The sequence below is a fragment of the Mauremys mutica genome, chromosome 22 (genome assembly GCF_020497125.1).
Source record: "Mauremys mutica isolate MM-2020 ecotype Southern chromosome 22, ASM2049712v1, whole genome shotgun sequence".
NCBI classification, from domain to species: Eukaryota; Metazoa; Chordata; order Testudines; family Geoemydidae; genus Mauremys; species Mauremys mutica.
The window spans coordinates 21,488,910-21,559,685 of NC_059093.1; the positions used below are offsets into that span (position 1 = coordinate 21,488,910).

The window sequence follows — 70,776 nt, forward strand, 5'->3', positions numbered from 1 at the left end:
TTTAAGAGATTTGATGCTAAATGTTATTGTTAATATTAAACATTGAAATAAATTTAATGTTAGTAAGTACCCCTGTAACAATGTATAGTGTGTATGATTTTTGGAAAAATCCTTGAAGGTAATATGGTAATGATGCTTCTCAGCTATTACCTGTGAATAAACTTAAAGCTTAACACAGCAGGAAAAACATTACAAACTTGGTCTGCTATATAAGAAGAAAAACTTTAGTTATTAAATTCATGAGGTGGTATACCTCAACAGTGGAATAATTTCCCCATAACCCTTAAAAAGTGGAAGCCATTAAAACCTGGCCTGCCTATTAAAAAACACACACACACACAGGAAAACATGGGGGTAATTCCTCTGTTTTGCCTGCAATCAGCAAGGGTATTTGTAAAAGAAAGGAATCTTTTAAGCAACAATCAATGCCACCCTGAAAGGGGTAGAAAAATGTTATTTTTGTCTTTCAGAAAATCAGAAAAAGCTAATACCAGCTACAGAACAACCTATTACAAAAAACAAATAAAAGTTTTAAAAAAAAACCATACTGCAATAGCTATGGAATGTACTAAAATGCAGATATTTAGAACATAAGATTTTTGGGTAATATCAGAGAATATTAAGGTTTTAATACATCTGTTAAAGCAAAGAAAAAGATAATTGTTTAATACCTATCAATATAACTGGATGCAGTATGACTCCAGTACGGTAAGACAAAATTTGTTAAGTGAAGAAATTATTGTTAAAATTGCACACCCCAACAGGCTCTGGAAGCAAAGATATGGAAAGTTAACCCACTCCACAGATTGCACCTGGGATCCTTCTGGCTACCTCAAACCTCAAGCCAGTGGGCTGGGGAGGAAGGGAAACTATTGGACACTAGAGGTTGTACCAAGTGAGCTCCTCAAAAGTGGGTATGCTTATCCATGCCTGTTGCTCCAAAGCCCTGTAGTAAAGACATCTCACTAGGATCCTCTATGTGGGATAAAATTAATAATTAGACCAAAGTATTGTATAACGGGCAATGTGTGTGTTAATTCTTGGAAAGAAGTGTTTTAAAAGGATAGAAGTGTTAGCAACCCATCAGTAGACAAATGTACATGTAATGTAAGTACTGTGTTTACCAATAATCACATTTACTATTTGCCACAACCAAAAAGTCTCAGCTTACTGTAAGCACTGATTTAGCTGAGTTCTCTATCAGTCTTGGCATTGAATGGCAAACAGTTACCAATTATCTGTTTAAAAAGGTAAAAAGGTAACATAGTTCCTAAAAACAAACAAACAAAACAATGTGGGAAACAGAACCATTCATATTATCTGGATGGTCTCCCACAACTACTGGCATACTAATGTTCCTACCCCTAATTGTTTTTGGTTTTAAATTGTATGTGTTTAATTGAAATGTTTAAAATATGTTGGTGGATAAAACAAATGTATGCAAAGCTAGAGCCACAGGGCCAAATCACCTCCCAGTATTTTACTACATAAGAAGTGACACTGGCGATTGATAATCTTAGTGTCAAAAGGGGGGTATGTAGGAGCTGGACTTTATAATGTATAATTTGATTTCATCCTACCAGCCACCCTTTTTGAATAGCAGAAAGAAATGACCCTCTGGGACTATAAGATTCTGTTTTCCCATATGCATTACAAATTGGGCCCTCTCTAACTCTTTGTTTTAAGATTTAGGTAGTAAGAGACAGGATTCTCTATTGTGTCTATGTTAAGTAAATTAGAGAAACATTGAAGGCCTGGGTCTCAATGTAAATTGTCTTGGTTAATTGTAAAACTTAGCAAGGTTTAATTTGCAATGCCTTTTTGCTCAATATAAAATACTACTGTTTGTATTCTCAATCTGTTTGTGTGAATGAGGAATGAATGCATCAGGAAAAGATAAGGTGTGAAGGCCATTGTTATAGCCAGAGTCAAGAAAAGAAGCAAAAAGACTTAAAGAGTATCAAAGAATCATCAGGCACTGCTTACTACCCAAACTGCTGTTAAACTGTCTGGCATCCGCAGCATGAATACATGCTTTGCCGTGTAAGAATGCACCACCCCAGCGAACCAATCATCACCTCAGGACCACGCAGAGTCAATTTTGACTCCAGAAGATGACGTAGAGGAACAGCCTGCAATACCTTACAATCTACGTTCTCGTAAGGGTTGCCAGAAGCAGACGACTACCTAAAGCAAGGCCCAAGAAAAAGCAGTAGTGAGCCTAGCGCCTGCTGCCTGGTGGACATAAAACTGACTACAGTTCCCTCAGTTGAGGTTGTCAGAACCAGAAGGGCCCTGCCTCCAACATGTGGTGCCTGTTCCTCGGCTGTTGGTGTCTGAAGGTCGGGGGAGTCCACAATGACAATTCTTTTATCCAGCAGCAAGTGTGGATAGCTCAGACCCTTAATATTTCTAAATGCTGGGTCTGCAGCCACATCCCAGCCCACTGTCAAACTGATGTTCCTGTCCTGGCTATCCCACTCAATTCCCCAGACTTCACTGGAGGACCTCGTCCGTTTAATACAATATGGAACAGTAATGACACCTGGGAAGAGACTATTGGCAGTTCCTTTAACCCACTTGGGGGAGTAATACACCGGGCAAAAAAAGGCTCCTGAGGTTAAAAGAAGTAGTTAAAATAATGGCAAATAAAACTGAAGAAAGTTTAAGAGCCCTGGCCAAAGAAACAGGGGCGATCCGACAGGTGGTCTTCCAAAACCGTCAGGCATTGTACATAGTGCTGGCGGCCAAAGGAGGGACCTGTGCTCTCATTGGAAAACAATGTTGTGTGTTTATACCTGACGATACCAATGAGGTAATAGATCACGCTAGCCACTTAGAACAAATCGCATATCTTCCCCATGAAGAGCCAAGTTCTTTATGGAAGTGGCTAAGTATTCTCTGGCATAGGAAACTGGTTGTTTCAGGGAGCCCTGACTATCCTGTTTGGAATCCTAATAATTTTTGTATGTTTTCAGTTAGTCTCCTGTTGTACCCAAAATTGTGTAAGGCATGCCACTCAGGTGACTGCCCCAGAACAGAGTGCTAATATGATGATTTTGAATATTGCTGATGAACAAAGAGATAAAGAACGGTTAATACGTGGAACCCAGTAAAATTTTGGTCATGGTGTGAGCTTGACCAAAAGGAGGGATTGTGAAAGTAGAATGAATTATATTGTAAAAATAAGAATGGATTAAAGAAATGTTGTATGTACCTTTAAGCAGAAATAAGAAATGTTGAAATACAGGTGCCAGGAAAAGAAACATTAGGCATAAACAATGGTGCTAATGGCGAAACATTAACAGAAGATGGGTAGTAAGGAAATAAGATATGCATGCCTAGCCCAGGTAAACTTATCTGATTCTGCTTCCTTTGTTATCTTGTTAAGTTCTCACCCTTTTATCTGTATAAATAAGATAGTTTGTGTCTTGCATGGGGCTCACATTATCTGGGTGTTATTAGCAGAAGCGCTGTGCTAATAAAACAGAGTGGTCAAACAAACTGTGAGTCCTGAGTCTAACTTTGACACTAGCAGTCCATCACCTTAACCACTCGGCCACCTCATCTGAGCTGTTAGAAAAAGGACAGGAGGAGAAATCTAAGGGCAGCAGAGCTAGGGACAATAAGGAGTTTTTAAATACTAAGCGGAAGCAGGGGCTGAATGAGCTCCCCCCTCACATCTAGTGAGGAGCTGGGGGAAAGACTTCAGGAACAGACCGTTTTTCCATAGACACCTACTCTGCCTAGCTATGCAGCATGATGGGGCCGCTTTCCCAAAATGACCAGTTTTGGCTGGTGGCGGGTTACAAATCACTTTAGGATTGAATGGAATGAAATGTTATTATCCTTCCTGCATGAGTGAAGGGCAGCAGAACATACCTAGACCGTCCTGATGGAGGGGTAGGTGGGTGAGGAATAGCTTTTATTGGACTTCGTAGAAGTGATTGAGAACATCACCCTAAACCAGTGGTCCCCAAACATTTCACTCTGTGTCCTCTTAGCCATGGCTGTGGCCCCTCGGAAGCTGCAGTCAAGAACCGGGGCTGGGAGTGGAGCTGTTGCTTGCTGGGGAGAGGGGTGCAGATAGGGGTAAGGGGGTCGAGGCTGAGCTGGGAGCCAGAGGCCCAGGCTGAGGGTGGGGTTGGGGAAGAGCTGGGGCAGAGTGGTGCTGAGTGCTGCTCCCTCCATGGGGGCTGGCTCAGGCCCTGAGGTGCCCCCATGAATGTTCCTCTGTGTCCCCCTAGGAGTCATGCCCCACATTTTGGGGACCACTGAACCCTACTCGCTAATCAGGGGCTAGTGATGCCAAAGCCCAGGGAAAGGGAGAACAAGTGCGGGGCCCCCAGCACTGGAGCCATGTGAAGGGGCTGCAGGAGAGGGGCAATGGCTGGTGGCCCAGGGAGTTAAGGGCAAAGGGGACACAGGAGGGGGCAGGAGTTAGGGGTGAAGGAGGTGCAAGGGTTGGGAGTGCAGGGGCTAGCGGTAAAGGGGGAGTGGGGATCGTCCAGGGGCAATGGGGAAGTGCCAAAGTACAAGCTTTGCCCAGGGCACCATTTCCCCTAATGCTGGTCTGAGCAAACCATTGGAAATGACCCTTCAGTGAGACCAGAACCATCGTGTAGAAAAGCCCCTTTGTTAAGTGGTGGTGGCTGAGGGCTGAGGGAGATGGGTTAGAAAGCAACAGGCACTTGCCTGTGGAGGTTTGATTCTTGCCTGCTGGGCAAGGCTGGTGTGTGGTGTCTCCATGGCTGTACTTTCAGTGTCTGATTTGCCACAGGGAGCCAAGTCTAGACATACTCAGAGGCTCTATGCCAGGGTTTCTCAAACTTCCTTTCACTGCAACCCCCTTCTGCCAAAAAAAACCAACTTACTACCTGACCCTAGAAAGACGCACCAAGCCCCTCTACATTGAGCACAGGCAGAGGAGACAAAGCCTGAGCCCTGCCCCAGTTAGGGGAGGGCAAAACCAGAGCTTGAGGGATTCAGCCCCAGGCACCAACAAGTCTAATGCCAGCCCTGGCGACCCCATTAAAACAGGGTTATGACCCACTTTGGGGTCCTGACTCTCAGTTTGAGAACCACTGCTCTATGCTGATGGGAGAGAGTTTTCCTGTGGGTGCAGTTAATCCACTTCCCAAGAGGTGGCAGCTATGTCAGTGGGAGAAGCTATATTGGTGGGTGTGCAAGCTGTGGTGTTTGCCACATTTAAAAAGTTTAATCTAACCCCATTTTTAAAACCACCTGTGGTCTGGGAATGGCAAAGGAGCTCGATGAATCAGCGTTTGTCCTTCAAAGTCCTGGAGATTACGATTCCATACTCCTGTTGTCATGGGGGTATAGCTCAGTGGTAAAGTGCTTAACTGCAGATCAAGTAGTCCTCAGCTCAAACCCCTGTGTTCTCTTATAACCTTCTTTCTTTTTTTTAAAAAAAAGGAAAACATTTTCATTTCCATTCTCCATTATGTTCAGGGGCTCCTCTATACAGGAATGCTTGATATCAATGTAAACACTCAACATTTCACTGTCCAAATGCATAAAAACCTAATAAAGCTGTCCATCAGCTAAAATCAGTTCCAATCCTCTAAGTGTCTAGTTTATGTTTTCATCAGTTAAACAAAGGTATCATACGAATGTACATTTGCAGATCCCTCTTCTCCAGGAGCTATGTTGTGCAGAAGAACAAGAGCCACATCCAGCTGCAGTTCAGGAGTCTGATGACCAAAGAGCCACGAAGTGTTCTGAGGGCTGGAGGAAAATGCCTTCTAGTGAGCTATTGAATGAGCTCAACCTCTTTAGCTTATCAAAAGAAGATTGAAAGGTGACTTCATTGAAGTGTTGAAGGGCCTTAATGGAGACAAAAGATTGGGTATTAAAGAGCTTTTTAATCGAGGAGAGAAAGGCATAACAAGACCCAGTGGCTGGAAGGTGAAAAGAGAGAAATTCATATTAGAAATAAGACACAAATATTCAACAGCGAGGATGATTCACCACAGGAACAAGCTACCAAGGAAAGTGGTGGATTTGCCATCTCCTGATGTCATTTAATGGAGACTAGATGCCTTTCTGGAATGTGTTTGCCCCAAAAGTAGCTCTTGTGTCATACAGGAGGCCTGTGATATGCAGGGGGTCAGATTAGATGCTCTAATGGTCTCTTCTGGCCATAAAGTCGACTAATTTCTGAAAAACTGAGTGTAGCATTGGGAGCAGCGTCTGATGTTTTCCTGTCTAGCCGACTTGTTTCCTAGAACGAACGCTCCTTGTGTGGGGTGATCCACAGGAAGTAGCTCAAGCCTCCAAAGTGCCTGGGCAGGGGCAGGACATTAGCACAGCAAGGGAGGGTTGTGGCAGTGACATCACAAAGGATTTTTGCAGGACCTCAGACTGTTGGTCAAAGGTGGTGGGGAGGTGGTGACCTCACAGAGAGATGCTGACATCAGCCAGGCAGGACAGGGGCGAGGGGCCAGGGAAACCTCAGAGACCCCTGTGGCTTTACTTCAGCAAGTCTCCTTCTCCAGGTCTCTCTTTGAGGACTGAGAGAGTATTCGGGTTCACAGACGTGAGCGCCAGGAGGAACCTCTTTCGAGTTTTCTCCTTCCCTTTTCCTGATTTTACTGGAAAACAGCCGTCCCTGTTAGAAGGTAAGAGCCTCCTCGAGGTTTGAAACCTGTTCAATCTGATCTATCTGGTGACCATTGAATTCTAGGCATGGAAAACACGAGCTTAAGGAGGCAGAATTTTATTGCGCACCTGGGATTTTGTCCCTTAGAATCACTGGGGTCACTAGGGTTTGTCCTTTTGGTTTCACCTTTTCCTCCATCCATCCTTCCCTCCTTTCTCTTTGTCCCTTGCTTCTTTTGTCATTTCTCCTGTTCCCCTCCCAACACCAGGAGGGGTGTGCGTATGTGTCTCAGGGGAATGCTCTGCAGCTCCCACTGTGGGAGGTCCACCCGAAAGTGTGGGGCTGAAATAGTGCTCAGGCAGTGATCCCCACCGGTGACCTGGGCCATCCTTTGGGCGAGAACCCTCAGCCTCCCGTCCTCAGTCTCTACCCTGATTGGCTGAGCAGGGGGTTATTGACAGGGAGGAGACTCAGGTCCTTGTTGTTCTCTTTTAAGCCCAAGGAAATAAGTTATAACCTGTCATATGTTTGATGAATTTTGCTGCTCTTCTGCATTAATGGTCTAAGAGCAGTTCATGATTCTCTCTAACATTGCAGTTCTCCTCAAATACTTGCTGAATATTTATTGTGCACTGTTGTTGGTCTGGAGCTCATCTGAGAGCACTTTATTCAGGTCATTCAGTGTCTGAAATTCAAGATCCGATGGTTAGTTTGAAAATCAGGGCTCTTGGGGCCTATTCCCAAATCTGCCAGTGACTGGCTGTGTGACCTAAGACAAGTCAATTCTCCTTTCTCAGCCTTAGCTTCTCCCTCTTTCAAGTAGGGATAATAATGATCCGCTCCTACCTACCTCACGGTGGGTGGGGATCCATTGGCGAGTGTCACTAGGAGTAGTGCATAATATGCGGTGTCCTATCACATTTACTCAGAGCAGATTATGACATAATAGAATAGCTAAAATAGTCTATTTGATTTGTATTTTTTTATTTTGAAATTGTTAAGAGCAGCAATTACTTAGCTCAGACTGAAGCATCTTATCTAATGTTTGAGATCTAAGTGTCTCCTCTTTGTGTGCGACGAGACAATTTAACACACTCTGACAAACAGGAGATGCTTTTGTTTTGCAACAAAATATTTGTGCAAAGAACTTTCATCTCACTTGTTTTGATTTCGAGAAACAAACTGGTTTAGTCTGAAGGGGATTTTCTGACAGAAATGGTTTCAATGAAATTTCCCCACCATCTCGATTCCTGGGCTCTAGCCCTTTCTCTGGATTTTTTTGTCCATTAGAACAGGAGTCAGGACTGGTGGCTTCTCTTTCTGGCTCTGCCACCACCTTGCTGTGTAGGCCCTTGGGAAGGTCACGTCCCTTCTTTGTACTTCAGGCTTCTCCCCATCTGTCCAATGAGAACAGGGACAGTTCTCGAACTCTGGGCAGTCATTTTCAGCCGGGCCCCGGCAGGGATAACTTAAAATTTATATAGATTTATATGTGTATATATAAAAAAGACTTTCATTCCTTAGGAACCAGTTCCCTATAAAAAGTTCTGATTTAAGGGATGTGTCACAGTATGTATTTTTTGTACCAATAGCATTACCATGCGTCTGTATTTTCCCAGGGGGAATTTTTAAATTTTAAAAATTCCTCCCAGACAGTGATTTAAGAACCAAAAAGCCTGACATGTCCAGGAAAATACAGGTGTATGTTAACCCTACCTAAAGTTCTTTTTTAAAAAGATGGGCCTGAACTAGAAACGAATTCTGTTTTACATGTGTGGGTCCCTGCCACTCCCTGGGGCTGTGCTAGGGTGACCAGATGTCCTGATTTTATAGGGACAGTCCCAATTTTTGGGACTTTTTCTTATATAGGATCCTATTACCACCCACCCCCGTCCCGATTTTTCACACTTGCTGTTTGGTCACCCTAGGGTGTGCACATGTGTGGGTCCCAGCTGCTCCCTGCCCCCCTCATTGAAGCAGGTATGCAGGGTTACTGCCCTGGGAACTGCAGGCACCAGTGGACATGGGGCTGGCGGGAGGCAGGGCAGGGGCTGACTGGAGGTAGGGTCTGGCTGCAGGCAGGGCAAGGGGTTCAGGGCTGGCTGGAGACGGGGTGTGTGGGACTGGCTGGCTTCAGGCAGGGGGGTGCAGCAGGGGTTGGCTGGAGACAGGGCAGGAGGTGCGGGGCTGGCTGCAGGCAGGGCAGGAGGTGCAGGGCCGGTGGTGTAGGGCTGGTGCGAGCAGGGGGGTGTGGGGAGCTGGCTGGCTTCAGGCAGGGCTGCAGGGGGTACGACAGGGGTTGGCTGGAGACAGGGTGCAGGGCTGGCTGCAGGGGGTGTGGGGCTGGTGCAGGCAGAGTGTGCAGCAGGGGCTGGCTGTGGGCAGGGGGTGTGGGGCTGGCTGGAGGCAGGGGCTGGTGCAGGCAGGGCAGGGGATGTGGGGCTGGCTGGAGATGGGCTGGCTGTGGGCAGGGGGTGTGGGGCTGGCTGGAGGCAGGGGCTGGTGCAGGCAGGGCAGGGGGTGAGGGGCTGGTGCAGGCAGGGCAGGGGGTGCAGGGCTGGCTGGAGATGGGCTGGCTGTGGGCAGGAGGTGTGGGGCTGGCTGGAGGCAGGGGCTGGTGCAGGCAGGGCAGGGGGTGAGGGGCTGGAGGCAGGGCAGGGGGTGCAGGGCTGGCTGGTGTGGGGCTGGCTGTGGGCAGGAGGTGTGGGGCTGGCTGGAGATGGGCTGGCTGCAGGCAGGGGGTGTGGGGCTGGCTGGAGGCAGGGACTGGTGCAGGCAGGGCAGGGGGTGCGGGTACAGGGGGTACAGCCCACCCTGTACGGTAAGTGCCCCCTCAGCACCGGGGTAGCAGCAGCAGCCCGGGGCTTGGGGGCTATTTAAATGGCCCGGGGCTCCCCTGCTTCCACTGCCCCGGCCCTGTAAATAGCTGAGGGAGCCCTGGGGAAGCTGCGGGGCTCTGGGGGCTATTTAAAGGGCCGGGGTGGTAGAAGCAATGGGAACCCTGGACTTTTTAAATAGCCCACAGCGCCCCGCAGCCCTACCCCAGCCCCTGCTGGGAGCCCCAGGCCCTTTAAATTGCCCCCTGAGGAAGCCGGGCCACCCTGGTACAGCGCACCAGCTCTTGCCAGTACGCAGTACCAGGGCTTGGGCACTTAGGGGTGGGGCCCGATTAAGGGGAATCAGGAGAATCGGCCTAAAGCTGGGGTGGGGGTGGGGCAGGACTTGGTCCCATTCTGGACACCACCAAAAATTATACAAACCTGCCGCCCCCGTCCAGCCCAACCTTCTGCTGATGCACCTCAGCCCACACCCGTGCAGGGTTTGAAGCTTCCATTGCTTAAATTCCAGGACACTGAGGGATTTCAGCTCCCCTTTGCCCAGAGGGAACCTTCACCCCACTCCCAGCCAGGTTCTTGTCCATGGGATCACTGTAGGGGGGCTGGGTCCCGCTGGGTCTTTTCTCTCTCTGTGACAGGCCAGGGTGCAATAACTGGGGCATCTGAGCACCCAGGACCTTCTGTGGGGCTGCCATTCCCCTTCCCCTTCTGTGGTCTCATCTGTCATTGACTCCAGCCTTTTTTCTATCCATCGTCAGTGTTGGTGAAAACCAGTGTCAATGAAGCTTTTCTGTAGTAGGCCTGAAACTTTAATCGACCTAACAGGAACAAGGGACGTACATCTACCTATGACAGGTTTCAGAGTAGCAGCCGTGTTAGTCTGTATCCGCAAAAAAAAAAACAGGAGTACTTGTGGCACCTTAAAGACTAACAAATTTATTGTAGCATGAGCTTTCGTGAGCTAAAGCTCACTTCTTCGGATGCATAGAATGGAACACACAGACAGGAGATATTTATACAAACAGAGAACATGAAAAGGTGGAAGTATGCATACTTCCACCTTTTCATGTTCTCTGTATGTATAAATATCTCCTGTCTGTGTGTTCCATTCTATGCATCCGAAGAAGTGAGCTTTAGCTCACGAAAGCTCATGCTACAATAAATTTGTTAGTCTTTAAGGTGCCACAAGTACTCCTGTTTTTTTTTTTTTTTTTTTTTACATCTACCTATGTCAGCTAATTGCTTATTAGCTTGTTTGGATAGCTTATCAGCCATTTTGGCTCCTCAAGTGTATGCAGCTGTTTTTCCATGTATGCATCCAAAGTATCTAGTACAAAGGGTCAACGGATGTATCTTGTGTCCCCGTCAGAATGACAAATGTATCCTCAACAGATGTATCTTGTTTCCCCCACAAAATGATATATGTATCCTGCGTACCCAATTATCCCCTAACAGATACATGTACAGGTTCTACAGGTCAACCAAATGACGTAGACGAATGTAGGCTAAGTTGTTTGTTACTGATTATAAGAAGGCCCGTTCGGGCTTGTGGGGTGTGTCTCTTTCTCTGGCACTAGCCGAGAGGAGCACCCGCTCAGCTGACCGATCCATAAAGGGTGTGGTACTCGTCTTCCTGTCTCCGTGCCTCCTTGGGGTAATTAGGTAAGCTCCAGGGGGAAACGAGCCCTTTTGGCTAACAGTCAGAACCATCCCAAGCCAGCTGCACTCGCCTCAAAAAGACAGTGTCCCCTGCTGGGTGTACATCACTGACCTCCCTCCTCTCTGAGCACTGACTGCCCCTCTGTTTCCTTGCCTCTCAGTCTGTGCAGATGGGACCTTTCCCTCCAGTGCTGGAGGATTCGCCCTTCTCATCTACCCTTGTCCCAAGCAGCACAGCGGGTGGGAATCTTACATGTACCGAGGTGACTTAGGAGCAGAACACCCCCGACCTTCCATGCAATTAGCACTTGCCCCTCACTGAGCAGGATTGAAACTCCTGCAGGGAGACTGCTGGGCCACATCCCCTCTGGGCGTGAGCAAAGCAGCAGGGTGAAAAAATCAACCTGGAGATGGGGGAGATTGAACCCAGGATCTCATACACGCAAAGCATGTGCTCTACCACTGCACTACATCCCCAGATAGTCTTTGCTTGCTATGGGTTACACCAGGGGTAGGCAACCTATGGCACGTGTGCCGAAGGTGGCACACGAGCTGATTTTCAGTGGCACTCACACTGCCCAGGTCCTGGCCACCAGTCTTGGGGGCTCTGCATTTTAATTTAATTTTAAATGAAGCTTCTTAAACATTTTAAAAAACCTTATTTACTTTACATACAACAATAGTTGATTATATATTATAGACTTATAGAAAGAGACCTTCTAAAAACATTAAAATGTATCACTGGCATGCGGAACCTTGAATTAGAGTGAATAAATGAAGACTCGGCACAGCACTTCTGAAAGGTTGCTGACCCCTGGGTTACACTCAGAGCCCTCTTGTTTCCAGAGCATTCAGTGGCCTAAGAGCAGCATGGGGGACATATTCCCTGCTCTGAGGGCCAAACCTGCTGTCCTGGAGGTTGCTGGTTCTTAGGGGTCACTTTGCAGCAGGGCCAGATTGGATGTGTGGGGCAGAGAGAGTGGGTGCCCTGGACTCAGGGTGCAGAGATACACTCAGCCCTCTCCCCTGCATTGGGTGAGGGGTGCTGCCACCCTCTGCTGGAAGGTAATGGGAGGGGAGGGGCGCTGTGAGTCGCTCAACACCTGACCCTGGTGGCAGCAGTGGTGTGGGAAGCTCCAGGTGTTTCTAGGATCTGCTCTTTCCACCTGCCTGTGAAGTCCAGCTTTCCCCAGCACATTCACTGCGGTGCAATTGGGTCACTGTTTCCATGGCTGAGCAGCAAAGAATCACTCCCAGTTTCCCTTCTATCGGCAGCAGGATTAGCCTGTGTCAGTGATTAATGAGGTGGATCTAGTTGTAGATTGTTATTCATTCCCCACCTTGACAATTCACACAGTCCCTTTCCTACTCAAATCCCCAGCACCTCAGTGATCCTGGTAGCAGGGGTTGGGGCCTGAGATTTTCAGGGTCCTTTTTACCCTCCACCTGCAGTGAACTCAGCTTTTCCCTATCTCAGACAATCCATGAAATAACAACAGGGGCATAAAGAAAGAGGGGAGGGAACATCTCACGGCCAGGGCTGGATGTGCCCAGGGCCCCCTGCTTGTCCATTGTTTCCATGGAATTTGGCCCCCTGCTTTGCACAAGGGACAGAGAAAGATCTTGCTGTTCCTGTGTCTGTGCAAGGAAAATTGTGCGTCTGTATGAAAGAGAGGCAGGAAATGGCCCCATGATGGGACAATATCCTCAGGATTAAGACCTAAGGACTCAGGCTGAGAACTGATAGAACTGCACTCATCTGGGATTTAACAAATTGTCTTCCCTGGAGCAGGGCCAGATCCAGCGTTTTTGCCGCCCCAAGTGGAAAAAAAAATAAAGAAGCTGCAGCTCAACCTCTGCCACTTTTGGCCTCAAGTCCTTCCCTCTGAGAGGGATGAATTGCCGCTGAAGCCTCCCCTTTCCATTGACTGCCCCAGGGACCTGCTTGCTGCACTGGCGCCTGGAGGCAGCCCTGCCATGGAGACAGTGGGAAGATGGGGGGAATCAGGAAAATACCAGGGATTTGTTTATGTTGTAAGTGAAAAACTGAAGCAGTTTTGGTTTAAAGTCACTTTTCCCTGACTGGGAATTGAACCCAGGCCATAACAGTGAAAATGCCAAATCCTAACCACTAGACCACCAGGGAGGTGATAATACTGTTTTTCTTCTCATTTATGTTACACTTTCTTAGGCTACTTTCTATCCACTTTCTGAAGCTGCTCCATTGTCCATTCCCTGAGGGGCTAGGAGCAGAGAATCCCTGTGCTCAGGATCACAACCTGAGCCCAACCCAAGACACTGAAACAAACACAAATGATGCTTCCTCCAGCAGGATCACAGAGCAACACAATGGAAAACCCATCAGGAACAATCCTCCTCTGCTTTCATTTACCCTATCGCAACCCTCTCAGCAGCCGACTCTCGTGGGAAGGACACTGAGCTGATAGGAGCTCTGGCATAGAGACCAAGGGAGGGGTGTTGCTCCCCCTCAGTGTGAGCTGATCACGTTCTGACTCTGGAGGAGGAGAGAAAGGCGATGGCCACATGATGGGGCCAGTATGTACCACAACATGGTTCTTTTATGTGGGATGACTCTGAACACTGACTGATCTCCACTTCCTTGGATTTGAAGAGATGTTTAGTTTTGCACTTGGGAACCTATAAGGCTGAAGCAATGTTATGGATGGTGACACTACGATTAAAGGGTTATTTAATGTAGAAATTGTTAAAAACTCTTAGCTTAAACTGGAACTGCCTGTTGTTAAAGGCTGGTTTCCCCACGTCAGTTCCATAAGCTCTGCTAGAAACACCCTGGATTCTCTCCTGCCTCGGTGGGAACTGCAGGGAATCGTCCCCTGCTGCCCTTGGCTCCAGGCTGGTTTTTCTGGGGAGGGGAAGTGGAATTGATTTGTTTGCTGTTGAGAAGGGAGCCAGGCCAGTTCTCAGGGAACGAGAACTCCCAGCATCTTCCCAGCCCAACCCAGGCTGCTGCCCTGTCCCAGCCTCTGTTCCCCTGGGGGCCCTGCGTGTTTGACTCTACAGCAGGCTGGGAGCAGCAGCTGAGGCAGAGGACAGCCTGGGCCAGGCAGATAAGAAGGAGTTTAGCCAGCAAAAAAGGTAAAATGGCAGTGGAGTATTACCTTGGACTCGACGGCATTTCTCCATTGGTCTGTCTGCTCTGGGGCAGGGACAATAACACGTCCTGCTGCTTTCGTTATTTCAAAGGGCAGTTTAGGATTTTCAGTCTCACACACGGTGCACAAAGCAGGACTCAACCTTTGCTGTAAACTAAACAAGCTGCTCACAGATTCTGGCAGCCACAATGAGCCATTTGGTGTGAGAGCCCAGACCTGCCCCTTTCCCAGAGGGAGACAGGGGTCATCTGTGTGGGGACTGGACCACTGACCTACCCGCTCCTAACTCCCAAACGTTCAGTAACTCTGTTATCAGTGCCTGTGAGTGTTATTTAAACCATAAGAAAAACCACACTGGGCTGGACCAAAGGCCCATCTAGCTCTGAATCTTGTCTTCTGACAGTAGCCAATAGCAGGTGCCCCAACAACCAGTCAACAAGGCACCACTGGGAGTTGAACCTAGGATCTCCTGTTTACAAAACAGATGCTTTAGCCAGCTAAGCCATGGTGCCTGTGGGTAGCTATAACACACTGTCTGCCCACACCTGACTCCTTGCCATCGCCACCGGGGCCTGACAAGCTTTACTCGTGTTTGGATTCTGTAAAGCAGAGGAGCAGGTGACGTTTTACTCCTAAGATGGGTGTGTGATTCTTTGCACAGGTCTGTGCTGCAAAATTAGGTCGGTTTAACTAAATTACTCAGGGTTGTAAAAAAATTTACCCCCCCCCCCCCCAAGCAATGCAATTCTATCAACCTAACCCATGTGCAGATAGCGCTGTGTCAACAGGAGGGCTTCTTCCATCAACAGAGCTCGGGGAGGGGCTTGGTTAGTGAAGACCCAGAGAACAGGTGGCCCATGGCTCTTGCATGTGGGGAGGCTGGGCATGAGCACTGGAAGCTCCCTAAGAGCTAGTCCACCTCTTGCTCCTTCCTCTCCTCCCCTGCGACCTCCTTGCCTGCTGCTCGTGCCTCTACACCCTCTGCCCCAAGGTCTGCCCACCACCCCCACCTCTCTGCCCCTCCCCTGAGACCTGCCCTGCCCACCACCCCCACCTCTCTGCCCCTCCCCGAGACCTGCCCTGCCCACCACCCACATCTCTCTGCCCCTCCCCTGAGACCCACCCTGCTCACCACCCACACCTCTCTGCCCCTCCCGTGACACCCGCCCCGCCCACCCCCCACCTCTCTGCCCCTCCCCGAGACCTGCCCTGCCCACCACCCACACCTCTCTGCCCCTCCCCTGAGACCTGCCCTGCCCACCGCCCACACCTCTCTGCCCCTCCCCTGAGACCTGCTCTGCCCACCACCCACACCTCTCTGCCCCTCCCCTGAGACCTGCCCTGCCCACCGCCCCCACCTCTCTGCCCCTCCCCTGAGACCCGCCCTGCCCACCACCCACACCTCTCTGCCCCCTCCCCTGAGACCTGCCCTGCTCACCACCCACACCTCTCTGCCCCTCCCCTGAGACCCGCCCTGCCCACCCCCCCCACCTCTCTGCCCCCTCCCCTGAGACCTGCCCTGCCCACCACCCACAGCTCTCTGCCCCTCCCCTGAGACCTGCCCTGCCCACCACCCCCACCTCTCTGCCCCTCCCCTGAGACCCACCCCGCCCACCGCCCCCACCTCTCTGCCCCTCCCCTGAGACCCGCCCTGCCCACCGCCCCCACCTCTCTGCCCCTCCCCTGAGACCAGCCCTGCCCACCACCCACACCTCTCTGCCCCTCCCCTGAGACCTGCTCTGCCCACCACCCCCACCTCTCTGCCCCTCCCCTGAGACCTGCCCTGCCCACCACCCCTACCTCTCTGCCCCCTCCCCTGACACCAGTCCTGCCCACCGCACCCACCTCTCTGCCCCCTCCCCTGAGACCTGCCCTGCCCACCACCCACACCTCTCTGCCCCTCCCGTGACACCCGCCCCGCCCACCACCCACACCTCTCTGCCCCTCCCGTGACACCCGCCCCGCCCACCACCCACACCTCTCTGCCCCTCCCCTGAGACCCGCCCTGCCCACCACCCACACCTCTCTGCCCCTCCCCTGAGACCTGCCCTGCCCACCACCCACACCTCTCTGCCCCTCCCCTGAGACCTGCCCTGCCCACCACCCCCACCTCTCTGCCCCTCCCCTGAGACCCGCCCTGCCCACCACCCACACCTCTCTGCCCCTCCCCTGAGACCTGCTCTGCCCACCACCCACACCTCTCTGCCCCTCCCGAGACCCACCCTGACCACCACCCACACCTCTCTGCCCCTCCCCTGAGACCCGCCCTGCCCACCACCCACACCTCTCTCCCCCTCCCCTGAGAACCGCCCTGCTCACCGCCCCCACCTCTCTGCCCCTCCCCTGAGACCTGCCCTGCCCACCACCCACCTCTCTGCCCCTCCCCTGAGACCTGCCCTGCCCACCACCCACCTCTCTGCCCCTCCCCTGAGACCTGCCCTGCCCACCACCCACACCTCTCTGCCCCTCCCCTGAGAACCGCCCTGCTCACCACCCACACCTCTCTGCCCCTCCCCTGAGACCCGCCCTGACCACCACCCACACCTCTCTGCCCCTCCCCTGAGACCCGCCCTGCACACGACCCACACCTCTTTGTCCTCTCCTGTGAAACCCATCCTACCTGCCACCCACGCCTCTCTGTCCCTTCCCCTGCCCAGCCCAGCCCACCGCTTGCACCTCTCTGCTCCCCCCCGAGACCCGCTGTGCCCACCTCTTTCTTCATGCTGCTGTTGTTATTCCATGAAACATCAGGGATGGAATAAAAAGTTGAGTTTACTCCAGGGTGAGGAAAGAAAGGAGCCACCAACCCCCTGGCAAAGCTCAGTGCCCCAGAGAAAACCTGCCCCCTGCTATCGCAATCACTGATGTGCTGGGGATATGGCGGGAAAGGGACTGTCTGAATTAAGGCAGGATTAATCAAGGCAGGAAAGGGACAACAATCCTCAGCAACGTCATTAACCACAAACATATTCTCATCATACTCCAGCCAGAAGGGAAATGGGCAGGAATTCTTGCTGTTCAGCCATGGACACACGCACAGCAGTGAGTGTGGTGTGGAAGCTGGTCTGGTTAAACAATTGGAAATGATCCCTCAGTGAGATCAGAACTAGAGTGTAGTGAGAAAACTGCATAAAGCAAGTAGTTGTGGCTGAGTGATTAAGGTGATAGATAAGAAATCCATTGGTGGCTCCCTGCTCGGGGTTGAGTCCTGCCAACTATGGAGGAACTTGCAGTTGTTTAAATTTAACAATTTAGTTTCAGTGGCTGAGCATCCTTGGTGTCAACAGGAGCTAGGTCTTGTCTCACTCTCAGGCTGTGTCTATACAACAGAGTTATGCGGCTTTACTTAAAGCATTTTAATTAAACTGCTGTTGCATATCCACACTATGCGGCTTGTGTCACCAGAGCACATCCACGCTAGCAACTCTTGGATGGCCACAGAGAGCAGTGCACTATCCCACTGTGCAACTGGCTGCAGGGTGCTTTGGGAAGGGTTTGCAATGTCTCATGGGTTGTTACAGCATCACATCCTACTACATTGACAGCCGCTTTTCACCTGAAGTGTGTGTGATGGGGCAGAGACTGTGTGTGTGGGGGGAGAGGGAGTGTGTGTGTTAGAGAAGAGTGAGCGTGTCGGCGCGCGGTCTCTAAGTTCTGACAGCTGCTGGAAGCAACCAGTCCTGAGGCAGGGGGAGGGGGACAGCACCGATATCAGCCCCCGCTTCCCTCACTGGCTCAACACAGCACAGCAGTCTCTGTCACACACACACAGGCTGCTACCTGCCTGGCTCGGTGTCAGGGGTGCTGGCTCATGGGGGTTTAGAGGGCCATGGCCCCACTACTTTTTACAAGCCGTAAGGATGAACGACAGAAGGGTGGACAGAGTGGAGTCTTGGGGGGAAGAGGGGTTCTGTGGGTGAGGCCTTGGGGGAGGGGTAGGACGAGGCGTCAGGGAGAAGGGGTGGTGTGGGGTTGGGGGCCTCAGGGAGAAGGGTGGAGTGAGTGTGGGGCCTTAGGGAAGGGGTGTCATGGTGGCACCACAGTTCTGATGCCAGTGCCCCCCCCCGCCACTGTAAGGAAGCTCCCGCCACCTGCTCTGTGTTCGCAGGGCGGGAGAGAGCAGCATCCATGGCAGTGATTTGCTCCTGGTTGCCAGAGCAGAGCAGCAGGCTCAGCTGTCAGAACTTCCCAGAGCGATGAAAGGGGAGGGGCCCAGCCTCTGTAGCAGGAATGCAGGGCAGGCGAGTTCACAGAGGGCATTGTGGGATACTGGAGGAGGCCGGTTATGGTGATATAATGAACAGCAGCGTCTACACTGACAATTTGTCACTTTAAGTTTGCTGCAAAAAGCTCTAAGCTTCTCGTCGAGGTGGTTTTATTTTGTCACCAAAACAGGGCAGTTTTGTCGCCAGACGTGGCATTGCAGTGTGTGCACCAGCCACAAGCTGCTGACCGAGGGAGCGTTGTGTGTTTTTCAAACACCTGAGCAATATAATTCTGCTGAAATAACTTTGTAGTGCAGACCTGGACAAAGATTCACACACACACAACTTGCAAGGAAAACGTCACCTGCTCCTCTGCTTTGCAGAATCCAAACATAAGCAAAGCTTGTCAGGCCCCAGTGGGGATGGCAGGGAGTCAGGTTTGGGCAGACATGACACTTTAGTCACAAGCAGGCACCATGGCTTAGCTGGCTAAAACACTTCTTTCATAAACAGGAGTTTGTGGGTTCAACTCCCAGTGGTGCCTTATTGACTGGCTGTTGGGGCACCTGGTATGGGCTACTGTCAGAAGACAAAATAAGGAGCTGTAGGGACCCCTGGTCTAGCCCAGGGTGGCTGTTTTTATGGTTTAAATTACACTCACAGGCACTGATAACAGAGTTACTGAAAGTTTGGGAGTTAGGAGCTGGTACATGAGTGTTCTAAGCCCCTCGCAGATGACCCCCTCCCTCTGGGACAGGGCAGGTCTGAGCTCTCACACCAAATGGCTCATTGGGGCTGCCAGAATCTGTGAGCGGCTAATTTAGTTTCCACCAAGGGTTGAGTCCTGCTTTGTGCACTGTGTGTAAGAATGAAAATCCTAAACCGCCCTTTGAAATAACAAATGCAGCAGGATATGGTTCTGTCACTGCCCCAAAGCAGACAGACCAGTGGAGAAATGCCAGTGAGTCCAGGGTAATACTCCACTGCCATTTTACTTTTTTCACTTGCTAAACTCCCTCCCAACCTTGAGGGCTCCCAGAGCCCAGTATTGAGCTAGAGCCGAGATGACTACAGTGCAAATTTACCACCCCACGGCCCTAGCCTGGGAGCCTGCACTGGCACGGGGCAGCCGTGGGTGTTTCATTGCAGTGTGGACATAGCCTAGCATTATGTCTACACTGCCATTAACACACCCAAGTCACTATTCTCAAACCCTGGGTCAGTTGATTCAGGCTTGTGGGGCTTCTGCTGCAGGGTTATAAAATTACAGTGTAGACACTTGGGCTTCAGCCCAGCCTCTGAGACCCCACGAGGGGTGAGGGTCTCCGAGCCTGGGCTCCAGTCTGAGCCCCAGGAGCCCAAATCAGATCATCCAGGCCAGCCGGGCCACAGGGATTTTGTCACAGTCTAGATGCCCTCTCAGGGTATGTCTACACTGCAATGTAAGCCCAGGGTTAGCAGAAGTCATGTCAGCAGCCCCAACACATAAACATAAACCATGAGGGAAAGTCCCACCCCCCAAATAAGCTGGGCAGTGTCCTTCTCCCTACGGTTCGTAAGTCCGGCAACCAAAAGTCCTTTAACATGAGCCATCCCCTCTCTGCACCCCACTCACAGCTGTTGTCCTTAGTCAGTGCAAGCCCAGAGGTGCCTCTGTAGAGTTCACCTGCCATCCTGGGTGGAAAAGGAGGAAAATAAGGAGGCCCCGTACTCACTATGTTGTCTAGGGACTCACTCATCCCTCCACAGCCACCCTGTCCTAACGTTGGTCTAACACCTAAATTTTAGTATTGGGACCCAAGCCCCGGCCCACTTGGCTTTGGAACCCCTGTCCCCTGCCGAGCAAGTGCTATTGAATTGAGGGTGAGTCCCTCCATCGGCGTCTGCCAAGCACAGTTCTGCTGCCCTCAAGTCACACAGCAAGGATAACAACCCTTTATTTCTCCTGCCCCCAGGGCCGGCTCTAGCTTTTCTGCTGCCCCAGGCAGAAAAGAAGAGCGCCGCCCCCCCCGAGCGGCGCCGACCGCAGCCCGAGCAGCACAGCGCAGCGCCGCCCTAGCCCCCCCCAGGGAGGCGGCCCGCAGCCCGATCCCCCACCCCCGGGGGAGACGGAGAGCCGCCCGAGCCCCACCCCCCAGCCACGCGCCCGGCCCGCGGCCTTAGCCCCGCCCCCCTCCGGAGCGGCGCAGCCCAAGCCCCCCGAACGGCGCGGCGCGAGCCCTCCCCCCCCCGAGCGGCGCGGCGTGAGCCCTCTGCCCCCGAGCGGCGCGGAGCGCCGCCTTAGCCCCCGCCCCCCTCCCGAGCGGCGCAGCCCGAGCCCCCCGAGCGGCCCTAGCCCCCGCCCCTCCCGAGCGGCGCGGAGCACCGCCTTAGCCCCCGCCCCCCTCCCGTGCGGCGCAGCCGGAGCCCCCCGCGCGGCCCTCGCCCCCGCCCCCTCCCGAGCGGCGCAGCCCGAGCCCCCCGAGCAGCCCTAGAACCCGTCCCCCCGAGCGGCGTGAGCCCCCGTCCCCCCAGCGTCGCGGCCCGCCGCCCGAGCCCCCTCCCCCTCCCCCTCCCGAGCGGCGCGACCCGAGCCCCCACCAACGGCGCGGCCCGCCTTAATCTCCACCCCCCCCAGCGGCGCGGCCGGCGCCGCCCCCTCCCAAGGCGCCGCCCCAAGCATGTGCTTGGTAGGCTGGTGCCTAGAGCCGGCCCTGCCTGCCCCTGTAACATGGAGACTGGGAATCCAACACCAGCCAAAAGTGATCATTTCGGAAAGTAACCCAACATCTTTCCAACATACTGTAAAATCCACATGCAGACTCATACCCGAAACCTTGCAAGAAAATCTTCCTGAGGGGGTCTGAAGCACCTGCTGCTGGAGGGAAAGCGGGAGCCGTGGGTTGGGATTGAGGAGCAGCGTGAGGAGGGGCGGCCTGTGGGTTGGGATTGAGGGGCACTGGGAGTAGGAGGAGGCTGTGGGTTGGGACAGAGGAGAAGGGTGAAGAGGAGCAGGCTCTGGTTGGGAGTGAGGAGCAGTGAGCATAGGAGGGACTGAGGGTTGGATCTGAGGGGCACTGGGAAAAGAGGGGACATGGGTTTAGACTGAAGAGCATCCACATTTGGGGATCCAGCAGGACAGGGGAAGGCAGCAGGTGATTCTAATTCCTTAGGGATATTCTGTGTGTTTGTATGTGTGTGTGTGTGTGTGTGTGTGCAGGGGAGGAACATGCTCTATGCCCAGAGGCCTTTATTCCTCCAGGCTGCAAGGACAGAGGGGCTGTCAGGAAGTTGCCCCTTCAAACCCACACACAAAAAGGCCCTTCTGAGGAAAGGGAAAATCCTGCAGAGAAAAAGTAACATCAAAGAGGACTCCAGAAACACAGTTTAAGATTTTAGTGAGTAGTTTATCACCTGACCAGGAACTTGAACCCTGGACCCTCAAATTAAAAGTCTGATGCTCTGCCAACTGAGCTAGGCAGACTCACAAAGGGAAAAATAGCAAGTTGGTGCAGAGGAGAAACTAGTCAAGAAAACAAGAGTGGGAAACAATACGAGAAACCTGCTGCTTTCTCTGGCCTGGTCGGGGGGCTGTGCCGAACGGGTGTCCGCACTAAGCTTGGCATCAATATGGTGATCCCGGGGAAGCTTGGGGTCCCCAGGTTGCCTAAGGAGGAGTGCACCGGCCCAGGTCGGAAACGGAGCAGGTCAAAACTCCCGTGCCGATCAGTAGTGGGGTTGTGCCTGTGAATAGCCCCTGCAGCGTAGCCTGGGCAAGACAGTGAGACACGGTCTCTTTTTATACACCCCCCTCCCCCGCAGAGCCTGGCTGGCGGGATGGGAGCTCCCATTGTGGGGATCCTGAACTGGTGGGAGGGACACACCCAAGCAACATGGATCTTGAAAAGGGGAACAGAGACACCCACAGATCCCGGATGGGGGCAGGCAGGGGAAACCACACACGGGAGCTAGTTCATGTGGGGATCCTGAACTGGTGGGAGGGAGGCACCATGTACCAGGGACCTGAAACACAGAACAGGGACACCCACACACCAGGTATCTTGCAGCAAGAGCTGCAGTCTTGATTTACAAACTGCAAGTGATGGGGAATTTACCACCTCCCTTGCGGAGCTTGTTCCACTAGATAATTAGCCTCACGGTTAAAAAATGGTCATTTCCAGTTGGGATTTTCTGACATCAACTGCAAGCCAATGGGGTCTTGTTCAACCTTTGTCTGGTGAATTAAAGAACCCTTGAAATCACATATTCCTCCTTCTGGGAATTTGTAAAACGTATTTAAACCAGTGATTAAATCGTCTCTTAACCTCCAGTCAATGAAATCAATTGAGCTTCTTCAGTCTCTCGCTGGAGACATTTTCCTTGTTTTTAAAGGCAAAAATCCTGATCTTTCCAATGGGAGCTGCTGCTTCAATGTTCAGTTTGGGGAGGGATTTGGCTGCACTCAGAGATCTGCCCGCGGGTTACAATCTGCGATCCGAAGGGTCGATCGCAAACAGCGTTTAGATGGGACCGTCAGTGCCGCCCCCATGTGGCCAAAGGTTAGAACTGACCAGCAGAGTTTACAGCTGGAGCCTGGGACGCTCCTGAACAAACTGGGCAGGAAGCCTCTCGCGTGGGATCCTCGCTGGGCAGCAGGAGGCGGAGGGAAGCTGGTTGTCAGGGCTCAGGGCAGCTCCCTGCCAGACTGAGCCAGTGTCTGTGCTAAGCTCAGCATCAATCAGGTGATTCTGGGCAGTTCGGGGTCCCCAGGCTCCCACAGGAGGGTGAAGTAGGTCACCCCTGGAGCAGGTTAAAGCTGCAGGGTGACAGTGGGGTTGCTGCCCCTGTGAACAGCTGCTGTAGCACCGCCTGGGCAGGACAGGGAGAGCCAGTTATACCCCCCCCCAGCCTGTATCGGGGGATGGGAGCACTCACACCCTGGGGACCCACCCACCAGAGATCTACTGGGGGGGAGAGTGGCACCCACACACCCAGGATGTTGTATGGGGGGGACAAGGGCATCCACACTCCGAGATCCTCTGCAGATGGACGGACACCCACACAGCCAGGATTCTGTCTGGGGGGCATTGGTACCCCAACACCTGGGCTCCTGGACGGGGGATGGGGGGCACTGAAACATCCGGGATCTTACATGGGAGGACAGCGGCGCCTGCAGCTCGACATGAGACGGGGGCGGGGGAAGCAGGAGCATTTCCCAGTTCCAGGCTGTCCCCGTCTGGCCAAGGCACAGAGCTCACAAGCAGAGTTTAAAGCTCCAGCTGCCAGGCCATAAAACAAGCTGGGCTCCATGGCTGGTGCCTGTGATCCCAGCGCCTGGGGAGGCTGAGACAGGGTGGCGGATTGGTTGAGCTCAAGAGTTCTGGGCTGCAGGGGGCTGTGCCGATTGGGTGTCAGCACTACATTCAGCATCAATATGGTGATCTCGGGGAAGCTTGGGGTCCCCAGGTTGCCTAAAGAGGGGTGAACCGACCCAAGTCAGAAATGGAGCAGGTCAAAACTCCTGTGCTGATCAGTAGTGGGATCGTGCCTGTGAATAGCCCCTGCAGCATAGCCTGGGAAGACAGTGAGACATGGTCTCTTCTTAGACCCCACCCCAACCCCGCAGAGCCTGGAGGGGGATGGGAGCACCCACATGCTGGGGAATCTGACTTGGGGGGAGGGACGCACCCAAGCAACACGGATCTTGAAAAGAGGAACAGCGACACCCACACACCACAGAGCCTGGATGGGGGCAGGGGAACCACACACGGGAGCTAGCTCATGGGGTGGGGGGGACACCCATATGCTCCGTTGCACCATTCTTAATGAGAAGAACGGGGGCATCCGCACAACACGGATCCTTAATGAGCTGGGGGACACCCACACACTCCACTATTAACCAGGAGGGACAGGGGCACCAGACACCCCCAGTAGCATGGAGAACACCCACATCCACCGGATCCCTCATGGGGGGTAAGACAGAGGGGATTGTAATGGGGCCCAGCACACCCACGCACCAGGGATTGTTAAGGGTTGAAGGGACAGGGACACCCACACACACTGAGATCACGGCCTTGGAGGGACGCAAACCCTCCACAGAAGGTCCTGGTCTGTTCCATGATGGCAGCCCAGCCTGGGTGAGTCAAAGTCTCTTTTTATACAGCCACGCCCCAGAGATCCTGACTAGGGGGAGAGAGACACCCACCCACCAGAGATCCTTAATGGTCTAGGGTGCACCCACACACCAGGGATTCTTATGGGCGGGAAGAATGGAGACAGCCAGACACACTGAGATCACTTCCTCCAAGGAGCCTGGGCCAGACAGGGAGACACAGTCCCCCTTTACAGATCTGCCAGACAACCTGCCTCCCACCCCCTCCACACAATGTTCTTATCTGGAGGTGAAGCCAGGGAAACCACATGGAGGATTCTTATCTGGGGAACTGGGGGGACCCACTTACCACCAGAGATTCTTAAGGGCAGGAGGAACAGGGACTCCCACCTCTGTAGCATGGGGGTGGGTCGCCAGCTGGGATCATCTGGGCATATTTCACCTCGTCAGCTCCCTGCCATTGCCTTGGGGGCCCCTTGTTCGCTGCCTCTGGCACCCAGTTTAGCCTCCTTCCTGAGGGCTGAAACGCTTTGATCTATCTAAGGTCTGTGGGATCAATACGTGTCATGGTGTAATTCTGTGATATTCGGGGGTCAGACTAGCTGAGCTAATGGCCCCTTCTGCCCTTAAACGCCATGAAAACATTTCCCTGGTTTCTCCTTGTGCCTGACAGACACCACGGTGAGGGGCCCAATAGGAGATCCTGGACACAGCGCTCTGGCTTTTACTTTACTTGGGGACGTCAGCGCTTTCCTAGCAAAGCTGCTGCTAAAGCGCCGGATTTGGGGAACGGTTCAGCTCCGATTCAGAGATCTGCCTGTGCGGTGTGAACCTGCCACGAGGAGCGGGAAATGCAACCAGCACCGGGAGGCGTTGGCTGAGCTCCGGGCTGCCCCCGTGTGGCCAAAGCTTAGAACTGAGCAGCGGAGTTTAAAGCTGGTGCTGGGAGCGACCTGAACACGCGGGGCACGAAGGCTCCTGCGTGTAACGCTTGTTGGGTGGGCAGCTGAGCGTAGCTGATTTCCGGAGTTCAGGGCTGCACCCCGGGGTGCGGAGCAGGTGTCCATGCTCAGGTTGGCCTCGCGATGATGGTTTATGGGAAATTTGGGGCCGCCAGTCTCCCTAAAGAGAGCGGAACCAGGCCAGAAAAGGAGGCTTTCAAAACTCTGGTACGAATTGCCAGTGGGACTGACCCTGTGAAGAGCCGCTGCAGCCCCGCCAGGGAGAGCCGGTCTCTCTTTGTGCAGCCCCCTCCATTCCTCAGGACAAGGGTTGTGCTCAAAGATCTGTGCCCCGTGTTTTCACCTCCATGTGAAGCACGCAGAGCAAATAGCCCTCAGCGCCTCAGCTCAGTTCCAGGCTCCACTTCCATTCGCTCAGGCAAGATGGTGCAGAGCAGGGCCGGCTTTAGGCCTATTTCACCAATTCCTCCGAATCGGGCCCCGCGCCTAAGAGGGCCCCACGTCCAGTGAGAATCCCTTCCCTGGCTAGAGGCGCCTTCTTAATTTTTACTCACCTGGCGGCGCTCTGGGTCTTCGGCGGCACTTCAGCGGCGGGTCCTTCAGTGCCGCCAAAGACCTGGAGTGAGTGAAGGACCTGCCGCCAAAGACTCGGAGCACCACCCAGTGAGTACAAGCCCCGCACTTCCTAAAGCCGGCCCTGGTGCAGAGGAGCCCCTGGGTGGCTGTGGGCCTGGGGAGGCTTTTGATTTTTCGGCCTGACCGCTACGGGCAGCAAGGCCAAAAGTCAGATGGCCTGCTCTCCCATCCACCACGCTCATCAGGAGCCCTTAGTCGACAGGCTCGGAGAATGCGGGCATCGCCCCCCACTACCTCTTGCATGCAAAGCGAGCGCTCTGCCGCTTGAGCTAATTCCCCGCAGCTGGCCTGACTCTCAGGCACCAGGCAAAAAAAGGCAAGGGCTCTGTGGCCTTAAGCAGAACACAGCCTGAAATGGGGGGCAGGGGGGCGTGCTACCCAGAGCTGGGGAAGGGGGTCCGAGTCCCAGCCACGCTCCTCGGCACAAACTCCAACGCTCCCTCCCTGGAGTGTGTCTGGGCTGAGAGTTAGCCCCTGAAACAAGCACCAAACTTCAGAAGACAACGCAGGGATAGATCACTTGACGATTGCCTGCTCTGGCCATTGCCTCTGAAGCGCCTGGCATCGGTTACTGTCAGAAGACGTGACAGTGGCCTAGATGGACCATCGGTCTCACCCAGGAGGGCCGTTCCTATCTTCACCACTTTCCTCTAACCCAAGCAAAGCCAGGAGCAGGCCCAGCTCAGCAACTCTAGCAGGCTCCCTGGCCCCTGGCCCAGCATACAGCAAAACGACCCTGCCTCCGCCAGGATAGACAGCCACCGACTCCCTCTTCCAGACCAACGCAGCCCTTCCCCGCTTTGGCTGTCTCCAAGCTGTCTGCGTGCTCTGCTCTGCTCCACGGCTGCCATGCTGCCTAAGATCAGGAGGCTGCGAGGTCTCACGGTCTCAGCTGAGCTGGTATCGCGTGCCACCCCGCCCATCTCCTCATTCCCTTCATGGACCCCTGGGATGTGAGTAATTCTGTATTTGAGTGGCTCTCCCTCCCGGCCAATGAGCTTGGCGTAGACTAGCAGGGAGGGAGGAGGAAAGGGATTGTGCTCCAGTGAGAGCTCAGAAAGAAAGGTGCAGGTCCCCCACTAAAGCCCAGCCCAGCAGAGCACAGCAGAGCAAAGCAGGCTGGAGAATGTGTGTCTGGGTCTGACTACTTCTCCCCTGCTCTTCCATTTGAGCTAACTTCCCCCAGCTGTCTCCAGCCTCCCAGTCAGCGCAAGGGGGAGAAGGGCTGGGGTGGAAGAGCTTTGTGCTCCGCAAGGGCTGTCTTTTTGGGAGGCCAAGCGGGGAGAGGGATGGAGGCCACGGGAGGAGCTGAGCCGGCTGACTGTCCATGGCTTCTAAAAGAAGGGCAAGAGAAGGTCCCGTGGCTGCCTTGCCGCTGGAGAATACGGGCATTGACCCCGCTGTCTCTCGCATGCGAAGTGAGCGCTCTACCACTTGAGCTAATTCCCCTACCTTGGCAAATGGCGTCTTGATCCATCCATTCAATAACGGAGGCCACATCGTTCCCCACGCCAGCCGGTGACTCCTTCCAAAAGGGTCAGGCAAGGAAGGTCTTCCTGTAGGCTGGCTAGCTCAGCTGGTTAGAGCGTGGTGCTAATAACGCCAAGGTCATGGGTTCAAGCCCCATGCTGGCCACTGGGGGGGGTGGCTTCTGCTCTTTTGGCTGACTGCTAGGGGTGGCAGAGGCCAAAACCAGGTGGGCCGGGAGCTGGCAAGAGCCCTGCTGGGCGCCGGGCAGGACGAGACTCCGGACACCTTGGTCTCCCCTCCCTGGGCTCCTCGCTCCACCTGCTGCCTGAAAGGAACTTGGGCCCGGGGAGGAGACGGGTGAGCCCGGCCGGCTGCCTTCCAGGCTCGTAGGAGGCCAGGCTTGAGCTGCCCACCCGCAAAGCCAAAATCGCAGGCCTGCCGGCTCGCCCCCATTGTCCACAGAGGGTTGACCTGATGGCCCGAATTCTTGCCGGCCGCCAGCTCCACCCAAATGGACCCGACACCGGATCACGCTCCCCAGCCCAAGCCACAGAGGAAGGCTTAATCCTCGGCACCCCAACCTAGGGGAGAGGCTTCACACTCCGCCGGCGCAGGGTGACCTTTGGGACTTCCCTGGACACCATCCTCCCACCGCCCACAGCCAGACCCCCCAAGCCCACCCCTCCGACAGGAAGGAGCAGGAGGACCACTCCGCCCAGGGGCACCACCACTCGAAGTCAGCTTCACTTGCATCCTCTTCTACCCCTTTCCTCCCAAGTTATGCGCGCCTCACGGGAGCCGGCCCTGGGGAGACGCAGGCACCGCACTCTGACTGGCGCAAGCCAAACGCCCACACCGAGAGTTTAGCACGGGCTCTTGAGGCACTGGAGGAACCCCATGCAGACGCACTGATGGAGCTAAGCTTTACGGCCAAGGGCCCTACCTGTGCAGAAAGCCAACTTGCTTGTGAAAAAGACTCCTCTTTCGGCTCCCCTTCCAAACTTCCAAATGCCTCCAAATGGGAAAACACACCCACTGAAACACCCAAACGGTCCTAACGCTGGGGCCAGGCGAAAAAGAAAAGCAAGGAAAAGATTTCTAAATGGCCACCCTGCCAGAGTCGTACAGCTCCGCAAGTGAAACCCGTGGGAGGGACATTACACAGAAAAGGGGAATGGAAAGCTGCCCAAATTGAGATGCTGTGGAAAGCTACAGCCCCATCGCTACTCCTACTCTGCACACTTCTTGCAACAGCTGATGAACGGCCAGGTGCTTTTCGCATCCAAGCCCACACCAGGGGAAGACGTTGAGAAGCTTCCCGTGGCTTGCCTGGTTCAGCTGGTCAGAGTGCGGCACTCGTGGAGGCAAGATGGTGCAGAGGAGCCCCTGGGTGGCTGTGGGCCTGGGGAGGGTGGCTTTTCGGCCTGACCGCTACGGGCAGCAAGGCCAAAAGTTAGATGGCCGGCTCTCCCGTCCACCACGCTCATCAGGAGCCCTTAGTCGACAGGCTCGGAGAATGCGGGCATCGCCCCCCACTACCTCTAGCATGCAAAGCGAGCGCTCTGCCGCTTGAGCTAATTCCCCGCAGCTGGCCTGACTCTCAGGCACCGGGCAAAAAAAGGCAAGGGCTCTGTGGCCTTAAGCAGAACACAGCCTGAAATGGGGAGGGGGGCGTGCTACCCAGAGCTGGGGAAGGGGGTCCGAGTCCCAGCCACGCTCCTCGGCACAAACACCAACGCTCCCTCCCTGGAGTGTGTCTGGGCTGAGAGTTAGCCCCTGGAACAAGCACCAAACTTCAGAAGACAACGCAGGGATAGATCACTTGACGATTGCCTGCTCTGGCCATTGCCTCTGAAGCGCCTGGCATCGGTTACTGTCAGAAGACGTGATAGTGGCCTAGATGGACCATCGGTCTCACCCAGGAGGGCCGTTCTTATCTTCACCACTTTCCTCTAACCCAAGCAAAGCCAGGAGAGGTCCCGCAGCTTCCTTGCCGCTGGAGGACGCGGGCATTGATCCCCCTGGCTCTTGGAGTGTGGGGGAGTCCGACTCTGCACCCTTCTTCCTGGGACTCTCAGTGATTTTAGCCAGCCAGTAAAACAGAAGGTTTATTGGGCACAGGAACACAGGCTACAGCAGAGCTTGTGGGCAGAGCCAGGACCTCTCAATCTGGCCTTTCTGGGGGGTTCAGGGTGCTTGGATCCCAGCCTAGGATTCTCTGAACTCCCCTCCCCCAGCCCCAAATCGAAACTGACTCCTCCTCTCCACTCGGCTCTCTCCTTTGTCTAGCTCCCCGGGCAGAGGTGTTGACCTCCCCTCCCCCCTGCCTAGCTCAGGTTACAGGCTGAATACCTGTCCCTCACCTAAAGTCCTCCCCGGCTCCCCCAACCTCCACACAGACAGCCCCTACTCCATCACATCTCTCCCCTCTTTGAGACTGAACTGAGCGGGGTCACTCGGCCCAGTGACCCGGGGAAGTTCAGGGCCCCCTCTCCGGGACAGCGCGTCTGCTATCAGGTTGGTACTTCCCTTCACGTGGACCACGTCCATGTCGTAGTCCTGCAGGAGCAGGCTCCACCTCAGGAGCTTGGCGTTGGCTCCTTTCAGCTGGTGCAGCCAGGTCAGGAGAGAGTGGTCTGTGTACACGGTGAAGTGGTGCCCAAAGAGATATGGCTCCAGTTTCTTAAGGGCCCACACCATGGCCAGGCATTCCTTCTCGATGGCCGCGTAGTTCTGCTCCCGGGCTAGCAACTTCTTGCTCAGTTACACGATGGGGTGTCTCTCCCCCTTTTCATCCTCCTGCATCAACACCACCCCCAGCCCCGTGTCTGAGGCGTCAGTGAACACCATAAAGGGCTTGTCAAAGTCTGAATTTGCCAGAACTGGGCCACTGAGCAGAGCCTCCTTCAGCGCCTGGAGAGCCTGCTGGCACTCCTCGGTCCAGACCACCTTGTCTGGCTTCCCCTGCTTGCACAGCTCAGTTATGGGGGCGGCTATGGCGCTAAAGTGCGGCACGAACCTTTGATAGTACCCCGCCATCCCAATAAAGGCCTGGACCTGCTTCTTGGTTTGGGGAGCGGGCCAGTCTCTGATCACCTCCACCTTGGCTGGTTCCGGCTTTAGGCAGCCGCTCCCCACCCGATGGCCCAGGTAAGATACTTCAGCCATCCCCACCTTGTACTTCTCCGCCTTTACGGTTAGCCCAGCCTCTTGGAGTTGGTCCAGCACTTGTTTAACCTGGGACATGTGGTCCTCCCAGGTCTCGCTGAAGACGCAGATGTCGTCAATATACGCCACGGCAAAACTCTCCATCCCCCTCAGTTGCTGATCCACCAGACGCTGGAAGGTGGCCGGCGCTCCCTTGAGGCCGAAGGGCAGGGTCAGAAACTCGTAGAGCCCCAGAGTGGTGATAAAGGCCAATTTCAGCCTGACATCTGTGTCCAGCGGCACTTGCCAGTAGCCCTTTGTAAGATCCATGGTGGTGAGGTATCGAGCGCCTCCCAGCTTGTCTAGGAGCTCGTCAGGCCTGGGCATGGGGTTGGCATCAGATACGGTGATGGCATTGAGCTTTCGATAGTCCACACAGAACCGGATCGACCTATCCCTTTTGGGGACCAGGACCAGCGGCGAGGCCCAAGGGCTGGAAGATGGCTGGATCACCCCCAAAGCCAGCATGTCCTTGACCTCTCTTTCTAGGTCCTGGGCAGTTTTTCCTGTGACCCGAAAAGGGGAGCATCGTATGGGGGGGGGGGTGACCCGGTCTCCACCTGGTGGACAGTCAAATTAGTGCGCCCGGGCTGGTTGGAAAACAGCTGTCGGTACAGATGCAGCACCCCTCTGATCTCAGCCTGCTGGGCCAGGGTCAGCTGATCAGAGAGGGGAATCGCCTCCAGGGGGGAACCAGCCTTTGTCCCCGGGAATAGATCCACTAAAGGGTCATCTCCCGGCTCCTCCCAATGTCCACACACGGCCAACACCACATTCCCCCTGTCATAGTATGGCTTCATCATATTCACATGGTACACCCGGCGGTGATGAGCCCGGTTAGACAGCTCCACCACATAGTTTACCTCATTTAGTTGCTTGATAACCTTGAAGGGCCCTTCCCAGGCAGCCTGGAGTTTGTTTTTCCTCACGGGGATGAGAACCATCACTTGACCCCCGGTGGCGAAGGCGCGGGCCTGCGCCGTGCAGTCATACCAGACCTTCTGCTTCCTCTGGGCTCGGGCCAGATTCTCCCTGGCCAGGCCCATGAGCTCGGCAAGTCTTTCCCGGAAGGTCAGGACATACTCCACCACTGACTCGCCATCGGGCAGCCTTCCCCTCCCATTCGTCTCTCATCAGGTCCAGGGGCCCCCTTACCCGCCTCCCATATAACAGTTCAAAAGGCGAGAACCCGGTAGATTCCTGGGGTACCTCCCTGTACGCGAACAGCAGGTGAGGTAAGTACTTGTCCCAGTCCTGTGGGTGCTGGTTCCTAAATGTTTTTAGCATCATCTTTAGCGTCCCGTTTAACCTCTCCACCAGCCCGTTGGTCTGGGGGTGATACGCTGAGGCCCAGTTGTGCCGGACCCCACATTTCTCCCACAGGGACTGGAGCAGGCTTGACATGAAGTTGGACCCCTGATCCGTTAAGACTTCCTTGGGGAACCCCACCCGGCTGAAAATGGTCAGCAGCGCATCTGCCACGGTGTCTGCTTCGATAGAGGACAAGGCCACCGCCTCAGGGTAGCGAGTGGCGAAATCTACCACCACCAGGATGTATTTCTTCCCCGACTGGGTCACCTTGCTGAGAGGTCCCACTATGTCCATGGCCACCTTCTGGAAAGGTTCTTCTATGATGGGCAAAGGCCTCAAAGCTGCTTTTCCCTTGTCCTGGGCCTTCCCCACCCTCTGGCAGGGGTCACAGGATTGGCAGTACTGCCGGACATGGGTAAAGACCCCAGGCCAGTAAAAGTTCTGTAGCAGCCTCTGCCTGGTACGCCGGATTCCCTGGTGCCCTGCGAGGGGGATGTCATGGGCCAGGTACAGGAGCTTGTGGCGAAACTTCTGGGGAACCACCAGCTGCCTCCTGATCCCCCATGACTCCACTTCCCCGGGGGGAGCCCATTCTCGGTACAGGAACCCCTTCTCCCACAGGAACCTCTCCTTGCAACCTCTCCTCATGGTCTGTGCTGCATTGAGGTTAGCCCGGTCCCTGAGCTTCTGCAAGGAGGGGTCTTTCTGCAACTCAGCCTGGAACTCGGCAGCTGGGACAGGGATGGGGACCTGCTCTCTCTCACCAGCTGGGACTGAGGTAGCAGCCTCTCTGGGTCGTGTCCCTGGGCGTTCCCTCCCCACCAGGTTAGGGTCCAGCACCTCGGGCAGAGTACCTTCCCCGTTGTCAGGGCGCAGTGCCCTGCGCCGACTCTGACTACGGGTCACGACCAGGGCACCCTGGGCATTGCTTGGCCAGTCCTCGAGGTCCCCCCCATTAACATCTCCGTGGGCAAATGTGGGTGTACCCCCACGTCCTTGGGGCCCTCCTTGGCCCCCCACTTCAGGTGCACCCTCACCACGGATACCTTGAATGGGGTCCCGCTCACACCCCTCACGGTCAGATAGGTGTCGGGCACCATCCGATCTGGGGTCACCACCTCGGGCCGGGCCAGCGTCACCTCTGCGCCCGTGTCCCAGTACCCGGTGACCTTCCTCCCATCCACCTGCAGGGGAACAAGGCACTCTTTCCGGAGGGGCAGCCCCGTGCCCACCCTGTAAACCAAAAACCCGGAGTCTGGAGCATCCAGCCCCCCAGAGGAGCAGACCTGGGGCCCTCCTCCCTCCTTCGCAGGTGGTACGCGGCCAGCCCCCCTTTCCTGGGAATGTTGCCCCTCATCTGATTGGGTCTTTACCCAGTCAACCCTCTGCGGGTTGGGTCTGCTCGGTCTGTCCCTGAGCTTGGGGCACTGGGCCCGTATGTGGCCTCATTGGCCACAGTGATAGCAGCCCATGTCTCGTGGGTCCCCTCGAGTGGGTCGGATGGACCTGACGCTGGATGTTCCCCTTTGGTGGGGGTTCTCCATAGGCCCCCGCTGGGAGGTCCCATGGTGACTTTCTCTCTGTGTTGAGGCAGGCCTGCTCCTTCGAGACTTCTCCCTGCTATTCCCTGCCCGACTGTCCACAAATTGGTCGGCCAGCTGGCCTGCGTGCTGCGGGTTCTCCGGCTTCTGGTCCATCAACCACAGCCTCAGGTCAGAGGGGCACTGCTCATACAGGTGCTCCAGTATGAATAGGTCAAGCAGGTCCTCTTTAGTTTGGGCCCCGGCTGTCCACTTGCGGGCATACCCCTGCGCCCGGTTGACCAGCTGTAGGTATGTGACCTCACGGGTTTTATGTTGACTCCGGAACCTCTTCCGGTACATCTCAGGAGTCAGCCCAAACTCACGGAGCAGGGCCTGTTTGAACAGTTCGTAGTCCCCTGCCTCCGCCCCTTTCATTCGGCTGTACACCTCCACGGCGGTGGAGTCCAGTAAGGGGGTGAGAAACGGGATCCTGTCTGCAGGGTCAACCCAGTGCAGCTCGCAGGCATTCTCAAAGGCCGTCAGGAAGGTATCTATCTCCTCCCCCTCCTTACGCCGGGCCAGGAAGCTCTTATCAAAGCTCTTTGTAGGCTTGGGTCCCCCCTCACTCACTGCAGCCGGGTCCCCGCTGCTTCTCAGCTGGGCCAGTGCCAGCTCACGCTGGCGCTGGTTCTCCTCGTGTTTACGCTGGTTCTCCCGCTCCTTCAGTTCTTGCCTCCTTAACTCGAGCGCCTCCCTGTCATATTCCAGCCGCATCTGTTCCAGGGACGGGGAGCTCCGCCGGGACGATCCCCTGCTGGCCGCCAGGGTCCAGGTGCCCTCGGTATTCACTGGGCTTCCCCCAACCCCTCCCCTAGGTATAGGTGGGCAGGGTCTCGGGGTGTCCTCGGCAGCAGTCTGGCCCCTCCCAGCCATGTCAGGCCCCGGGGCCCACACTGTGTCCGCTGGGTGGCTTCCCTCTGGGACAGGGCTTGGTTCACCCAAGCGATCCTTCTCCTCCAGCTGGGCAATTAGCTGGTCTTTGGTGGACCTCCCAATGCGCAGCCCCCTCTGCCTGCACAGCTCCACCAGGTCGCTCTTAAGGTGCTTAGCATACATCGTCCTGCTGGCCACTCGCCGGCTTGTGCTCTCAGCTTCCCACCGGTTCCAGGGAGACCCCTCGTGCACCAGCCCTTCTTCAGGTCACCCCCTCTCTGCCAGGGTTGAGCTGCAGACTCCTCCGCCCCTGGGACTGCTCCTACAATCCTCCCGGGGACCCTGTTACTGCAAAGTCCTTCTCTCTGGTCACACACTCCCAGGCGTTAATCGCCTCCTGAAACTGTCTCTTTCTGTCTCTTCAGCCCACCTGGTCCCCATCAGTTCCCCCTTCATTTTGCTGCTCCCCAGTCACTTACTGCAGGAAGCGCCGTCCACGGGGTGCAGTAGGTCCCGCCGCTGCCACCAGTTGTAACGGATTGTGGGGAAGTCCAACTCTGCACCCCTCTTCCTGGGACTCACAGTGACTCTCAGCCAGCCAGTAAAACAGAAGGTTTATTGGACAACAGGAATACAGGCTACAGCACAACCAGGACCCCTCAATCGAGTCCTTCTGGGGTTCAGGGTGCTTGGATCCCAGCATAGGATTCCCTGAACTCTCCCCCCCAAGCCCCAAACCGAAACTGACCCAACCCCCTCCAGCCGGCTCCCTGGCTTTGTCTAGCTCCCCGGGCAAAGGTGTTGACCTCCCCTCCCCCGCCTAGCTCATGGTACAGGCTGAATACCTGTCCCTCACCTAAAATCCTCCCTTGCTCTCCCAACCCCCACACAGACAGCCCCTACTCTATCACAGCAGGTCAGGAGTGGGATAGCAGGGGCTGCGGGTCGGGAGTGAGGGGCATTAGCAGAGTTTTGAGGTCAGGACTGGGATAACAGGGGCTGCTGGTCGGGAGTATTGATGGGCACCAGCAGAGCTGTGATTCTGCAGGTCAGGACTGGGATATCAGAGGCTGCGGGTCGGGAGTGAGGGGCACCAGAAGAGCTGTGATTCTGGAGGTCAGGACTGGGATAGCAGGGGCTGCGGGTCGGGAGTGAGGGGCACCCACAGAGCTGTGAGGCTGGAGGTCAGGACTGGGATAGCAGGGGCTGCAGGTCGGGAGTGAGTGGCACCACCAGAGCTCTGAGTCTTGAGGTCAGGACTGGGATAACAGGGGCTGCTGGTCGGGAGTATTGATGGGCACCGGCATAGCTGTGAGTCTGCAGGTCAGGACTGGATAGCAGGGGCTGTGGGTCGGGAGTGAGGGGCACCGGCAGAGCTGTGAGTCTGCAGGTCAGGACTGGGATAGCAGGGGCTGCGGGTCGGGAGTGAGGGGCACCGGCAGAGCTGTGGGTCTGGAGGTCAGGACTGGGATAGCAGGGGCTGCGGGTCGGGAGTGAGGGGCACCGGCAGAGCTCTGAGTCTGCAGGTCAGGACTGGGGTAGCAGGGGCTGCGGGTCGGGAGTGAGGGGCACCGGCAGAGCTGTGGGTCTGGAGGTCAGGACTGGGGTAGCAGGGGCTGCGGGTCGGGAGTGATGGGCACCTTCTCACCAGGAGCTGCTCCCCGCCAGGCACCACACCCCATTCACACGCCTTTGGTCACTCCGTAGCTCAGTGGCAATCACTGCCCCGAAGTGACTCCGGTGCAGGCACCCACAGCACGAACTCCCCACACCGGATTCTGTCCACACGCAGAGAATTCTGTCCGCCGGGCTCCTTCGGTTCCTCTCGCTGCTCTCCGTCCTGCCGCCAGACACTGCTCATCTGCATAGCCCCGCCCATGGACACGTGACACCTTCTGTCGTTTTAGTCTCAAGTGAATGAGTTGCCCGCGGGGAGTGAGCACGTCACAGCACGTCACAGCCGCTGGGCGGGGATTGTCTGTGAGCCCCGCGCTGGGGGCGGGGCTTCAGGGAGAGACCCAGCCCCATAGGCAGACTGGGGTAGGGAGATACTGGGGGAAGGGATGAGGGGATGGGGAGAGGGAGAGACCCACCCCCCATAGACCCTTAGGGGCAGGGAGATATTGGGGTCAGGAGGAGAGGGGGTTGGCAGAGACCCAGCCTGGGGTGCAGGGGAAATGGGGTGGGGTGCAAGGAGCTGGGGGAGAGAAGAGACACATGTGGGGGGGGAGTGAAATGTTGGTCCAGGGAATCTGAGTCACTCCCAGGACATCGTGTGCAGGGGGGAGCACGGAGGCAGGGAGAGAGCCCCAGCCCCAGCCCCACAGAGCCCCAGAGGGATATTGGGGGCAGGGGAGGGGATGGAGGGGGGAGAGACCCAGCCCCATACACCCCTAGAGGCAGCGGGATATGGGGGGGTAGGAGAGGGGATGGCAGAGGAGACACCCATCTCCATAGACCCCCAGAGGCAGGAAATGAGGGGAGAAGTGGGGCGGGAGGGATCCAGCCCTATAGACCTGTAGGGGCAGGGAGATATTGGGGGCAGGAGGGGAGAAGGGGGGTTGGCAGAGACCCAGCCCGGGGTGCAGGGAAATGGGCTGGTTTAGAGGGAACTGGGGAGGAGAAGAGACACAGGACAGGACACATATTGGGACAGGGAAACTGACTCACTCCGAATACATGCAGAGCGGGGCAGGGCGGAGGCAGATCATGCTGGTCCCAGGGTAATTTCGGGGGGTTCTGATTCCCCACTCAGCTGGGGGGCTCCCCTCTGGGCTGAGGAGCCCTGGGGTGGGGCGGGTGCAGGGGCTGTGTGTGTGTGTCAGGCTGGGGGAGCTGCCTGGGCAGAGGGGCTGGAACTGGGGGGGCTGCAGCAGCCCCTGGCTTCACGTGGTTTCCATCACACCCAGGGGTTACAGTTGGTTCAGTGGCTCAGCACCCCCCACTATACAGATTGTTCTGGCACCACTGGCCTAGGGTCACGGTCTAGTGCTCAGTGCCTGCCTGGCTCTCCTAGAGCAGGGCGAGCGCCCAGCTCTCCTGGGGCAGGGCTGGCGAGAGCTCTGGACAGATACTAACAGCGCCGGGGAGCCTGGATGAATATTAGTTGGACAGAGGAGCCTGGAGCAGTTTATCAGAGAGCAGAAATGAATCCCAAACACAGCGCTGGAGCTGCAGTGCTCGGGGTGTGGGCCTGGGTCTCCTGCACAGTCTCCCTGCCCCCCCTCGTGGCATAACAAGTTCCCTGCGGAGAAGCAGAGGTGCGGGAACGAGGGCTGCGGCGGGGGCTGCAGCACCCCCATGTCTCACTGTGCAAAGCTCCAGGTGCTGTGGGAACAAAGCCAGCATTATTGTGCGATTCCAGAGAACCCCGGAGCTGTGCTGCCCCTGTGCAGTGTGAGCGGGAATTGCACGTTTTCACACTGCTTGTGAACACCAGGGCCCGTGCAACCATTTAGGCAAACTAGGCGGCCACCTAGGGCGCCTAGTGGTTGGAGGCGTCTAAAAGCCCCCTCAGGCGAGGAGGTGGAGCGAAGGTGAGCTGGGTGGGGGGGCGCGCGGGGAGGGCTGTCCGCAGTAACGGGGCAATGGGGGCGCACAGGGGAACAGCTCCCCACCCCAGCTCACCTCCGCTCTGCCTCCTCCGCCGAGCACACAGCCCAGCTCTAAGTCTCCTCCAGTCGGCGTCGCAAGCCTGGGCGGGGAGGAGAATTAGAGCGATGCCGGGGTGCTCAGTGGAGGGGGTGGAGCCGAGGTGAGCTGGGGCGGGCTCCCCAGGCAGGGTTAGCTGCCGCAGGCAGGGGCAGCAGGTTATATCTGTGTGCGGTGCCCGGGCTCCAGGAATATTCAGGGCTGGGGGCCCTGCTCCAGCAATATTTGGAGCTGGGTCTCTCCCCTGGCCCTGAGCCTCCCCAATGCCCCAAACCCTCATCCCCAGCCAGAGCCCTCATCCCCCTGCACCCTAATCCTCTGCCCCAGCCAGAGCCCCCCTGCACAGCATGAACCCCTCATCCCCCCGCACCCTAATCCTCTGCCCCAGCCCTGAGCCCTCATCCCCCGCACCCGAAACCTCTGCCCCAGCCCTGAGCCCCCCTGCAGCATGAACCCCTCATCCCCCCGCACCCTAATCCTCAGCCCCAGCCCTGAGCCCCCCCGTGCAGCATGAACCCCTCATCCCCCCGCACCCTAATCCTCTGCCCCAGCCCTGAGCCCCCTGCAGCATGAATCCCTCATCCCCCCGCACCCTAATCCTCAGCCCCAGCCCTGAGTCCCCTCCTGCATCATGAATCCCTCATCCTCAGCCCCACAGCCCTCACCCCTGTATTCCCTCCTATCCCCAAACTCCCTCCCCACAAGGTGCACCCCTCCCCCTTCCCACATACCCCTTCCCAACCCCAAACTCCATCCCAAAGCCTGCACCCTTCACCCCCTCCTGCACACCCACCCCCTGCCCCAGCCCAGAGCCTGCACCCAGCACCCAAACTCCATCCCAAAGCCTGCACCCCTCCTGCACCCTAATCCCCAGCCCAGGATCTGCACCCCAGACCTCCCCCTCCCGAGCCTCCTCCCAGAGCATTAGGCAGGTGGGAGCAGAGTTTGGGGGGGCAGAGTTGGGGGGCGGGTTCTGGGCACCACCAAAATTTCTACAAACTTGCCACCCATGTCCGCAGGAGGTCTCCCCAGGCAGGGTTAGCTGCCGTGGCAGGGGGTGGGGTGGGGAGGAAGTCTCCCCAGGCAGGGTTAGCTGCCACGGGGGGATGGGGGGAGTAGTTGCTGCAGGGGGGCTCCCCGGGTGGGGGGCTGAGTTAGCTGCGGGGGGTGGGGGAACGGACAGACGAGGTTAGCTGGGTGGGAGGGTGCAAGGTGGAAGTTTCACCTAGGGCCCAAAACTTCCTTGCACCCGCTCTAGGGCTTTCCGCACCCTGACAGGCTGATTAGGGCACCTGCAGCCAATCAAGGCAGAGCTAATCAGGGCACCTGGGTTTAAAAAGGAGTCACTTCAGTTTGTGGTGTGCGTGTGAGGAGCTGGGAGCAAGAGGTGCAAGGAGCTGAGGCTGAGGCTGTGGCTGTGGCTGTGCTGTGCTGCTGGAGGACTGAGGGGTACAAGTGTTATCAGACACCAGGAGGAAGGTCCTGTGGTGAGGATAAAGAAGGTGTTTGGAGGAGGCCAGGGGGGAAGTAGCCCAGGGAGTTGTAGCTGTCATGCAGCTGTTACAGGAGGCACTCTAGACAGCTGCAATCCACAGGGCCCTGGGCTGGAACCCGGAGTAGAGGGCAGGCCTGGGTTCCCCCCAAACCTCCCAACTCCTGATCAGACACAGGAGGAGTTGACCCAGACTGTGGGTTCCACCAGAGGGGAAGATCACTGAGGTGAGCAAATCTGCCAATAAGCGCAGGACCCACCAAGGTAGAGGAGGAACTTTGTCGCAGCCTCTAATTGTGGCGTTTTTAAACGGTCTGCATGTTGCTTGTGGGCTCCTAACACTTGCCACAGCAGCTCCTTTTAACTTCCATTCAACCATCTGTATTTATGCCGATAGGTCGACTTTAGGTCTTTAACTTTGATTGGTAGCTGAGAAGATGGTATATCGGACAGAAACCCGTTCGACAAACCTCTTCATTTCCTTGTTATTTCCTGACTTCTTTATTCATCACCTTTTCCTTATTTCCCAGCAGATTGACTAGATCTGGGTGCTAGCAGGGGGACCTGACGGGCTCCTTATTTTCTGATTTCTTTCGGAAGCATTGAACTTGCCAGGGCACAGTCAGATTCTGGATGCTCATGTAAATGTAACACCTCGTGCTCAGCTTTAGTTCTGTTTCTCAGCTCTTTTGGAAAATCGATCTTTAGTCTGACATGTAGCATCCTTGCATTAGGAGATGGCTAATTAATAAGACCATAAACCTTGGCAATCAAATGGAACCTGAAGTCCACAGAAGAGCCCGAAAGGCCCTTGGGGAGTGGAGTGCAAGTTGAGGAAGACTTCCCTGCCCAGCTTCTCTCTCAATTCTCGTTTTCCTGTATTGAGAGCAAAAGTCGGGAATCAGCTCAGGGTAGAGTTATACCATGTGTGTGCAGTGGTGAGACAAGAAACTGGACTGGTATGGAGCAAAACTCTTGTGTGTGCCTGACGACTGTATGTTTGAGAAGGAGCAGAAAAGAGCATTGGGGCTGCGGGATAGCGCTTGCATAGGCTTTCTTTGGCCGGTTTTGCTGTAAGAGTTAACAGTGAGAGATTGTTAGTCACAGGTCAGTGGGTGGGTTTATGCAAATTAGGAGCATACAAGGAAACCAGCAAGAGGAAGGAGGCTGAAAGACTTCTCTGTCTTTGAACAGAATTGTGTGTTAAGAGCTCTTGCTTTGAATTCTTCCAGTGGAGTCATTTCGGGGAAGTGATCATCAGTTAGTTACCTAGTTATCAAAGTGTCGTGAATGGTGTTTGGTGCGTGTCTGGGAGCTCCTCGGGCTGAAGTAGAAAGCAGTGGGGGAAGAGTGGCTGCCTACTATCTGATTCTCCCAGCATTGCTTCTCCGTTCTTTAAGCTCAGATGGGGTGAGTAGTCTCTTGGTTTATCCAAGGCTGTGATCAAGTGTCTTGATGTTTTTGGTCTTTTGGTCTCAAGATGAAAACCTTGTCTGTGTCTTGAGAATCTTGAGGTAAAAAATTATCTAAGTTGTATCTGTTCTTATCAGTTTAATTTTTTCTGATATGAGATACATACTGAGGGGACCTGATAATGCCCCAAAAAATAGATCCTGCAGTTCTTGCACCACAGCCCAGGGAGCCAACCCCTGTCCAGAAGCACTCCGCTGATCTGCACAGGCTCCCAGCTATAGTAGCCCCTAGGGTCCCAGGGACATGCCGAGCCAGAAAGTCCAGAGACCAAGGTGCTGCTGCAAGCAGCTCCCACATCCCAAAACCAACGGAGCGAGACCCCACCACGCGGGGGAGCAGGCGTCACGCTCCCCAGCTGCCAGCAGACCGCCCTGCTATCCGCCTGCCGCCAGACAAACTCCCGGATACTCATCAACAACCACAGCCTGAGAAACCTCTCCCTGATGACCAGCAGCTGCAAGGAGCCGACCCGACTGCCGAGCGCCAGCTGCCACAGGAAGATCACCCCCCACCGCCGGAGGAACCTGCAGCCTCGCAATGGCTAATCCCAGCTGGAGCCCGTTCCCGCCCACCTCAACTGCCGGAGGAAACGCCCACTGATCAACCGCTACTCCCCATGGGTAAGTGCCCCACTACACCCCAGCCCTGGACCCCGTGGGGGGACCCCCCACAGCCCCGCTATTGGGAATTCCCTGCACTGCACCGCTGCTGCAGGGGCTACCTGGGGAACCCCACCGCGTGCTCAGGCCACTGCCTGAGACGCGGAAGAGTCCCTGCCCCAAGCCCCGCCACGTGCCCCAGCTGCTGCCGCCCGGGCAGTCGGGGGAGCCCCCCGGCGTGCCGCTCCTACTCGGGCCACCGGGGGACCCCTGCCCCACGCCCCGGCCGCCTCCACCCGAGCTGCCGGGGGTTCCCAGCCCCACGCCCCGGCTGCCGCCGCCTGAGCAGCCCGGGGAGCCCCTCGGCGTGCCTCCGCCGCCGCCGCCCGGGGATCCCAGCCCCACGCCCCGGCGACCGCCGCCCGGGGATCCCAGCCCCACGCCCCGGCTGCCGCCGCCTGAGCAGCCTGGGGGGCCCCGCGGCGTGCTCCCGCTGCCGCCGCTGCTGGGGCCGCCGGGGGACGCCTGCCCCGCATCCCAGCTGCCGCCGCCGCTCGGGCTGCCCGGGGACTCCTGTTCCCTGCCCCGGCGGCCGCTGCCCGAGCCGCTGGGGGATCCCAGCTCCACGCCCCGGCTGCCACTGCCCAGGACTCCGGGGGACTCCTGCCCCGCGTCCTGGCTGCCGGCGCCGCTCTGGCGGCCTGAGGTGTCCGGCCACATGCTCCAACTGCTAACGGCTGAGCCGCCGGGGGATCCCTGCCCCACGCCCCAGCCGCCTGTGCAGCCTGGGGAGCCCTGTTACATGCTCTGGCCGGAGCAGCCGGGGAATCCCTGCCCCACGCCCTGGCTACTGTTGCCCGAGGGGCTCTGCCGCACGTTCCTGCCATCGCCTCTCTGGCCGGGGGATCCCTGCCCCCTGCCCTGGCTGCTGCTGCCCGAGCGGCACGGTGAGCCTCGCGGCGTGCCTGGGCTGCCGCCGCCCTACCCGTCGGGATACTCCGGTCGGGAGCCCCAGCCGCCGCCACTCGTGGCGCCTGGGGAGCCCCTTGATGTTTTTCAGCAACCAGGAGTCTGCCCCCCCGCGAACGTGCCGCTCCAGACCCCGCGAGACCTGACCGCCGACCGCCCCAACTGCCAAGAGACGCCTCCCCTGTCCTCCTGCGCTCACCGACCACACTCCCCGCACCCCAGGAGCCCCAGCCGCTGCGAGATGACCCCCCCCTGTTCTCCTGCAATGGCCAGACACGCCTCCTGCACCCCAGGAGCCCCAGCCGCTGCGAGATGACTCCCCTGTTTTTCTGCGATGGCTGGACACGCCTCCTGCACCCCAGGAGCCCCAGCCGCTGCGATATGACTCCCCCATCCTCCTACGGCCATCGGACACGCCTCCTGCACCCCAGCAACCCCCGCCGCCGAGGGGCAACCCCCTGCAGGACACCCACACCTCCCAGGAACTCCAGACACTGGGAGGAACCCCAAGTACTCCCGGGACACAGCTACTGCTGGAGGACGCCCCCCCACCCACCAGCCATGTGACGGAGGATGACCAGGAGGGCCCTAACGCTCCACAAAATGGCTGCTCCACCCCAGACACCGTCTACCTCCAATACCCCCTCACCACAGACGCGCTCATCTGCCCCGTCTGCCTGCTGTCTCGACGCTTTCCTCGCCTCGGAGGGCTCACCAGACACCTGAGGAGATGCCACGGCCGGTCCACCGCCTTCAGCTGCGCCCTCTGCAGCCTGCCCTTCGAGTCTCAGAAGAAATGCAAGGCGCACCAGGCCAGCTGCAAGAAGGTCCGCACAACAACAACTCCGGTTCCGGTCCCCCGCCACCCTGTGCCCCAGCCCACTACTCCTGCGCCAAAAAGAGGCAGAGCGACCCTGCCGACTGCCGCCCAGAAACCCACTCCAGCCCCTGAGCTGGTGGACCAGGGCACTGCCGCCAAAACGACGACTACCGCAACGGGAAACATCGACTGAGCCCCTACCAACTGGAATCCCTTCACATCCACTCAAGTCGCCCGGAAGCTCTCTGAACTAAGGCGTCTCAGTGCCCCCTGCAACCAATATGACCCCGCCCCAAGAAGGGCCAGCGCTCCGCCACGTGTGGCCACCCGAGACCCTGCCGCCAGAGGCACCAGTGCTGGCTACCGGCACACCCTGTGGGCACCAGCCACAAGGGTCACCAACGCAACTCCTCGGCCTGCCCTGCGAACCTCACCCACCGGAGGAGCAGGGACCACTCCTCAGACCGCCCCACACACTGCTACCGCTGAAGGCCCCACCGCTACGACCAGACCACAGCACCAGACCCCCATCGCCAGACAGACCGGCACGGCCCCAAGAGAAGCCAGGCCAACCCCGACCACCAGACGGTCACACGCTCCCACAGCAACCCCTCGGACGACGGCTGCAGGCGGAAGTCCAGGCACCACCCCTACACCCACCGATCCGAACCAAGCCACGCCATCAACCAGCAATGCTAATACCCCTCCGGCGCCTATGCCTCAGGGGCCGACCGAGTGGTCCCCCGAGCCGCAAACGAGGCTACCCGTCGACCAAACTGCAAACACACTACCCACGCAGGCCGAGGACCACGAGGACCGGCGGTCGACGACTAGGCCAACCACGCCCTGGCAGGCCACCTGGATCGAGAAGCTCCAAGCAGCAGCCTCCTTTGAGGAATTCGACCTTCTCGTCGACAGGCTCACCCACGAGCTGTCGGCAGAGATTGCCTCCAAGAGGACGCCTAACCAGGAGACCACCCAGCCTGCCTTCAGACGACCTGCCCCGAATCGCGGCACCTCCACCAGAGGAACCGGAAGAAGGAATGCCAGCCATCACTACAACCCGGCAGCAGCTTCAAGGATCCAGAAGCTGTACAGATCAAACCGCCTCAAGGCCGTAAGAGAGGCCCTCAACGGCCCCCCGTCATACTGCATGATCCCGCCCGAACGCCTCTACCGCTACTTCCTCGGAGTATTCGGCGGCACACCCAGGAACGACGCGCAGCGCCCGGAGTGCCTTCGTCCGCTGCCCCGCGTCACCAACGCAGATGGCCTAGAGGCTGACTTCACTCCGAAAGAGGTGACGGCGAGACTCTCCAGAACCAAAAACACCACGCCCGGAAAAGATGGCATCCCCTACAGCCTCCTCAAGAAGCGAGACCCCGGCTGCCTCGTGCTCTCCGGCATCTTTAATTTGTGTCGGCGCTTTGGCCGGTCTCCCACCTCCTGGAAGAAGGCCATGACGGTCCTGATACATAAGAAGGGCGAGCGAGACGACCCCAGAAACTGGAGACCCATCTCCCTCTGCTCTGCGATGTACAAGCTATACGCCAGCTGCCTGGCAGCCAGAATCACGGAGTGGGCGACGACCGGGGGAGCCATCAGCCCGGCCCAGAAGGGCTTCATGCCGTCTGAGGGGTGCTACGAACACAACTTCCTGCTCCAGACCGTCCTCCAGACGACCAAGAGGGCGCGGAAACAGTGCGCGATAGTGTGGCTCGACCTGACCAACGTCTTCGGGTCCATCCCCCACCACCACATCTTTAGCACACTATGGGAGTTCGGGATGCCGGAGACCTTCCTTCACCTGATCCGGGAACTCTACGAGGGCTGCAGCACCACCATCCGCTCGGTGGAAGGGGAGACAGCCGAGATCCCCATCTGCAGCGGCGTGAAGCAGGGCTGCCCCTTCAGCCCCATCATCTTCAACCTCGCCATTGAGCCGCTCCTGCGGGCGATCTCCGATGGCACCGACGGCTTCGACCTACACGGCGAGAGGGTGAGCATCTTGGCCTACGCGGACGACCTGGTCCTGACCGCAGACGACCCCGAGAGGCTCCAGGGCATGCTCGACACCATCGGGAGAGCCGCGGACTGGACAGGACTCTGCTTCAACGCCAAGAAGTGCGCATCCCTCCACGTTGACGGGAGCAAGAGGGACTCGGTGCTGACGACAGAGTTCCTCGTCCAGGGCGAGCCCATCATTCCCCTGGTGGAGGGGCAGGCTTACCAGCACCTCGGCACGCCGACGGGCTTCCGCGTCCGGCAGACCCCCGAGGACACCATCCGGGAGATCCTGCAGGACGCCGCCAAGATCGACGCATCCCTGCTGGCGCCATGGCAAAAAATCAACGCCCTCAACACCTTCCTGATCCCCCGCATCGCTTTTGTCCTGAGAGGGTCTGCCGTGGCAAAGGTGCCCCTCAACAAAGCGGACAACATCATCCGGCAGCTGGTGAAGAAGTGGCTGTCCTTACCCCAAAGAGCCAGCAACGAGCTCGTCTATATCGTCCATCTGCACGGGGGCGCCAACGTCCCCCGCATGGGAGACCTCTGCGACATTGCGGTCGTCACGCACGCCTTTCGCCTCCTGACGTGCCCGGATGCCACAGTTAAGAACATCGCGACGACCGCCCTGCGCGCCGCCACCGCGAGGTGAATCGGCAGACCCCCCTCCGACCAAGACGTGGCCACCTTCCTGAGCGGCTCCCTGGATGGAGAATTCGGCCCGTTCAGGGGCGACGTCGCCTCGCTGTGGACCCGCGCCCGCAACGCCACCCGCCGACTGGGAAAGCGACTGGGCTGCCGCTGGATATGGAGCGAAGATCGGCGGGATCTAGGAGTCCTGATACCGCAGATCGGGATGGAGGACAACACTATCGTCAGCCCTGGAGCCAGAGGCATGCTGGAGAGGTCGCTGAAGGCCGCCATCCGCGCGCTCTCTGTGGACACCCTGAAGAAAAAGCCGGACCAGGGCAAGGCTTTCGAGGTCACCAGCAAGTGGGACTCCAGCAACCACTTCCTCCCCTCAGGCAGCTTCATCCGTTTCGCCGACTGGCGGTTCATACACCGCGCCCGGCTGAACTGTGTCCCCCTCAACGGAGCCATCCGCCACGGGAACCCGGACAAACGCTGCCGGAGGTGCGGGTACGCCATGGAGACCTTGCCCCACGTCCTGTGCAGCTGCAGGCCCCACGGCAGAGCCTGGCAGCTGCGCCACAACGCCGTCCAGGACCGCCTGGTGAAGGCCATCGCCCCGCACCTGGGAGAGATCGCTGTCAATCGCGCCATCCCCGGCACCGACAGCCCGCTGCGCCCGGACATCGTCATCACGGATGAGGACCGGAAAAAGATCATCCTCGTCGACGTGACGATCCTGTTCGAGAATAGGACCACGGCCTTCTGCCAAGCCCGAGCCCGCAAACTCGAAAAGTATGCTCCCCTGGCTGACACCCTGCGAGCAAAGGGCTATGAGGTCTACACCGATGCTCTGATCGTTGGGGCCTTGGGTGCCTGGGACCCCCTTAATGAGTGCGTGCTGCGGACCTGTGGGGTGGGCCGTCGCTACGCGCAGCTCATGAGACGCCTAATGGTCTCGGACGCTATTCGGTGGTCCAGAGACATTTACACAGAGCACGTCACCGGCCACCGTCAATACCAAGAGTGAGCCGGCGTGACTCCACGCACCCACAAGGGGGAAGAGACCTGTAAACTTCGCCTGTTGGACTTTATCCCTTGAGCCCTGAACCAGCCAAACTGAACTCTGCCCTGTGAGGGGCACCCTATCACCATTACCCAGTCCGCTCATTTATTCATGCCCACGACTATCCGTAACCTGTTTGTATGAGTGATGTGCCCTCACTGCTTGCTGGCTGTACCTTGAACCCACCCACCATATACCCCGCATTGGGGACATGACAGACTGTGTATATGTATATGCTGTCCAATACCCAAACGCTAACATCCCCCTACAACCTGTATGTTAGCCCAATGACACAATAACTGACGCTTCAAACACTTTGTATAGTTTATTTTTAAATATTCTCTAATAAACTTTAAATCTGTTCTTATCAGTTTAATATCTGATAAGTCCTTTATTTAAGGACTGTATATTAAATTGATTTTTGAAACAAGGGGATGGAATAGGAGCTTGCTCTGTCCACCCCATGCATTGACCTGGTATTGCACTATTTCCAGGACCAGTGCCTCTCCTTTTGGGGAGAATTGTGTGGTTAAAAAAGCAGAATAAGATTCACTCTAAAGATGCTGATTTGAGAAGATTTTTTTTAAGTAGTTGGAAAATCAGGTCTCTTTAGCACTTAGGTTCTTCATAACAACATATTGTTAAAATTCCTTGGGAGTGTTTTCTGAGTCTACAGCTGTGAGTTTCTTTGTCTTGCTGGAAAATTGTTTTAAAAGCTGAGATTCTTCTGTTTGCTGTGAGTTTTTTCAACAATATGAGGGACGAATGCTTTCCAGACTGAGGGTCTGTTTGGGAGATGGTTGGGGGTGGGGGTGGGGGGGGAACACAGATTGGTAATATTCGAGGTCACATGTATATCAATAACTAGATGAGTTACACAGACTTCTCCCCACCCAGCCTACGTTCCATGTATCTTGACTGAGCCTGCCGCCCACCATCCCAGAGCAGAAGCCTGAAGCCTGAGCCCCACCGCACGTGGGGAGGAGGGGAACTCCAGCTGGTTGCCTGCTCCTGCAGTGTTTGTGACTCCGGAAGAGGGTAGGGACCAGCCCCTGCAGGCAGTCGGGGGGAAGAGCCACTGCTTTGCTGCCCCTGACTCCCCCTCAATTACAGCCCGGGAGGCTGTGGCCACAATAAAAGCCCCTGGTGGCCACATTTGAGAAATGTTGGAGCCTCACAGTAAACAAATCCCATCAGGTTTGTCACACCCTGTCCCCCACCCTGGGGATTTCCTGCCCTCTCCCACCCAGACCAACCTCCCTGGAAGTTCCCACCCCCTATGTATTTACTGCCTTTTCTCTCTGCCAAGGGAACCCGCCAGCAACTCCCTGATAATCCCTCCCTCACCTGGCTCCACGGCAGCCATTTCCCTTCCCCTGCCCCTGGGAGGACGGAATGAGCTGGAGCAAAACATGGATGTTGCGCTGCAGCCTGTTAGGGCAAAAAGGGCAACTGGGGACATGTCAGAACAGGAAATAATTTCCCAGCACAATTCCCCCCAGGCTCTTTCCCTGCACACGGATATTCTAGCTTGTCCTGCATGGGACAGAAACATCCAAATCTAGGGCTGTCAATTAATCGCAGATAACTTACGCAATTAACTTTAAAAAAATCATGATTAATCTCAGTTTTAATCACACCGTTAATAGAATACCAGTTGAAATTTATTATATTTTGTTCTTCTACATATTCAGATATATTGATTTCAATTACAACATAGAATACGAAGTGTACAGTGCTCACTATATATAGTTATATTACAAATATTTACACTGTAAAATATAAAGTACTGTAGTGCAATCTCTTTATTATTGAAGTGCAACTTGCATATGTAGATGTTGTTGTTGTTGCATAAGTGCTCTCAAAACCAAAACAATGTAAAACTTTAGAGTCCAGTCAGTCCTACTTCTTGTTCAGCCAATCGCTAAGACAAACAAGTTTGTTTACATTTACTGGAGATAATGCTGCCCGTGTCTTATATACGTCACCTAAAAGTGAGAACAGGCTCTCTCATGGCACTTTTGTAGCCAGCGTTGCAAGGTATTAACGTGCCAGATATGCTAACATCCATATGCCTTCATACTTCAACCACCATTCCAGAGGACATGCTTCCATGCTGATAACGCTCGTTAAAAAAATAATGCATTAATTTGTGACTGAAGACCTTGATGAAGAACTGTATGTCCCCTGCTCCATGGTTTTATCCGCATTCTGCCATATATTTCGTTTTATGGCAGTCTTGGGTGATGCCCCAGCACATGTTGTTCACTTTAAGAACACTTTCACTGCAAATTTGACAAAACACAAAGAAGGTATAACATGAGATTTCTAGAGATAGCTACAGCGCTCGACCCAAGGTTTAAGAATCTGAAGAGCCTTCCAAAATCCAAGAGGGACGAGGTGTGAAACATGTTGTCAGAAGTCCTCAAAGAGCAACACTCTGATGCAGACACTGCAGAACCTGAACCACTAGACAGGAAAATCAATCTTTGGTTGGTGGCATCTGACTCAGATGAGGAATATGAAGGTACTTTGGATCGTTATCGAGCAGTACCTGTCATCAGCATGGAAGCATGTCCCTGGCCTCTGATTGCTAGAAGCTGGGAGGGGAGAACAGGGGCTGGAGCTCTCCATGGCCGCCTGGTCTGGTCACTCCCTCTGCAGCCCATAGCCAGGGCCAGCCTTAGGGGTGGGTGCCACCAGGGAATTGCCCAGGGGTACCATGGTCAAGGGCGGTGCTGTACGGTGGCAGAGAGGCGTGTGCTGCCGGTGTAAAGTCAGAAACTGCTCCCGGCTGGCAGGGGAGTGCTGCTTGGGGTGGTGCCCAGATTTCTCCCTGCTCCCTCCCGGCATAGGAACATGGGGGGAGGGAGGGGGAGAGAAGGGGGAGAGAGCGGTGATGAGCGGCTACTGCTCCCCCCAATGTTCCTCCGTGCCCCCCTAGGGGGCTGTGAGGGGGGAGCAAGGAGCAACATCAGGGCTCCCTGCATCCAGGTCACCTTCCCCACCTGGGCTGCATAAGTGGAGGACAGAGGGAGCAAAAAGCCTTTGTGAGCTCAGCATACACAAGCCAGGTAAAGATTAACACGCACACCCAGCCCAGCCAAAGTGGGAGCTTCTCCCACTTCCCGGCCACAGGCCCACGGGTCTCATGGATGGAGGAGTTTGGTGGGCTGTGGGGGCCCCTGAAGGACTAGCTCAGCGTGTGAATGAGTGACTGGGATGTATGTGGGGGCCGGACTGCGGGTTGGGGTGTCCAGGGGGACCCATGGGAAGGGACTAGGGGGATTAGGGATCGAGGAGGGTGGGGTTACCAAGGTACATTGTGGGAATGTGGGATTTAGAGAGCCCAGAGTGGATGGGTGGGGGCGGGTTGGAGACCCCACAGTGGCTGAAAAGGGGAACCCGGCAGGTTGGGGGGCAGCAGAGATTGGAGATGAGGAACCTCACACCCTGGGGATGGACTGGGGGAGGGGGGGGATGGGAAAGTGGGGCCCAGCCATGGAGAAATGGGCTGGAGGCAATTAGGGGCGGGGCGCTGAGGGGGGAGAGGGAGGAAGAGGAGGAAGGGGGGTGGGGTGAGAGGAGGCGGTCGGGGGCAGGGTGGTGGGGAGGCTGAAGGGGCAGAGCGGACAGGGTGGGGGAGGGGACGCTGGGGGCGGGGCTGGCGGGAGGGTCACAGCGGGGGGGGGAGGGGTGAAGCCCTTTCACTCCGCGCTGCCTCTGCCCGGCATTCGAATCCCAACGGCCGCAGCGCACGCCCAGGGAGGGGGGGGCAGCGAAGCCTCGGGGCGAGTGAACCGGGGCCTCCCCCCACGCGCCGAGTCTCTGTCCCGCGCTCTCTCCGCCAATCAGGGAGCGGGGAGGGGCGCGGCGAAGTGACGAGTTACGGCCCCTCCTCCAATAGAGGCCGCGTGTGAGAGAGAGAGAGAGAGAACTACGCTTCCCAGAGTGCACCGGGAGGGGGCGTTGTCTGAGCAACTGTCCGTCACTTCCGCTCTGAGACGAGCCAGGAACTACAACTCCCAGCCTGCCCCGGGGCGCCTCCGTCCTCTCCAGCCCGGGTAAGGGCGGGTCCCTGGGTCAACCTGACACCTCCCCCCCATGCAACTCCTCATCCCCGCCCCGCCCCCCAGAGAGCCCCGGCCCCGCCCCCGCCCCCCCCCCCCCGTGCAGGGTATGACGCTGCCCCGCGCAGGAACGTGCTGCGCCGCTTCGCCCCTTTTCCCCCCGCACAAAGCGGCTGGTCGGGGCGGGGGCGGGGCCGGGTCTGCCCGGGGGCTGGATCCACGTGTTCCCGGCGCCCCTACGTGTCACCCCCCCAACTTCCCCCAGCCCCGCCCCCCTCCCCGGGTGAGCCTGGCTCCAAAGCCACGCCCGGTTGCTGCGCTGTGCCGGGTTGTGATGGGAAATTGTCCAAGCTGGCCCAGGAGAGACGTGTGTGTCCCTGCTGCCCCCTGCTGGTGGGGCTGAGCCCTGCTCGTGTGTGTGTGTGTGTGTGTGTGTGTGTGTGTGTGTGACACTGTTTGTATCAGTGTGTTGCTGGCTAACCAGTAGGAAATGGCTTAGCACGATTTTGTATCCTGCAGCAAGTGAGTGACTGACGCACACTGACGCACAAAGACACTCACACAATCCCAAGAACACTCACACACAACACACCCAGAGGGACATGCTAGCTCAACCCCCAAAGAGAGAAACAATCACATCCCCAGCCGCACTCACAATCACCCCCCCACACCATAATATTTGCAATCGTGCTCAGAGACACAACCGCACACAGTTCACTCCCACTGCTCCAAATACAAGGACCTCCTGCCCCACACAGCATGTGCCAAGGCCTGTGGAACTCACTGCCACTGGACAGCTACCAATGAGAATGATCCCCTCATGCTGGATCATCTGCTTGGCCCCCTGCCCCCTCTCGGGGTGCGCTGTGCGGCGTGGCTGGGGATTGTGCAATGGCCCAGCACCAGGCAACGCAGAACAGACACCACACGCCCTGCCCCACCTCACCTGAGCTGCTCTCCAGGTGCATCGGAGTCCAGTGCCCCACACCTGGGCCCTCCTGCCCCAGAGGGGGTGAGCTGCAGCCCCTGCCACACTCTGCAGAGGGGAGAAGGGTCAGGCCAGCCAGCCGTTGTAAGATGGGGAAATCACCATCGGGGTCAACGGTATGGGGGCTGTGACATACAGAGAAACAGTTGTCGCGCTGGCAGAGGGCAGCAGAGCACACACACAATTGCAAACATACACGAACACATGCATGAATCCAGCCACACACACACAATTGCTAATATACACAAACACCCGCACAAATCCAGCCAACACCAACACAAGCCTGGGAGCCAGGGGAGCAGAGCAGGCTGAGGCTGGGTCACTCCACTTCCCGCAGGAAGTAGCCAGCCCCCCTGGTCCCACGATGGCCTGGGACCAGCCCCCTTCTGCTTCCCCCCACGCAGGCCTGGGGCCCCAGCCTGCTCTGCTCCCCTGGCTCCCAAGCTTGGCGGGGGGGGACCGCCCCACAGTACTCGCCGGTGGCGTGGCTGGGAGCCAGGGGAATGGACCAGGCTGGGGCTGGGTCACTCCACTTACCATGCAGTGAGTTCAGGGGCGGGGGCCAAGAGGAAGAGCCAGGCAGCCCCCCTGCAGCAGCTCCCCACCCCAGCTCACCTCCGCTCCGCCTTCTCCCCTGAGCACGCCGGCGCCGCTCCACTTCTCCCGCCTCCCAGGCTTGCGGTGCCAATCAGCTGTTTAGTGCAGCAAGCCTGGGAGGGGAGGAGAATCAGAGCAGGGGCGGCGTGCTCAGGGGAGAAGATGGAGCAGAGGTGAGCTGGGACAGGGAGCGGTGCCCCTGCACACACCCCCCCACCCCCGTTACTTGCTGTGGGCAGCCCTCCCCCCGCACCTCCCCCAGCCCCCTGCCCCAGCTCACCTCCACTCCCCCGCCTCCCCTGAGTGCGATTTTTGGTGCCCCCAACCACTTGGCACCCTGGGCGGCCGACTAGTTGGCCTAGTGGTTGCACCGGCCCTGGCCACTGCCTGTCAGCAGGATTCCTCCTCCTCCTCCTCAGGGAGATTAAATCTCTGCACCTAGACAGCCGGTCCGTCCGCTGCACCCCAATCCCCCATGGCTGAGCCTCCCTGCCAAAGCCCTGCACCTGGCTCCAGAGAATTAAGTCTCACATCTCACTGGGAACTCGAATTCTTGTGCCCAGAGAGTCTCGGCCCCCCACAGTAGCTGACCTGAGAAACACAGTGTCTGCAAAAGCAGCAAAGAGTCGTGTGGCACCTCACAGACTAACAGATGTATTGGAGCATGAGCTTTCGTGGGTGAACTCCCACTTCGTCGGATGCGTCAGTGTCTGCCTTTTCCAAAAAAGTGCCTGGAGGACCTTTTCCTATGTGATCACGTGGCCTAATGGATAAGGCGTCTGACTTCAGATCAGGCGATTGAGGGTTCGAGTCCCTTTGTGGTTGTGCTTGTGCAGTTTTACCTTTGGGCTGAAAGTCCTGCTCCCTTCAAGGCTGGAACCTCTTCTTGGCCACTCAGGCCAATGCTCTGGCTTCAGCTAGAGCCCCGGGAAGGAGTTGGGGGTTGGGTGTCACAAAGGCTGGGGCATGAGCCCCAGGTGCTTCCAGTCTCACCTTTGCCCTTCCTGACTTGCCAGAGAAAATGGGTGGCTGCCCGGGCTAGCGTGTGGAGCAGTTTCCCTCTTCCAAATGTGCACCTGTCCCTGTGCTGGAGGGGGTTTGCTACATGGAGCCTGGGTGTTTCTCTGCTTCTCGCCAGCTGGGAAAAAATCTCCTGCCCCACTGCCAAAGTGAGCATGGAGAGTGGGAACAGTAAGAGGCGCCACCAGGGGGGCTGGCCCTGCTTTCCTACCTTCTTCTGATGTTGGCCACAAAGCATCAGCAGCCTTCCCACATGCTGGTCTGCGGTTGGCCTTCAGTGGGGTTTGGCATGGCAGGGAGCAGCCTGGCTGGGTGTTTTTGTGCCTGTCTGAAGGCCACACCTAGGCATGGTCCTGCCCTTCTCTGGCCCTGACCTCAGTTGTTCTGTGGCTTTTAAGCCTTCCCTTGGAGCCGTCAGCACCAGCCGCCTCTGCTCTAGGTGCCCAGAGGAGGAGAGGTGCTGGGCTCTGTGACGAAGTGGGGGATTTTCTTAGGGTTTTCTGTGTTTTCCAGTGGGTTGCATGCACAGGGAGTGGGACTCAGTGTCCCCAGGTGTTACTGGTTTAACGAGGTGAGGGGAGAGGGAGTTTGTTGTTACAGAGGATCAGAGAGGGACTTGGGACCCCGGCTGATGGCCTGGAGGATGGAGACCCCAGCGACTGGTGACCCAGAGACCCAGCTCAGGAGTCACAGCCAGTTCTGGCCAGTGAGAGGACAATGGGCTGCGGGGAGAGGACCCCGTGACCAACCTGTTCCAGCCAGAGGAGGACAGAGAGGGGAGGAGGCCCAGGCAACCCTGTTTACCTGGAGAAAAGACAATGGACAGAGGCGGGGCCTGGGACTGGGGATATCGGAGGCCTAGCTGGGAAGCAGGGGGGCTCTGGGCTGGCGAGGGGAAGCAGGCAGAGCCCACCTGGCTGCAGGGGGACTGGGATGTGCTGGGCTGAGGGAGGCCAGGCCTGAGGCCCTGAGAGTTTCTTGTGCTGTGTTCAACTCTCAATAAACCCTCCTGTTTTATGCTGGCTGAGAGTCACTCCGGTCTAGAGAACAGGGTTGCATGAACCCCTTCGGGGGTGAGGAGGCCCAGGGGATCCAGAGCGCATGGATTCCCTGAGGGGGCCCACGGCGAGAGACAGACGTGCTAAGGCTCAGAGAGGTGCGGCTCCAGGAGGTGGAGGGGCTTGACCCCGAGAGAGAGAGGACCCCCGAGAAGGGCTGTCTCACTGAAAGGGGCACCCCCCATGGACCGCACAGGGCCAAGAGTGGGCACGATCTGTGAGTCCGTGACAGGCAGTGACATCACAAAGGCCTTTTGCAGGACCTCAGACTATTGGTCAAAGGTGGTGGGGAGGTGGTGACCTCACAGAGAGATGCTGACATCAGCCAGGCAGGACAGGGGCGAGGGGCCAGGGAAACCTCAGAGACCCCTGTGGCTTTGCTTCAGCAAGTCTCCTTCTCCAGGTCTCTCTTTGAGGACTGAGAGAGTATTCGGGTTCACGGACGTGAGTGCCAGGAGGAACCTCTTTCGAGTTTTCTCCTTCCCTTTTAGTGATTTTACTAGAAAACATCCGTCCCTGTTTAGAAGGTAAGAGCCTCTGCTAGGGAAGGGGTGTCCTGGGGGTGTCACAGTTCGGATGCCAGTGGCCCCCCCATGTAAGGAAGTTCCTGCTACCCTGCTCTGTGTTCGCAGTACGGGAGAGAGCAGCATCCACGGCAGTGATTTGCTCCTGGCTGCCGGAGCAGAGCAGCAGGCTCAGAACTTCCCAGAGCTATGAAAGGGGAGGGGCCCATGGCTCTGTAGCAGGAATGCAGGGCAAGCGAGTTCACGGCGGGCATTGTGGGATACTGGAGGAGGCCAGTTATGGTGATATAATGAACAGCAGCGTCTACACTGACACTCTGTCACTTTAAGTTTGCTGCAAAAAGCTCATCAAAGTGGTTTTATTTGGTCACCAAAACAGGGCAGTTTTGTCACCAGATGTGGCATTGCAGTGCCAACCGAGGGAGCATAGTGTGTTTTTCACACACCTGAGCAATATAATTCTGCTGAAATAACTTTGTAGTGCAGACCTGGCCAAAGATTCACACACACACACAGCGCTTGCAAGAAAAACCTCACCTGCTGCTCTGCTTTGTGGGGCCCAGGTGGGGATGCAGGGAGTCAGGTGTGAGCAGATGCTGTACCTTAGTCACAGGCAGGCACCCTGGTTTAGCTGGTTAAAGTACCTGTTTTGTAAACAGGAGATGCTGGGTTCAACTCCCAGTGGTGCCTTGTTGAGATGCTTTTAGAACACCTGGTATTGGCTACTGTCAGAAGACAAATACAGAGCTAGATGAACCTTTGGTCTAGCCCAGTGTGGTTTTTCTTATGGTTTAAATTACACTCGCAGGCACTGATAATAGAGTTACTGAAAGTTTGGGAGTTAAGAGCTGATAGGTCAGTGGTCCAAGCCCCTTGCAGGTGACCCCCTCCCTCTGGGACAGGGACAGGTCTGAGCTCTTGCACCAAATGCTTATTGTGGCTGCCAGAATCTGGGGGCAGCTCATTTAGTTTGCACCCAGGGTTGAGTCCTTGATTCACACATCAAGGATAACAACCCTTTGTTTCTCCTGCCCCAATAACATGGAGACTGGGAATCCTACACCAGCCACAAGTGATCATTTCGGCAAGCAACCCAAGCTATTTCCAACATACTGTAAAATCCACATGCAGACTCATACACGAAACCTTGCAAGAAAATCTTCCTGAGGGGGTCTGAAGCACCTGCTGCTCGAGGGAAGGAGGGAGCTGTGGGTTGGGATTGAGGAGCAGTGTGAGGAGGAGGGGCCTGTGGGTTGGGATTGAGGGGCACTGGGAATAGGAGGGGGCTGTGGGTTGGGATTGAGGAGAAGGCTCCAGTTGGGAGTGAGGGGCACTGGGAGTAGAGGGGACATGGGTTTGGGCTGAAGAGCATCTTCATTTGGGGATCCAGCAGGTGATTCTAATTCCTTAGGGATATTCTGTGTGTTTGTGTGTGCAGGGGAGGAACATGCTCTATGCCCAGAGGCCTTTATTCCTCCAGGCTGCAAGGACAGAGGGGATGTCAAAGAGTTGTTCCTTCAATCCCCCCCACAGAAAGGCCCTTCTTAGGAAAGGAAAATCCTGAAGAGAAAGAGTAACACCAAAGAAGACTCCAGAAAGACAGATTTTTACAATCATAGTGAGAAGTTTATCACCTGACCAGGGCCTTGAACCCTGGACCCTCAGATTAAAAGTCTGATGCTCTGCCAACTGAGCTAGCCAGGCTCACATAGGAAAAGTGCAGGTTGGTGCAGAGGTGAAGCTAGTCAAGAAAAAGCGAGATGGCCACAATAGGGGAAACCTGCTGCTCGTTCTCTCTTCCCAGCCCTGGCCTGGCCTGGTATTAGTGCAGGTTAAAAAGATGGGAAAATATTGGCATCTATCAGACTTTCATAGCTGTACAAGACTCAGGCACAATACAGAGTGTCCATCACCATCATCATTTCGAAGGGATAATGATAATGATGGGAAGGTTCACAACTGACTCAGCAGTTGCATACAAAGGTGCACGTTTGGCAGTTACATTGGGAAATTCTGGCTCCTTCTCAGGCTCAGGTTGGCCACCCCGGTCTAGATGTAGAAGTTACAACATTTAAACTTGAAAGAGGGGCCAATTTCCCCATCATTTCACACCTTTACATCCAAACACGATGACTTTCTGAATGAACCCTCCTCGTTCAGCCAGAAGATCTTGGGGTGGTTGTAGGAGTCACTGGATAAAATTCTCTGGATTCTGTTCTGAATCAGGTCAGAGCAGAGGTACCTAATGATCTAATCTGTCTGTAAAATCTATATATCAACACCAAATATGGTGTGAAATTAATCCTCAGAAATGGCTGTTCCCCACCCAGACCCCAGGAAAGGGCTCCCCAAGGAAGGGGGCTGTTGAGGAAGGAAAGAAGAAAGATGGACATATAGCAAAGAAAGGGGATACATAGCTCAGTGGTGGGGGATGCATAGTTCAGTGGTTTGAGCATTGCCCTGCTAAACCCAGGATTGTGAGTTCAATCTTTGCAGGGGCCACTTAGAAAAATGTCCTTCTCTCCCTGGAGGGATTGGGCTCTGCCCTTTGGACAGAAAGGAAGGAAATAGCCACATGACAGCAGCAGAACCTAAGAAATGAAACACAACAGGCTTCTGAGCACATTGCTTCTGAACAGTAAATGAACCTGACTCCCGTATCATGAAAAGCCAAAAAGCTGTTTCTTTCTATGCCCAGGAGAAAAGAGTTCCAATCATTCCTGCCTGTTTACTTTTGAATTATTTTACATTATAAAGAAAATTGTAACAAAATTAGTCTGAACTTGAGCTGCCTGTTATTAAAAGTTGGTTCCCAATTCAGTTCCAACTGCCCTGCTAGAAACACCCCCAGGTCCCTGCTCACCCCAGGAACTGGAAAAAGAGAAACCCCCACTGGGCACTGCCCTTGGCGCCAGGCTGCTGTCCTGGGGTGCAGGTGGGGACTGATTGTTTGCTGCTGGGGAGGGAGCCAGTAGAGGCCTCTGGTGCTCTGCTCCTAGCATCTGCCCGGCCCAGGCTGTCCTCTGCCTCAGCTGCTGCTCCCGGCCTGCTCTAGAGTCAAACACGCAGGGCCCCCAGAGGAACAGAGGCTGGGACAGGGCAGCAGCCTGGGCTGGGCTGGGAAGATGCTGGGAGTTCTCGTTCCCTGAGAACTGGCCTGGCTCCCTTCTCAACAGCAAACAAATCAATTCCACGTCTCCTCCCCAGAAAAACCAGCCTGGAGCCAAGGGCAGCAGGGGACGATTCCCTCCAGTTCCCACCGAGGCAGGAGAGAACCCAGGGTCTTTCTAGCAGAGCTTATGGAACTGACGTGGGGAAACCAGCCTTTAATAACAGGCAGTTCCAGTTTAAGCTAAATGTTTTTAACAATTTTTACAACATTAAATAACCCTTCAATCGTAGTGTCACCATCCATAAAATTGCTTCAGCCTTATAGGTTCCCAAGTACAAAACTAAACATCTCTTCAAACACAAGGGAGTGGAGATGAGTCAGTGTTCAGAGCCATCCCACATAAAAGAACCATGTTGTGGTACATACTGGCCCCATCATGTGGCCATCGCCTTTCCCTCCTCTCTGTTAAAAGTTTTAGTATTTTGCACAGAAACTTTCTTCCCTCAGGAGAGACTTGGGAACCAGGGCTGCCAGCCAGACAAACACTTTTAAGAGGAGGCATAACTTGTCAAAAAATGATCTCCCCTCTTCAGTTCAGTGACACCTTGAAATGTTACTTGTCCCGGCAGAGCTGGAGGATTGAAAGCAGCTACATCAAACCCCTGTGTAGCTAGCAGGAATGAACATAAACACTCCCTTGTATCTGAAGAGATATTTAGTTTTACCCTTGGTAAACTACAAGACTAAAGGGAAAGGCAGTGGTGCCAAATATATAGAGTGAAACACAAAACAATCATCATAGTTATGCCCATAGTGATTGCAAAATCTTTCTATATACTTATTATTATTTTCTCTGGTGTCTAGACATTGACTAGACCTTGACCAAGAAATTTGGCTCTTGATAAAATAATCAACTACCCCTGGTTAATGCAATGGGCTAGAAATTGACTGGGGTCTCTCCACGCAGGTTCAAATCCTGCCAGCTACAGATGCATTAGTATATTGTCATTACTGTTGTCTTAGTGCCTGAGCACAGAGCCAAATCTGGTCTTGTTCTGAGGCTGTCTACACTTAAAATGCTGCTATAGCACTGTGGAGAAGACAGTTGCTACAGTGACAAGAGGGGTTTTCCATCCCTGTAATAGCTATGTTGACAGAACAATCTTTACTTTCATTTAGCACTAACTAACCATGGCTTAGGTCAGCTTAATTATACTGGTTCTGGGGTCTTTCACACCCTGATAGACGGTACTTGTTAGAGGGTTTATCCCATCACCTCCCATTCCCTGGTCCTTCTCACGTGACCAGAGAGCAGCAATGCACGAAGTTCAAAGGTGAAAACAATTCAATGTTTATTGGGGTAAACTTCCAACAAGCAATGATTCCAATTTCCTTCCTCAGTGTCCCCCTTCCCAGCTCTGACACCACAGAGCTTTGCCTGTGTCCCTGTTCCCATTCCCTGTTCCTATTTCCCCCCTTAGCAAAACATAATTCCAATTCCCCCACCCCCACTCCCATTCCCCCCCCCTTACTTCCTGACTGACTGCAGACTATATAGTAAAACTGGAGTTCTGCTTAGCTATGCCTTAACCAATCATTTTACTGAAATGTAACTAACCAATCCTAACATATTGTAACATGATTATCTAACCAATTATACCCCACCACCTTAATTGGTTTACACTCAACAAATTAATTATACAGCAGACAGAAAGAATCACAGCACCAGACAGAGATTATACAGACAAGCAATAGGAAAATGGGGACTACAGTGATAGAACAACACAGAAATGAGGATTTCACACCCCAGCTGTTGATCAGTGAGTTGTTCCTAGATAGGATACTATCATGGTAGAGGTTGTGGGTGCTGGTTGCTTAACTGTCTGGCCCCCAGGGCAGGATTTTGAGGTTCACCATTACTGTCTCAGAATGCCAGCACCCATCTTTTGTTCACTTAAAATGCGAGCAGGGAGATTACAACACCACAGAACTCATGGAGCTCCAGGAAATGTGTAACTTTAGGTCCGGGTGAGTGTGTCTAAAATTCAGCTGTGCTGTAGAAGGTCTCTAGGAGTTGAAAGAGATGTGCCATCTCGACCTCCCTAAAGAGTTCATCAATTATTAATGAAAACTAGGGTTGATAAGTTATGTTTTTTGTAGCAGGAGGATGGTGGACTTGTCTAAAGTGCCAGTTTTAAGACTCTTTTTTCCCTATCTCTTGGGTGTTCTGGTCTCTGAATAGAGATGTGGTTTCAAATCCCACTCCTGACATGACCATTTAATTCTATCTTTAGAAAATAGCCTCACTTGAATCTCCTGTGCAACAATAGAACCCCATTTGCTTAGCTTTGCTATTCCAGTAGTTGTGAGAGAAGCTCCAAACCAGAGGGAAACAGGGCCCGTTCTCTTGACCCATCAATTTTTGTCTTCCTTCATTCCAAGCCATTTTCTCAGATACATCCGTATTTCCCACACTATTTTGTTTAATGTTCTTTGCTTTTATGAAACTTTAGAGTCATCATTTAATTGCCACACAACTGTACTTATGAAGTGAAGTGAAACACAATATTTTTTGGATATTCTTGCAGAAGAGTTTTGCTTTCTGACCTGGAATTGAACAGGGGCTACCCGAGGAAGACAATGCTACTCCCTTTTCTTGGCTCATCCAAAAAACATAAGTTCTTGGTGCCCTTTGTTTCCCTGTTCTTCAAAGGCAAATCAGCTGGTGTAGCAGCTACTGAGAAAGCCTTAGAAAAGGGCCCCAAAATTGACAGCAGCTGGTTTCTGTAGTGTACTGGTTATCACATTTACCTAACATGCAAAAGATCCCTGGTTTAAAACCAGGCAGAAACATTGATACTTTCCTTCCTTTGGTCTTTTATCACTCCAAGTCCTTTCTTAACTACATCCATAGCTTCTATGCTTTCTTCCTCATTTTTTTTTCCTTTTATGGAGCTTTAAATTGAAAAGGAGAGGTGTTATATCCTTGGGGCAGCCGGTGTAGGAAGCAATCACTTGAGTCCAGAGAGCAGGCAGCTAACCAAAACCTCCATTTTATTTACATATATACAGAGAGCTCCTCAGCCGGTTGAAACCAGTTGAGCTAACCCATAATAATCTAACTCAGTTGCCATAGCAACAAAACCATGACAACCAAATACACAACAAGAGGGTTAGCCGGCATTTTGAGGGAAGGAACAGACCATCATTTGGGAGACTGCCAGCTCCATAACAAATCTGAGCGGAGAAGAATCCCAACCCATTGTCCTGCATATTTAGCTCCCAGCCAGCAGTTTTTCCCTTGCCTTTTTTTTTTTTTTGAGCTAACCTTGAGTCCAGGGTGCACACACTCTCTCCGCCCCACACATCGAATCTGGCCCTGCTGCAAAGTGACCCCTAAGAACCAGCAACCTGCACGAGAGCATAACTGGGGGGAAAAGGTTTCCCATGAAGCTTATAAGCCACTGGATGCGTTGGAAAGAGGCCGGTTCTGAGCGTAACAGTCAGCAAAGAAGGCCTGTTTGGGGATGTGGCTCAGTGGTACTGTGCCTGATTCACATGTATAAGGCCCTGGGTTCACTCCCCATGTTTGCCTTTCACCCCTGCTGCTTTGCTCATGCCCAGCTGGCACGTGGCCCAGCCAGTCTCCCTGCACAAGTTACAGTCCTGAGCAGTGATGGCAAAGTGCCAATTGCATGGAAGCTCTGGGGGGGTGTCTGCTCCTAAAGCACCATGGGGACTCTAAGATTCCCATCCACTGAGCTGCTGGATGAGGAAGGACTGGAGAGAAGGGTCCCATCAGCACAGAGGGAGGGACAAGGACAAGGACATGGAGGGGCAGTCAGTGCTGAGAGAGGTCAGTGATTTACACAAGACAGGGGACACTGGTTCTTGGAGGGGACAGGAGGTGAGGGCAGCTTGTTTACAATGATTCTGATGATGAATAGAAGAAAAGGCTGGAGTCAATGAAACATGAGAGCATAGAAGGAGAAGGGCAGCTCCACAGAGGGCCCTGGTGCTCATACACCCCAGTTCACAAGTACACAACATAAGAATGGCCACACTGGGTCAGATCAACGGTCCATCTAGCCTAGTATCCTGGTCTTCTTACAGGGGCCAATCCTAGGTGCCCCAGGGTTCCACAGGTTGACTGTGTGTTATGTGAAGAAATATTTCCTTTCGTTTGGTTTAAACCTGCTGCCTCTTCAATTCATTTGGTGACCCCTAGCTCTTGTGCATAGAGGAGTAAATAACACTTCCTAATTTACTTTCTCCAACTCAATCATTGCTTTATAGACCTCTATCATCTCTTTTCCAAGCTGAAAAGTCTCAGTCTTATTAATCACTCGTCATATGAAAGCTGCTCCATACCCCTAATCATTTTTGTTGCCCTTTTCTGAACCTTTTCCAATTACAATATTTCTTTTATCGGGGGGGTGACCACATCTGCACGCAGTGTTCAAGATGTGGGTGTGCTATGGATTCCTGTAGAGGCGCCCTGGCTTGTCCTAGATAGAGAGACTAGACAACCAGGGACCCAGCCCCCCTACAGTGATCCCATGGACAAGAACCTGGCTGGGAGTGCGGTGAAGGTTTCCTCTGGACAAAGGGGAGCTGAAATCCCTCAGGGTCCTGGAACTTAAGCAATGAAAGCTTCAAACCCTTTATAGCCATGCGTTGAGGTGCATCAGCAGAAGGTTGGGCTGGAGCAGGGGTCGGCAACCTATGGCACGCGTGCTAAAGGTGGCACGCAAACCCATTTTTAATGGCACGCTGGGGCCTGCCGGGACTCCAGTGTGCCATTAAAAATCCTGCTGGCACGGCAACCCGCTGGCCCCTCCCCCGCCTTCCCCTGGAGCCCTGCCGCCGCATGCACAGCGCTCTGGGGGCCGGGGCTCCGCACTCCCACGGGGCAGCGTTTGGCTCTGCGGGGAGTGAAAGACACTTCCCGTTCATCCGGCGCCCTGCTGCCTTGCGCGCAGCACTTGGAGGGGCGGGGCGGAGCTGCGTGCATGGCGGCAGGGCTCCGAATGAGCGGGAAGCCTCATGGTAAGGGGTCCGGGGCTGGGGGGCGTTGGGGTAAGCGGGGGGGGGGGCAATCAGGGGACAGGGAGCAGGGTGGGTTGGATGGGGGGGTGGGATCCCAGGGGGATGGTTGGGGCGGGGGTCTCTGGAGGGGGCAGTCAGGGAGCGGGGGGGGTGGAAGGGGCATGGGAGTCCCGGGGTCTGTTAGGGGGTGGGGGGTGGATAGGAGACAGGGCAGTCAGGGAACAGGGTCCTGGGGGCACAGTTAGGGTGGGGGGATCTCGGGGGGGGGTCAGAGAACAAGGAGCTGGGGCGGGTTGTATGGGTCCAGAGTTCGGGGGGTCCTGTCAGGGGGCGGGGAGCGGTTAGATAGGCATGGGAGTCTGGGGGGGTCTGTCTGGGTGCGGGGGTGTGGATAAGGGTTGGGGCAGTCAGGGGACAGGTAGGGGGTAGGGTCCTAGGGGGGCAGTCAGGGGACACGGGGCAGGGAGGCTTAGATAGGGGGTGGGGTCCCAGGAGGGGGTAGTCAGGACAAGGAGCGGGGAGGATGGGGGTTCTGGGGGGGGCAGTCACCCAGCCCTCTGCCCGGAGCCCTGACCCCCCACGCCCCCCAGGCTCCTGGCCTGAGCCTTGCACTCCCACACCCTGCCCAGGCCCCTGCCCTGAGCCCTGTACCACCCGCCCTCTGTTGACTCCTTCACCTCCCCCACGACCCCAGCCCTGACTCTGGCACCCCCACTCATACCCAGCCCCCCTACCCTGACTCTTGCACCCCCTCACATGCCCCCAGCCCTGACTCTTGCACCCCCCACATCCCCAGCCTCCCCACATCCCATGCACCCCGCACATCCCCACCCCCACCCTGAGCACCAAACAGGAGCTCCTGCACCCCTCCGCACACATTCCCACCTGCACCCCACACGCCAAATGCCCCCACACCCAAACCTCCTGCCTCAACCCTGAGCCCCCTCCCTTATTCTAGCTCCTGGCCAGACCCTTCACCTCCAGCCCTGTGCTCGGTCCCACCCTCAGCTCAGTGCAGAAAGAAGAAGAGAATGGGCCAGAACCAGGGAGAAGGTAGGTACCCACTGTATGTGGGCAGGGCCGGGACCCCAGACCGACAGTGGGCTGAGCGGGTCCGGCAGCCGGGATCCCGGCTGGCAGGAGCCGGAGGATGGAACCCCTGAGCTGCAGTGGGCTGAGCCGCTGCCGGTCTGGGGTTCTGGCTGCCAGACCCTTCCCAGCTGGGGTCCTGGCCGCATGCCCCACTCAGCCCATTGCCAGCCTAGATGAACAGAACCCCAGACCAGCAGCAGGCTGAGCGGGCCAACGGCGTAAGATCAACATTTAATTTTAAATGAAGCTTCTTAAACATTTTGAAAACCTTGTTTATTTTACAATACACTAGTTTAGTTATATTGTAGAGAGAGACCTTCTAAAAAACATTAAAATGTATTACCGGCATGCGAAACCTTAAATTAGAGTGAATAAATGAAGACTTGGCACACCGCTTCTGAAAGGTTGCCGACCCCTGGGCTGGAGGAACCTAGAGAGTACATTTCTGATCTACATTTCTATTTGTTTGGTTTTTGTAGGTTAAATTAATGCAGCCTCTGGTCCACTCTCTCCCAAGGGTGTAATGTTGCTGTGCACAATGAGAAATCTTAGGGAAAGATTGAAATGAAATGGAAGCAGCATATGGTGGCAGAACCTAAGGAATTAAAAGCCCATTGATTCTTACGTGTGTGCGCACTGCCTCTGAACCAGAAGTGTAATTTTTCTCGCTTTGTGGCTGCAGCCGGTAAAATATTTAAATATCTATCAGGGATGGTGTAGACAGTATTTGGTCCTGCCATGTGGGAAGGGGACTGGACTCAATGACCTCTCGAGGTCCCTTCCAGTCCTAGAGTCTATGAATCGATGAAACTCTGGCTTTTCCTGAATGCTGTAGACTGTGAGTTCCTGGGAAAGGGCAGGGGGAGAGGGAGCAAGAAGAGAAAGGCAGAGACACTGGAGAAGAATAATGGGGGGGAGAAGAAAGAGACAGAGAACACAGAGAGACAATCAATGACTGAAGATGTCCCAACTCCATCTTGCTCCTCACAGGTGTTCAGAAAGCTGGGTAGTTGTAGGTTTCAAATATCAAAGGGATCTCCACATACCCGATCTCTCTCCCCCGGCTCCCATTTTAGTATTAATTTTTATTTTGAAATGTTTCGCTTACCCCTGATCTTCTCTTTCCCTAACTGTATTGCAATTTGGGTGGGTTTTTTTGTTTTTTGCTTCCCTTTTGTTCATATCAATATAATTGTAACAGCAAAGGAATCTATAGGAGCAAAAACTGACTCCAAACTTTATTTCCCCATCATGCAGGAACATGGTACAAACAGCTCACGCAGCTGGAATCATCACACGGAAGCCAGGGGATGGGAGATGCAGGTTTCCAAGTGTTCTGTCTTCTCAGATGACACATTCCAGCCCCTTGTATTCCTCCCTCCTGTGTGACCTGCTGGGCTTTGACACATTTATTGTCTCATTCTATTGATGTGATTGTAACACAACGTGACTGAAATTAAACCACTTCCAGACAAGGAACCAACAAAAGAGAAAAGCCATTATTGCATTGGCTGGGAATTGAAGCCAGGTCAACTGTTTGGAAGGCAGCTATGCTCCCCACTATACCACCAACACAGCTGGCAGGAGCAGCTTTCCTGCAGGCTACGTGTGCTGGCAAAGGGGGTTACACGTGACCATGGAGCTAGTAAGCAGGGTGGATGGGCTGGAAGCCGCCTGACAGCTGGGAGCAGGGTTAGGGGGCAAAGATGAAAACAGATCTCATTGGGAGCTGGCCCCACACCCAACCTGCCCCTAGGAGAGGGGAACTGAAGCTCAACTTCAATCATAGAAAAATCTTCCTAAGAAGGAAGGGGACGGCTTGTTTTAAAGACAAGGTTTGTGGTTTTTGCCCACTACATACAGAGGAGCTGGATAGTGCTGAGTCCAGAAAAGACTCTGGTAGGATAAGGAAGAAATTCAGGCTGCCAGTGAGCTGAAGGAGGGAGATGATATTTTGACAGTGATGGACACCTCATCTTAAAGGCCTTTGTCTGCCTCCTTCTAGTGATTGTTTGGCACAGGAATGCAGCCCCCACTCCTGGGTGTCTCCTGTGGAAATAATGTTTCTGTGCAAAACACAAAAGCTTTTAACAGAAAGGAGGGAAAGGAAATGGGACAGGAATGTAAGGAATGAAACAGCAGATACTTCTCCCACGTGCATTGACTTTGAACCTTGTTGTTTGCCGTGTTGTTATATCCCTGTTGTTCCCTGGACATGAGAGGTGGGGCAGGGAGGTGGGGGCTCACATATCATCTTTCAAAGGACCAAGGAAGGGAGTGTTATTTACTCCTTCTCATAACACAAGAACTAGGAGGGGTCACCAAATGAAATGAATAGGCTACAGGTTTGAAATGAAATATTTCTTCACACAACGCACATTTAACCTGGGGAACTCTTTAGCAGAAGATGTTGTGAAAGCCAAGACTAGAACAGAGTTCAAAAAAGAACTAGAGAAGTGCACAGAGGATAGGTTCATCGATGGCTATTAGCCAGGATGGGCAGGGATGGTGTCCCTCGCCATTGCTTTCCAGAAGCTGGGAATGAGCAACAGGAGAACCACAGAGCAATGACAAAGCCAGGTTGTCATGGGCGAGTAGTTAGGGGGATGCACTAAAAATCCAGTGGAGTCATCCTCCTCTTCTCCACCCCCAAGCAGCTTTGAAGCTTGATGACTCTGATGATGAAATTTCACTGCCTCAGCATCCTCAACCCCCACTGGAGGCCAGTGTAGAGTCTTTAGATCCCTGTTCATATTTCATACTCCAGCTGATGCACCATTCCTGCCCAGCAACTCACCGTCTGCCCCAGGAGAACCAGCTGGTGGGCTGCACCCACAGGCAGACAACTCATACCGCTCCCCTCAGAGCAGCAGCCGCAGCTGTTGGCATTTAAAGTGTGAAAAGAGAGGTATTTTTCCTCATGATGCTAACATTCCCACATAGGAGACCCCTTCCACCAACACGCATGGCAGAAGAACCAGAGATATATGAACTCACAGAAGTGTTGGGACAAACCACAACTTGAGCCAAGGTTCAGTTGTTGGCAATGGGGATTAAAAGAAAACTAACACATGTGACCAGAATTTGTGATCTTTGAATATATTAGTGTTACTAGTGAAAATTAAATCATAGGTGATGTTATTGGTTAAAGAGTAAGAGACTAATTGTTTGATAATCTGAATAATTTTGGAAAACTGAAAATTGTCTTGTTTTTTTTTCTTTTTTTAGTTCAGGAAATGATGGTTAATCTTCAAAAGTTAATTTGATTTAATTTACCCCCTGTAGTGTAAGGAGTTCTGGTAGAAAACCTCACTCCAAAGGTTGAGGTGGGAGAATAAGTGTTAGAAAGAGTGTATAAGAGAATATTGGGTCTGTATAGATTTTATTTTTTTGTATTTCAAATAGAACTTATTTTGCTTAGTTTCAAAGTCAATTTCTATTAAAAGGAAAACTACTCAAGGAGACAAGTTGTATAAGTTTTTACCCACTTACACTGTAAGCGTCACTGACTTCCCCACTTCTCTAATTTGCAAAGGAAAGGCCTGACATCTGTCATAGGATGTGTCCAGCAGGTAGGAAAGCTGCAGTTGTCAACAATCAGTACCAAGGAAAAGGCTGAAGTCCATTGCCTTTCATATCTAAAAGCCATCTAGAGGCTGGTCTACACTGAAAAGCTGTGTTGACATGGCCACATCTCTCAGGGGTGTGAAAAATCCACTCCACTGAGAGAAGTAGTTAATGTGACCTAAGCCCCAGTGTAGACAATGTTATGCTGTCAGAAGAATATTTCCAGTGTTTGAAGGGTAGACATACCCTTAGACAGATTGATCCCCTCTGGGAAGCGAGTCATGACATCAATTCCAATTTTGACCCATCTCCCTATATGTGAGAAATCTGCTAGTATGGAGGGCTGAGCCAGCTGTGCGATCACCTGGTTCAACTGAGGGAAAAGCTCTTAGTACCCATCAGTCCAAAGACTGAGAGAAATGTTGAGTTCCAACCATTGTCATTTTAGTATCTGATTGTTCCTTTCTCTATTTTTTGTGTTGGCCTTTCTGTTCTATCAGAGTGTGACTGTGTAGCTCAGTGCATGTGTGATAAATGCTCTTTGGTGCCAATTGGCAGAGAGGTCAAAGTAATTCACAGGAAACTCCTGCCTCAGACCTGACAAACTCATCACACCTAATGCACTGATTTTTATGATATTTATCCAGGAAGCATAGCAGTGAGATCTCTACTGAAAGCTTGTAAATTATTGTTACTCCTGATCACTGCAAGAGGTGTGTATGAGTCCTATTGAAGGAGTCATGTAAGTATATGGAAAATTATGCCCATATGGTATTGTCATGAAAGTGAGTCACCCCAATCAAAGGTCTTGTTTGGGAATGGCCCATTCAAGTGGGAGGGAATTGTCACCCGTCCCTTGCTAGCCAGTTATGCGGTGTGTTGCTGCATTGTCAACCTTTGCACCAGCCCAGAAAAACCAATGGAAAACTATCAAAGACAAATTATAGACATCGAAACCCTGTGGAAGTGTAAACGACAATATGACAATGAGGAAATGGTCCTTTCTGTGAATATACACAAAAAACTGATTCATTTTATAACACGATGGAAACACACACTCTGGTTCCATTCACCAAGGAGATCACTAATGACCAATGGTGCTTCAAGAAAGGCAGGGCCCTGGCTCCTAGGGACTAGCAGTCACTGCAATAGACTGTCACCTCAGACTTCAATCTACTTAGGTAGGAAAGGTAACTATTAAAAAGTGTAGGTTGCATTTTGTGATTTTGTTTTGTTGATAACAGTTGGTTTCCATCATTCACATTTGTTTGTTTAAATCTCTGTCTCTTGTTAAAGAAATTTCCCTTTGTTCAATAATTGTGCTTAAGTGCTGTGTGTGATCCAGTAGCAGTGGGCTACAGTAAAACTGGTAACCTGGGATGTACCATTGCTTCGGGCAGAGAGGATCTGGGATTTTTCTGAGCCCTGGTCTACTCTAGGGGAGGGAATCAATCTAAGTTATGCAACTTCAGCTACATGAATATCGTAGCTGAAGTCGATGTACTTAGGTCGGCTTACCATGGTGTCTTCATCACGGTTAGTCGACTGCTGCAGCTCCCCAGTAGACTCTGCCTGCGCCTCTCACCGAGCTGGAGTACAGTGGTCGACAGAAGAGTACTCGAGAATCGATTTATTGCATCTACACTAGACCTGATAGATCGATCCCCCCGCTGGATCGATCGCTGCCCGCCAATTCGGCAGATAGTATAGACATACCCTGAGTATCTGATGCTTGGAGCTGGACCCCAGAGGGGGACACATTGAAGGAACTCAGGGGTTAAGGTGCCTTTATTGTCAATTGTCAAGGTTGCTGTAGCTCAGAGGAGGGTGCTTGACTGCCTGACAGGCTGGTGAGTTTGGTCATTAACATCCAGCTGCCAAATGCAAAAGTCCCTCTTCCTCGTGGCAGGTGGCCACCAGGAGATTCACGGCCCTCAGCACCCTGAGAAGAGTCACAATGTGCATCTATGTTGATCCACACAGGGAAAGCTCCCTATAGAATAAAACTCTGCTGTATGAAATCATGGAACATGTGGTCTTCGCTCTGTGAAAGCACATAAAGAATCCAAGTGCTGGAGGGTAGGGTTTGGGTCCAGAGTGACCTAGACAAATTGGAGGATTGGGCCAAAAGAAATCTGATGAGGTTCAACAAGGACAAGTGCAGATTCCTACACTCTAGGATGGAAGAGTCCCATGCACCGCTACAGGCTGGGGACAGACTGGCTAAGTGGCAGTTCTGCAGAAAAGGAGCTGGGGATTACAGTGGACAAGAAGCTGGATATGAGTCAATAATGTGCCCTTGTTGCCAGGAAGGTTAACAGCATATTGGGCAGCATTAGTGGGAATGTTGCTAGCAGATTGAAGGAAGTGATTATTCCCTTCTATTTGGCACTGATGTGGCC

The 70,776-nt window shown here is 54.8% G+C and overlaps 4 non-coding genes across 4 annotated transcripts; 2 read left to right on the forward strand and 2 right to left on the reverse strand.

Moving 5' to 3' along the window:
- Nucleotides 1-13,192: 13,192 nt before the first annotated feature.
- Nucleotides 13,193-13,264, reverse strand: TRNAE-UUC. Its single transcript has one exon. It is a non-coding gene; the product is annotated as a tRNA-Glu (tRNA).
- Nucleotides 13,265-27,707: 14,443 nt separating this feature from the next.
- TRNAI-AAU lies at nucleotides 27,708-27,781 on the forward strand. The gene has a single exon. It is a non-coding gene; the product is annotated as a tRNA-Ile (tRNA).
- Nucleotides 27,782-47,622: 19,841 nt separating this feature from the next.
- LOC123354985 lies at nucleotides 47,623-47,807 on the forward strand. Its single transcript, XR_006574988.1, has one exon. It is a non-coding gene; the product is annotated as a U2 spliceosomal RNA (small nuclear RNA).
- A 9,378-nt stretch (nucleotides 47,808-57,185) lies between these two features.
- On the reverse strand, nucleotides 57,186-57,258 carry TRNAK-UUU. The gene has a single exon. It is a non-coding gene; the product is annotated as a tRNA-Lys (tRNA).
- Between the last annotated feature and the right edge of the window lie 13,518 nt (nucleotides 57,259-70,776).